Below are 72,089 nucleotides of genomic sequence, written 5' to 3' on the forward strand. Positions count from 1 at the left end.
ACAGTGCATGGCAGACGATGCTCGCACCCGAGAGTGCTTTGTGCGCCGGCGCATACTTTTGCTTATTGCGCCGCTTCTCGCCGTTGGACATCGTTAGCCCGCCGTCGATGGTTTGAAATGCCGTTTTCGAGACTTTCTGCGCCACTCACGAACACACTGCGTTATCAGACGTGAAGAAGGAGAACCATATTTTTGTTTTCTTAGAAGTTCGCTTTTTTTTCCCTTGTTGATGTTTGAACGAGCTCCGAAGTTTCGTGATCGTCAAAGTAGAAAGCAAAAAATGGTCGCCTGCGGAAGCGGCGCGCGCGCTTCTACTGATCTCGTGATTCCGCTGCGTCTGCGGTGGATCTTATCGAGCAGCAGCGAGCCTGCCTTTCCATCGGACTTTGATTCTAGGAGCAACGCAAGCCAGCCAGGAACAACGAGGGCCGCAGCCCCGTTAGTTTCACCTTTTGCTTCGTTTTCGCTTGGGGTGCTTCAGAGCCTGGCAAGATGGAGACTTCTAGAAACTGCAAGAAATGCTCCAACGAGAAGAAAACCGACCAGCAAACAGCAGTTTACTGCAAGACATTCAACGTTCGGCTGTGTTTTACCTCGAGGAACTGCTCTGCCGGACGGTACGCCTAATTGTAGTGCTTGCATGCACTTACATTTTTGTAGTGGAAGACCTGTTCAGTGAAAAATTTAGACATTTACGAATGTGAGTGCTTACAAGACGGAAATACAATTTGTATATCTCATAATTTCTGTTCATTTTTTTTTCTTAGTACATACAAGTGTGTCTTTGCAAACTCTTAAATTTTTTCTCACAATCTTGATTCTGGCAATTTCTATTATTTTATGGCATATATCTCGTTAATAAAACTTTTAAGTGTGAAATGTGCATTCATTGTGCTTTTTGTTTATGCATTATAAAAATATTGAGTGCAGTAGTTCCTTGAGAAAAGGAATGTGACATAACCAACAAAATTACCTATTTTCCCTACGATTAAGGCTTTTACATTCCGTGTGGTCGACGCTCAGGCGACATTACTGGAAACTGCCAAGGGATTACGTAGTATACATTTATTAATCCCAATGAATTTTATCACGTCTTCGCTCATAAACCCATAACGAATGCCTATGTACATTAAAGTAGATCACACCATTCACGAAAATAACTTCCGTCCCTTTTCCACATAGTCATAGTAGACATGTGTCAACGCACTGCAGACAGAAATTATTCTATATGTCCACAATAAAACATGGAACTAGCTACTTAAACATCTGAAGGTATCACTGAATAGCTATTTTAGGGTATACCTGTGCACTCTGCATAATTAAGCACCCAAACGAGCGGAAAGGAAGGCTTTCCAGGTTTTCTTGTTAAGTTTCTTTTTATTTCGTGCAAACTGTTAGAACCCTGACGCCTTCACCGGCGTTATTTTTTTCAGGGTGACTTGCACGGTCGGTAAATTTTTTGGCAGGTTGACCTCAGTCATAATTCTAGTTTCGTCTAGGCCGCTTCTCAGATCTCTGCCGCTCTCCGGACGTCGTCCTATAGAACAATTGAATAATATGCCACCTGCTTTCATTATTAATAAGAATGATAACAGTTGTAGGAGTTATGGAAATTAGATTGAGTTTTTACTGTGCGTAAATTGTAGTGAAGTTTTCAGAATTTCAGTCAGCAATCACGATGCCTGTTTCTTTTTGCACGAACCGCTCGAGTTGCTAAAACAAAGCAGTCAAGTGGGACTGCAGTACAATGGCATCATCATCATCATCATCATCATCATCACAATCACAATCACCATCATCATGAGCCTTGTTACGCCTACTGCAGAGCAAAGGCCTCTCCCATACTTCTCCAACTACACCTATCATGGGCTAATTGTGGCCATCTTGTCCCTGCAAACTTCTTAATCTCATCCGCCCACCTAACATTCTGCCGCCTCCTGCTACTCTTTCCTTTCCTTGGAATCCAGTCCGTAACCTTAATGACCATCGGTTATCTTCCCTCCTCATTACATGTCATGCACATGCCCATTTCTTTTTGTTGATTTCAATTACGATCTCATTAACTCGCATTTGTTCCCTCACTCACTCTGCTCTTTTCTTATCGCTTAACGTTACACCCATCATTCTTCTTTCCGTAGCTCGTTGCGTCGTCCTCAGTTTAAGTAGAACCCTTTTCGTAAGCCTCCGGGTTTCTGCCCCGTACGTGAGTGCTGGTGGGACACAGCTCTTATACGCTTTTCTCTTGAGGGATAATGGCAACCTGCTGCTCATGATCTAAGAATGCCTGCCAAACGCAAGTCAGCCTATTCTTATTCTTCTGATTATTTCAGTCTCATGATCCGGATCCGCAGTCACTGTCTGCCCTAAGTAGATGTATTCCGTTACCACTTCCAATGCCTCGCTACCTATCGTAAACTGCTGTTTTCTTCCGAGGCTGTTAAACATTACTTTAGTTTTCTGCAGATTAATTTTTAGACCCACCCTTCTGTTTTGCCTCTCAAGGTCAGTGAGCATGCATTGCAATTGGTCCCCTGAGTTACTAAGCAAGGCAATATCACCAGCGAATCGCAAGTTAGTAAGGTATTCTCCATTAACTCTTATCCCTAATTCTTCCCCATCCAGGTCTCTAAATACCTCCTGTAAACACGCTGTGAATAGCGTTGGAGAGATCGTATCTCCCTGCCTGACGCCTTTGTTTATTATGATTTTGTTGCCTTCTTCATGGAGGACTACGGTGGCTGTGGAGGCGCTACAGATATATTTCAGTATTTTTACATACGGCTCCTACACCCTGATTTCATAATGTCGCCATGACTGCTCAGGTTTCGATTGAATCAAACGCTTTCTCGTAATCAATGAAAGCTATATATAACGGTTGGTTATATTCCGCACATTTGTCTATCACCTGATTGATAGTGTGAATATGGTCTATTGTTGAGTAGCCTTTACGGAATCCTGCCTGGTACTTTGCTTAGTCTAACGTGTTCCTGATTCTATTTGCGATTACCTTAGTAAATAGTTTGTAGGCAACGGAGAATAAGCTGATCGGTCTAAAATTTTTCAAGTCCTTGGCGTCCCCTTTCTTATGCATTAGGGTTATGTTAGCGTTCTTCCAAGGTTTGGGTTCGCGATAGGTCATGAGGTTTTGCGTATACAGGGTGGCCAGTTTTTCTAGAACAATCTGCCCACCATTCTTCAAGAAATCTGCTGTTACCTGATCCTCCCCAGCTGCCTTCCCTCTTTGCATAGCCCCCAAGGCTTTGTTTGCTTCTTCCGGCGTTACTTGTGGGATTTCAAATTCCTCTAGACTATTATCTCTTCCATTATCGTCGTTGGTGCCACTGGTACTGCATAAATCTCTATAGAACTCCTCAGCCACTTTAGCTATCTCATCCATATTAGTAATGATATCGCTGGCTTTGTCTTTTAACGCATACATCTGATTCTTGCCTATTCATAGTTTCTTCTTCACTGCTTTTAGGCTTCCTCCGTTCCTGAGAGCATGCGCAATTCTATCCATATTATACTTCCTTATGTCAGCTGTCTTACGCTTGTTGATTAACTTCGAAAGTTCTGCCAGTTCTATTCTAGCTGTAGGGTTAGAGGCTTTCATACATTGGCGCTTCTTGATCAGAATTTCGTCTCTTGCGATAGCTTACTGGTCCTGTCTAATGGAGTTACTACCGACTTCTATTGCACACTCCTTAATCATGCCCAGAAGAATGTCGTTGATTGCGTTTATACTAAGATCCTCTTCCTGAGTTAAAGCCGAATACCTGTTCTCTAGCTTGACCCGGAATTCATCTATTTTCCCTCTTACCGCTAACACATTGATCGGTTTCTTATGTAGCAGTTTCTTCCGTTCCCTCCTCAGATCTAGGCTAATTCGAGTTCTTACTATCCTATGGTCACTACAGCGCACCTTTCTGAGCACGTCCGCATCTTGTATGATGCCAGGGTTACCGCAGAGTATGAAGTCTATTTCATTTCTAGTCTCGCCATTCGGGCTCCTCCACGTCCACTTTCGGCTATCCCTCTTGCGGAAGAAGGTATTCATTATGCGCATATTATTCTGTTCCGCAAACTCTACTAACAACTCTCCCCTGCTATTCCTAGTGCCCATGCCATATTCCCCACTGACTTGTCTCCAATTGCGGTCAAAAACAGCGAATTCTATATCCAAGTGTGAACGAAGCCACAGCAAGAAGTCTCTCTAGCCTCCGTAGCGTTGACTGCTATGCATGGAATGGAGTATAGTCACTGCGCGCTTACGCCTCGTGCGCAACGACGCCCGCAGGCGTATTTGTGAAAAAAAAACGGATCAAGAAAAACAAGAAAAACAGATAAACAAGAGATCTGATCCATGGCGGCTGGCGCGCGGCTACGAGTGGTGTTTTTGTCGAAGTAGCGCAGCCTTGCCAGCGCCTCCCTTGACTATGTGCGATGTGTGCGATGCCCCGAAAAAAGGTAATGTGCGAACTATGTGCGATGCCCCGAAAAAGGTAATCGTGCTGTGATAACCGCAGCTGACTTGCGAATTTCTTTCCAGCGTTAGTCGAACTCGTGCTGAGCAGCGGCGCCTAATCTAACGCCGGTGTGAGGCGCGGGTGGCATCCCTGTAAACGCTTTCGCGCGTTATGAACAGTTGTTTGCTGTGTGCAGGATACATGAGCCAATGCCGATAAAAACTCGTGCAACGACGATCTCCATGCAAATCACCACTGCACAGACACATCAACTGCATACATCGGCTCTGCGAGCGGCTAGACAAAGTGACGAGCAAGCACTCGCCGAAGATTCGGCGACCAATTTTAATTTCCCAGGGGTGATATAGCAAGCTATGCCGGTCAGACGCATGCCCAGAAAGAATGGCGACGGCTGAACGTCACAAAAAATTATGGGGCTCTACGTGCCAAAACCACTCTCTGATAATGATTATTTCCTCCTCAAGTCTAGGCTAATTCGACTTCTTTCCATCCTATGGTCACTGCAGCGCACCTTGACGAGCGCGTCCACATCTTCTATGATGACAGGGTCAGCGCAGAGTATAAGGTCTATTTCATTTCCAGTCTCGCCATTCGGGCTCCTCTACGTCACATTTTCGGTTATCCCGCTTACGGAAGAAGGTATTCAGTATCCGCATAATATCCTGTTCTGCAAGCTCTACTAATAACTCTCCCCGGCTATTCCTAGAGCCTATGCCGTATTCCCCCATTGACTTGTCTCCAGCCTGCTTCTTGCCTACCCTGGCATCGAGGTCGCCCATCAGTACAGTGTATATTGTTTTGACTTTACCCATCGCTGATTCCACATCTTTATAGAAGCTTAAGACTTCCTGGTCATCATGACTAGATGTAGGGGCATAGACCGGTACGACCTTCAATTTGTACCGCTTATTAAGTTCCACAAGAAGACCTGTCACCCTCTCATTAATGCTATAGAGTTCCTGTATGTTACTAGCTATATCCTTATTAATCAGGAATCCGACTCCTAGTTCTCGTGTCTCCGCTAAGCCCCGGTAGCACAGGACGTGCCCGCTTTTTAGCACTGTCTATGCTGGTTTTGTCCTCCTAACTTCACTGAGCCCTATTATATCCCATTTACTGCCCTCTAATTCCTCCAACAGCATTGCTAGACTCGCCTCATTAGATAACGTTCTAGCGTTAAGTGTTGCCATGTTCAGACTCCGATGGCGGCCTGTTGGGACCCAGGTATTCTTAGTACCCTCTGCTGCGTCACAGCTCTGACCGCCACCGTGGTCAGTTGCTTCGCAGCTACTGGGGGCTGAGGGGCCTGGGTTTGATCGTTGTATTCATATAGGAGGTTGTGACCAAGTGCTGCACCAGGGTGGCCAGTCCTGCTCTGACGAGGGAGTGCGTTACCTTTTCTGGTCACCGGGATCAGGTTGCACTCCAGGCCTGTTCATGCAATTTTATCAGCACGCGTTCTTTTGATCCGGTGGAAAATTGCGCTGCACCGGGATTCGAACCACGGTCCTCTTGCACGTGGGGCGGATGCTCTACCTCTACGCCACCGCTGCGATATTTCTTTATTTACTTTTTGTTCAATAAATACCCGCTTGTTGCTGAGCCCGTCCCCTTGGCGGTGGATAGTAGCTTTCTCTTTCTCTATTTCATTCTTTCTCACCTACACTTTTGCTATAACTTTCACTTTTTCCCCTCAACTACCCCTCCTCCTTTTTTCCTTTCCTCTATACTCCTTCATACTCCTTGCCCTAATCTCCACCATCTTCCAACCTAATCCTCTTATTTCCTACTTCTAACCTCGGATACTTTAGTGGTGCAGGTCGGGTACACTTAACTCCTCTCACATTCTGTCTACATGAATAACTGCTGGGAGCAAGGTTATCGAGAAATCAGCAAAGGACAATAAGCCTCTCTATATGGCTTTCATAGATTACAAAAAGGCATTTGACTCAGTAGAGATTCTACCAGTCATAAAGGCATTACGTAACCAAGGAGAACAGAACGATAACGTAAATACCTTGGGAAATATCTACATAGGTTCTACAGCTACCTTAAATCTACACAAGAAAAGCGGGAAGATACATATAAAGAAAGGGGTCAGATAGGGAGACACAATCTCTCCAATGCTTTTCACTGCGTGCTTGGTATAAGTATTCAAGCTATTGAACTGGGAAGGCTTAGGAGTAAGGATTGACGGTGAACATCTCAGCAACATTCGGTTTGTCGATGACATTGTTCTATTCAGTAACGATGCAGACGAGTTACAACAAATGATTGAGGACCTAAACAGAGAGAGTGTAAGAGTGGGATTGAAGATTAATATACAGAAGACAAAGATAATGATAAATAGCCGGGCAAAGAACAAGAGTTCAGGAGCGCCAGTCGGCCTCTAGAGTCTGTGAAGGAGCACGTTTACCTAGGTCGATTAATCACAGGGAACCCTGATCATGAGAAGAAAATTCACAGAAGAATAAAAATGGGTTGGATCGCACACGGCAGGCACTGTCAGCTCTTGACTGGAAGGTTACCGCTATCCTTGAAAAGGAAGGTGTGCAATCAGTGCAATTTACCACTGCTGACAAATTGGGCAGAGACTTGGACACTAGCAAAAGCTTGAGAACAAGTTAAGGACGGCGCAAAGGGCGATGGAACGAAGATTGCTAGGCATAACGTTGCGAGACAGAAAGAGAGCGGTTTCAATCAGACAGCAAACGGGTATAGACTATATTCAAATAACATCAACAGAAAAAAATGGAGCCGGGCAGGTCATGTGATGCGCAGGATAGATAACCGTTGGACCATTAGGGTTACAGAATGGGTACCAAGAGAAGGGAAACGCAATCGAAGACGACAGAAGACTATAGTCGGGTATAACTTTAGAAAAAAGGGGGCGTTTACTCCTCCGAGGTGAATGCACACGAGCACCCACCAATGGGCGCGTACTCTGGACCGACGTCATGAGCCGGACAGCTGGTGACCCCGCCGACGGAGAAGATGGCCACCCGCGCTTCGAACTGGGCCATGTCGTGTCAGCTGTGTGAAGGTCTATCATGTCGGAAATTATTACTGCGAGCTTACGATGCGGCATTTGTGACGCGTTCGCTTATTCTAAGCCGTGACCCGGCGAAGAAACATTGCAGCGAGCATCGCTGACGCTGCGCTATGCTTTTCGTGAAAACAGGATCCCACGGCAACCGCTGCAAACACCCATCCTGCGTGTTTGTTCCATGATTTTTTTATGTAGCTCGCGAGTGAAGTTACGACGAGAGAAGTTTGCCAAAGTATGGTGCCTACGGTCAGCGGCGGGTGTGTCGGTGTACTGTGTCGCTGCGTTTTTCGTCGGACGGGGTGTAGTGATGGAGCAAAACCATTCTCAGGAGAAACGAGAAAAGCGTGTGCGCATGAAACAAAGCTGCGAATGTCTCAACAGAAAATATTTGAAAAAGAAGCCCCCAATGCAAAAATTTGTCGCCGTCAACTTAGCGTGAACGATCGTTGTCAGCAGTGAGATAGCCGAGCGTCTAGGGGCGGTGTTGGAGCGTTGTGTAGCACCGTCGAATGATTGGTGTCCACCAGTGCTCACTGCGCGCGTAAGCTGTAGAATGCGTGCTGTGGCACAGTCACGTATAAGTTGTGTTGCCAGAACTCGATATGTTTTACCACAACACAGCTCCTCGCTGCTTTTCGATTCTCGTGATATGTTGCAATTAAAAATTCCCAAGACAGTATTAAGAGAACGGTAAAAAGAAAAAAGAAACATACAAGAAGGTAGGCACAGCAGCTTGTGAACCTTCCCCTAATACTTCTACCCGCGTCTGTTTGTAAATTTGAGTATGTTTTCTTGCGTTTGTCAAATTTTTTTTTATTTCCCACATTTCTTGATATTGGAGATTTTCTTAGTTTTTGCGTTTGTCTGAGAATACGTGCCTGCTTGCATGCGCGTTTGCGCTTACTCTTGTTTCTGTCGTTTTCTTTTATATTCGCATTTGTTTTTGCTAGTTTTCTTTCAGCGAAGTCTTTTTACACGTTTTCATTAACCAATCTGATTGAAAGCACTAACTCCTGTAAACTGCAGGGCTGGCCTCTTCCATCTCATTAAAGTGTTTCTCACTGTTGTAAATCAATCAATAAATCAATCAATCAATTTTATTATTACATAAAAATAATGTACAGATAGTGGTCTACAGAAGAAGGTCCCATAGTTAAAACTGAATTGGGACCTCCTGTTCATGGTTAACATAAATGTTCATTTGGCAAGCAACAGCAGCTCAATTGGTACAATTGCAGTAGTGATAAACAATGAGATACAAATCTATGTAGATGAAGTAATTAATAGAGAATACAACGGCAGTAAGCAATATTTCGAAAGTAGATAAAACTAACGTAAAAAAAAGCAGAAAGAGAAAAAAATTACAGAAAAAAATAATTACATGTTGGAGTACACAAGAATGGCAGGTCTAAAACCAAAATCGGATTATACAGTGCATAGTGTCACTTACATATCACATAACAGAAATTTTTTCAGTTCATCGCAAGATCGATGGGGTTTCAGGAGTTTTATGACAAATGGTAATGTAAGTAATATGGCTGCAAAGTGAATTGTCTGTTTCCCATAATTAGTGCGCACTTTGGGCAGAATAAAGTTATTATGCAGCGCAAAACCAGTTGAGTTAGTGTTTGTTAGAGATGATATAGGAATTAGCGATAATGATATTGTGTAATTTATTAGTTTGAAAAGAAAAGTGGCAAGGTTGTACTTGACAAGGGCTGCAACGTCTAGAATGTTATTTGCTTGTAGTAACTGTTTAGCATCGTCTTCTGTTTAGCAACCTCTTCTCAATCTGCCGACTTGCTGTGTTTTCTGTCCTTGCTTCTTGTGTTGTTGCCGCAATGAGATTAACCAATTCGCTCAAAAAAAATTTTGATCGCCTAGAAAACAGAAATGTTTACCGGTACATTTTCTTAAAAGCGTCATGTGGGTTGCGCAGTAACATTGCCTCTTACCTCTGTTCATATTTATGCATCAGTGCATGTGGCAGCTCGCCAGAAGTGCACATGAAAGGGTGCATATAGTGAAATAGCACCTTGCTATGCTGTTGCATTTTTCACGCTTTCAGTCTTAGTAAACAGACGGTTTCGCTGCCAATCACATATGCTGGTCAAAATTTACAACACGAATAACATTGTGCAGTGGGGTGTCATTTCCTGTCTGACGCTTTTATCGTTACAAAGAGACTTCTCAGTGAATGGAGCCCAGCAAAGCAGCGCACTGAGAGCTTTTGCAACTTTCAGCATTTATTACTTCACCAATGTCATCGTCTGAACCTGGCCGTATATATGCCAACGGCTTGGGAATTAAGTAATTGCCTCAATAAAACACATTCAAAATTACTCAGCATATTTTAGTACAAAAATGCTAGCAGAGCTATTCAGGGTGAATAATTGTGCTTACATTCTTGTTACTTGCCCAGTCAGATAAACAAATACAACAATGACTGCGGCATGATTGCGATTTGATGTGCAGACTGCAAACGGTGCCTTTCAAGCGTGCCCTTGACTACTCCTATTAATAGCTACCCAAATGTGTTTTCTGGGCCTCACTAAGCTAATGATGTTTGATAATTGTTATCTTGTTCGCATTACTTACCTGGGCCAGATAACCAAAATAAACAATGGGGTTTGTAGCATACCACCCCATGAACGTGCTTTTGCATGCAAGCTGCCAACAGCGGCTGTCATTTACGCGTTGCTTACAGCTGTTTCACCAACAATGGCTACGTCACGAGTGCGCTTTGACGTGCAGACTGCTAATGGTGCCTTCAAGCGTGCCCTCGACTACTGTTATTAAAAGATACCCGAATGAGTATTTTGGGCCTCACTGAGCTAATGATGTTCCAGAATTGTTCTCTTATTCGCATTACTTGCTTGAGCCAGATAACCAAAATAAAGGATGCGACCGCATGAATGTACTTTTGCATGCAAGCTGCTAAAAGTGGCGGTCAATTTCACCTTGACTACTGCTGTTTCACCTACAATGGCTACGACATGGCTGCGCTTTGAAGTGCGTACGCTAAAGGTGCATGTCAAGCGTGCCCCCGATTGCTCCTATTTCACCAAAAGGCCCACCAAGCTCGACGGTGGTTGCTGAAATGAGTTCTCTGGACTTCACTAAGCTAATGATGTTTGATAATTGTTCTCTCATTCGCATTACTTGCCTGAGCCAGATAACCAAAATAATGCAACCACATAATTATGCTCTGGCATGCAAACTGCCAGCAGTTGCTGTCAATTTCGCATTGACTACTGCAGTTTCACCTACGGATGACTGCGCTTTGAAATGCAGAATGCTAAAGATGCCTTTCAAGTGTGCCCTCAACTACTGTTATTTTATCATAGGGCCCGTCATGCTTGATGGTGGCTGCCCAATAGAGTATTTTGGGCCTTCTCACATCGGCATTATTTACCTCAACAGCCTGGAAAAAAGAGTAGCGGCAGCACAACTACCTGAAAGTAGGCCGCCTAACAGGGGCATGTTGCTCTACATTGCTCTTATTTGTTCAAGTGGCTTGATCAAATTAAATGACTGTGCAGGGGAGTAAACCGAGCCGACGGTGTGATTTTGTTATTGCTTGGCTGCATGTATTGGCCTTTAGGGGCATGTAAACTTGACGATGGCTCCAACACGACTGCTATTGTTTTCCTTTCAACACGCAGGCTGCCAACATTGGCGGTCAGTTTCACCTCGGCTGCTGCTACTTCACCATAGGGTCCGTCAACTCGAGAATGGCTGCCCTAGTGAGAACTTTATGCCTCATTAAGCCAGTGATGTTTTCTAACTGTTCTCTTATTCACATTATTTGCCTGAGCCAGATAACCAAAATAAACAATGCAACCAAATGAATGTGCTTTTGCGTGCAGGATGCTAAGAGTGGCTGTCAATTTCACGTTGACTACTGTTTTCTCGTGTGAGGCTGGACAGTGGCTGCCCGAATGAGCATTTTGGACCCCACATAGTTATTCATGGTTAATAATTGTATTTGCATTCAGATTTTCCAGCATTTCAGCACTTTTCCATGCCAATACTTATATTGAGCCCCATCTCTGCGGGACGTTGCCTTTTCAGAATTGAGCTTCCATTAAAAGGAATATGTCACCAAATGAGCTGCTTATTTATTTGAGAGGTCACGAGAAAATCCGCAAATTTGAGAGGTCACGCTAGTCCACCGGCAAAATTTGGTAGCCCTAATAAGGACTGTTCATTCTTTAATAAGGAGCTGTTATGCCGTATCGAGTGGCTCAATGCCGGACTGCTCGCAGTCGGATTCGCTTTCTTCACTTCACCCAGTTGGATGATGATTGGTTGGATGTGGTCACTCCCAGACGTGTCAAGCCTGAACTTTGCATGCAGGTCCATCACGTGGTGAATGTTCTTCCTCTAGTCTTCCGCCGTTACGTGCTTGATTTTTTCCCTCAAGACGTCTTCGACCGTGGACAGCTTGAAGGCTCTGTTGTCCACAGCGACGCCATTTTTCACCTTTGCCCACAGGAGCTCGATAGGATTAAATTCGCAGTGGTTCGGTGGGAGCCTGAGTACAATGCAACCGACCCTTTCAACTGCATTGTCTGCGATGTAGCCCAGAAAGCGTGGCTTTAATGATGCTACCAAATCAAGCGGCCGCTTTTTCACCATCCTTTCGCTATAGGTGATGTTCTTGCTTTTGAGCCACTCCTGTATTTTTTCCTTCTTCCAAGCTGTCGTCGGCAATTTCTCTTCTCGCCTGGAATGGTAAGGTGCATTGTCCAAACAATGATGCTACCAGTAGGCAACTTCTGCAGACTTTCATTAAACCATCCCTCGAAGGGATTGTGCCCCATTTCTTCGTTGTAGTCGCCTGTTTTTGGGCCTCGGAATATATCTAAGCAGCCGTCAACGAAGCCATTCTCGCTGGCGATGTGCGTCACAATCAGGCGCTGGCCCTTTCCAGAAGGTTGTTTCAGACCCATCGACAGGCCATTTGCTCGAGCGTGTAAGTGTCCGCGCTTCTGCACCACGGTGTCTGTCCACACGATCGACCGAGTGTGTCCTGCCGTCGCCCATGTCTCGTCCAGGAAAAAGATATTTCGGCCTTCCGCCCGGTAGTACTCCACGTCACGAAGGTAGCGATTTCGACATTCAGCGATGTCATCCCGGTCGATAAGCAACGAATTGCGGCTCCTCTTCTCGTGCTTGAATCCGATCTCGACAAGCAGGCGACGCACAGTACACCGCTTAAGTGATGGGAGATCCATACACTTCGAGAACTCGTTATCTTCTCGATCGTCGGTTTCTCGTTGCGGCGAAAGAAATCGCGCACACATGACCTCAGCGCGCACGACGTGAAGCTGTCATACTTCATGCTGTGTCTTCTTTTCTCTACATTTTGTGGGTGCTTTCGCTCGGGCGTCGACAGTTTGCCACCCGAAATATGCGACGCTCTGACCTCCCTCCTCACCTTGAACACTGTGCTTTCGCTGACACCGAGCATCTCGGCGACAAACTTGGTAGTGGCCTCCCACGCTGTGTTGAGGCTCGCTGTTGCGCCAATACGTGTAGCAGTGAAGGATCATGTTGCGTGAATCACTGTTCAGGATGTGGCCACTCTTGTTCTTCTTGTCGAGGCTCCTTGGTGGTGTGGACATCGAGGCGACACAAGGGTCGTTCGGCAACAAAGGATCGCATTCCGATGTCACCTCGCTGGGCTCCATGTCGAAAAACTCGCACGGAATGCCTTGCACGAACTCGCGAGATTGCAGGCTTGCAAAAGAAAAGTGAAAAGGAAATAAATTTGGGAAAACACAAAACCAAAAAATATAAATTGTTTGCTATTAAAACCAAGAGTACTTCTGTAAAATGATGAATCAAGCATTTTGGTACCTTTCCTGCCTCGAGTATTCACACCCCATGGTTTGTAATGGTTGCGATAAATGCACTGTTCTATATAAGTACTTCTTCAATAGCAATTGATTCATTTTAAACTCGGAAAAGGAGTAGTAAATGTGCTGTGTACATGTAAACAAGCGCAAAAGCCACGCAGAGCTGCCATTCCTACTTTTGTCACTTGCAATGAAGTTAAAGAGCAGACCACGGGCAGCGTTGTGGAAGGCACGGGGTTATTTTTCTGTCGAGATCGGGCATGTGCTGTAGCACATGAGAGCTCTACTAAACCAGTCATCAAAATACAAAAGTCTTTATTGATACCGAGAATTGGGCGCTTCAAAAGCACGATTTTTAGAGCGGGAAAATTTTTGTCGCGGAGGCGCATCGGTCTACTGGGCGGGGCCTTCCCTTTTTTCTAAAGTTGTACCCGACTACAGGTGGAGCGATGAAATTGGGAAATTCGCGGGCGCTAGTTGCGATCGGTTGGTGCAGGAGAAGGGTAATTGGTGATCTCAGGGAGAGGCCTTCGTCCTGCAGTGGACATAAAGCTGGCTGATGATGATGATGATGACAAAAGCAAAGTTCACAATAGGGGGTCAGGGAATTTGGTTGTGGGAGTACATCGTGTATTTTTTCTTAACCTAGGTAGGACATTAGGCAGTATACTAGCAAGAGCTTAGTTGCGCAACCCACCGCCCCGTTCCAAAGGGGACGTTCATAACATCCATCCATCCATCCATCCATCCATCAGAAAAGCTCATAGAGTTTCTCACTACATTACCTAGAGGGAAATCTGGCGCTGCTGCCCTGTGGTATGCATGGGAATGCCGGTATATTGTGGATTCGGATTGGCATCGTTCTCGTAGAGAGGGGACACCTTGAATACGCGCTTGGCAAGTACCGTTCCGTCTGTCACAATGATTCATTTTCTACTAGAACAGCACGTGAAAAGCTGTTTTAGCTTTATTATTACGCAAAAACATGTTTTGTTTAACTATGAGAACTTGTTATTGTGTGTACGACTACACGTTACGTAAAAAAGTATCAGCGGGCCGCTAAAGTTGGAGGACAGACGACAAGGTTCGCGCTCGCTTTGAAACAGTTGGTCGTCTGTTCTTGCTTTTCTTCGCTTGGTCATACATCGTGGGTGAGTAAAGATGTAATATGCGTAAATGGAAACATTTTATGAAAATTTTACTTTGAGAACGCGTTATTTGCGTAGCCATCCGCACGTTTTAGACGAAGCCTCTTACAACACCAGCCAACACGAGCCTCGCAGACACATATACCGTCATTCCCATGGCGGCACGGTGCCCACTTAAGAAACTCCCATAGACGGTGGCGCCAGATTACCCTCTAGGTGTTATAGTGAGAAACTCTATGGAAAAGCTGGACATGCTGCCAACAAGAGATATTCCGCTTACACATCCTGTTTGCAGCAATATCCCTGATCCTGCCACAGGTTCATGTCCTTAATCGCGTTTGGCGAAAAAATCGTACTTTGTCACAGCATAGGCAGGGCGCCCAGAAGCAGAGCCGCATTAGAGAGTTTTAGTTTAGGGGACGCAAGCGGCTTGCATACGCAAGGACTGGGGGCGACGGTGCTGCGCATGCGCAGACTGGTACGCCTACTTGCGTTCTTGGGTTGTAGGGGCGGCCGGAAACATAGCTGCCCCTAAGCGGTCACGCTACCCACGTGACTCTCGCGGTGTATGAGAACTTACGAGAAGCGAGACCAGCCGAGACAAGCCGCCCGTCCCACCACACAGCAGAGAACATGGCAGCGCCGTCGAGGACGTGTGCACTTCACGGCCGACGGGGTAAAGAAGCTGGTCGAAGAGCGCACCGGCACGCTGTCGCCGCAACGGCAGCATGTCAAAATTTGCAGGAAGCTTTGAATAAACAAAACACTGATCACAGCGGATTATGCACGAGACGCCCAACTACAGTTGACCAAACCTATGTTTGGACTGCTTCGGCTCGGCCTCAGTCGTGACGTAGGCGGGCACATAAACTTACAAATCTTTCGCCAAGTGTCGACAGACGTCGTTTTATATATATTAGAGAGGTTGAGCTTGTCCGGTATTCCGGTAAAACGCAGGCGGACGGGACATTGGCGCGGAGGCGTAAACGGGAGCGGTCTGTATGGTGCAGCCACCTGGTGGCGCAGTGCTCAAACAGACAGCAACAGCTAATATTGTAGTAACCAAGTGTACCTTACTTTGTTGCTGGTGTAAATTTTTGGCAGCAACACGATTACGCCAGTGCCGAAAATTTATACCAGCAGCGAATACACTCGGTTAAACCAATATTAGCTGTTTCTGTCTGAGCACTGCGCCACCAGGTGGCGGCACCATGCAGCCCGCTCAAGTGTACGCCTCCGCCCCAGCGCCTACGTTTTACTGAAATACCCGACAAGCTAAACATCTCTATTAGAGAGGTAAACGCAGGCGGACGGCGGCCTGCTTGGTGCAACCACGTGGTGGCGCAAAGCTCAAACAGACAAAAACAGCTAATATTGCAGTAACCAAGTCTATTCTACTTCTACTGGCGTAATCGTGTTGCTGCCAAAAGTTTACACCCGCAGCAAAGTAAAATACGCTTGGTTACTGCAATATTACCTGTTTTTGTCTGTTTGAGCTTTGTGCCACCATGTGGTTGCACCATGCAGGCCGCCGTCCGCCTGCGTTCTCCCGAATATCAGACATGCTAAACCTCTCTATTAAGGGCTTTTAATAAAGATAGTTTTATGTTCTTTACTTCACATACTTGATTTCATATTTTAAAGAATGATAACGCTCAGCGCCATAACAATCAGACGTTGATGGCGCTGCAAGCGCATGCGACCTTACTGCGGCTTGCGTTTGGGGCCGCTAACCTATAACATGTTTCTGCTTGCGTACGCAAACGCACCCAAGCGCTATGGGCCCCAACGCCTTACGTCCCCTAAACTAAAACTCTCTATTAATTAGACCGCACCACAGGGTCTAGACGACACTACAGAAGCGGTCGATTGTCAAACCCACATGAAAATGAGGTGGGAATTTCCAGCTGGAAAATCATTTTCCAGCCTGTTTTCCAGCTGGAAACAGCTCCGAAAACTGGAAATTTTCCATATCTAGCCGGAAATGTCATTTCTCAGCTGGAAGTTTTCCATTTCCAGTTGGGAAGTTGCTATCTCCAGCTGGATGTTTTCCAGTTTCAACTGGGAAGTCTTATTTCCAGCTGGAAATTTTCCAGTTTCAGCTGGGAAGTTTTATGTCCAGCTGGAAATTTTCCAGTTTCAGTTGGGAAGTCATATGTCCAGCTAGAAATTTTCCAGTTCCAGTTGGGATGAGTTATGTCGAGGTGAAAGTTCTGCAGTTCCAGTGGACAAAAGTAATTTCAGCTGTATAAAGGCTGTTCAACATAACTGCCTTGAATGTGCTGCTGTAGTTAAATATTTAAAAGCAGATCATTCCAAAAAAAAGCAGAATGCATGCCAAACACGTAAGGTTTCACATGCATTTTGCTCTAAAAGGCACGTAATGGAAAGCAAGTGTAAAGCATATGTTGGCCATATGGAAAAACAATCAACCTGCAGACATATGAAAGAGAAATTACCAAGTGATCAATAGGGAGAATTAAATTAGGTTCTACATTCAAGCGTATTGCTCAGCCCCTAATGTTATTCTGGACAGATAACATATGTCTGCATAACATTATGACCATGCGTGCCAGATCATGTGGTGTTATCACTACTAAAATGAGAATATACAAGTGTAATTTCATAACAATGTTTTATTGAATTGAATTTGCACTTTTTTTTCTCCTTCTTGCATGCAAGGTAAAAGGCTGAAGGCTACATTGCCTTACAAATGCCTCTACTACTGTTACAGCATGACATACAAGCCAATGAGGACAATTATGAAAAATAGCGTAGTATACAGAAGTTTTAATTATTGAACAACTTACATATAGCAAAATACGTTCTGAGAAATCGTGGCATCTTACAAACAGACGCACAAATGTATATTATATATATATATATATATATATACATCGTCATCATCATCATCAGCCTAGTTACGCCCACTGCAGGGCAAAGGCCTCTCCCATACTTCTCCAACTACCCCGGTCATGTACTAATTGTGGCCATGTTGTCCCTGCAAACGTCTTAATGTCATCCGCCCACTTAACTTTCTGCCGCCCCCTACTACGCTTCCATTCCCTTGGAATCCAGTCCGTAACCCTTAATGATCATCGGTTATCTTCCCTCCTCATTACATGTCCGGCCCATGCCCATTTATTTTTCTTGATTTCACCTAAGATGTCATTTACCCGCGTCTGTTCCCTCACCCAATCTGCTCTTTTCTTATCCCTTAACGTTACACCTATAATTCTTCTTTCCATGGCTCGTTGCGTCGTCCTCAATTTCAGCAGAACTCTTTTCGTAAGCCTCCAGGTTTCTGCCCCGTAGGTGAGTACTGGTAAGACACAGCTGTTATACACTTTCCTCTTGAGGGATAGTGGCAACCTGCTGTTCATGATTTGAGAATGCCTGCCAAACGCACCCCAGCCCATTATTATTCTTCTGGTTATTTCAGTCTCATGATCCGGATCCGTGGTCACTACCTGCCCTAAGTAGATGTATTCCCTTACCACTTCCAGTGCCTCGCTGCCTATCGTAAACTGCTGTTCTCTTCAGAGACTGTTAAACATTACTTTAGTTTTCCGTAGATTAATTTTCAGACCCACCCTTCTGTTTTGCCTCTCCAGGTCAGCGAGCATGCATTGCAATTGGTCTCCTGAGTTACTAAGCAAGGCAATATCATCAGCGAATCGCAAGTTGCTAAGGTATTCTCCATCAACTTTTATCCCCAATTCTTCCCACTCCAGGTCTCTGAATACCTCCTGTAAACATGCTGTGAATAGCATTGGAGATATCGTATGTCCCTGTCTGACGCCTTTCTTTATTGGGATTTTGTTGCTTTCTTTGTGGAGGATTACGGTGGCTGTGGAACCACTATAGATAGCTTCCAGTATCTTTACATATGGCTCATCTACACCCTGATTCACATCCAGTACTGACCATGTGCCAGCACCTAGTTCAACAAAATTAAGAACAGTGTTTTTAACCCACAGTTAACCTAACTGCTTCATAAAAGTAAATATGCCAATTTTTAGTGATTAGTGATTTTACTGTGCACAAGAAGTTATTATACAAGAGACGAAGCTATAAATATAATGACAAGCAAGTGGCACTGGTGTATCATGATAGTAATCTGATTATATGCTAATACATGAGATTCATAAAACCATGATTCTTCTGGCTACTGCCAGTTCACATTCCACTGGATTCTGGGTGCTGTTGTACACCTGCTAGCGTGTGAAACTTATTGAGCTTCACATACTGCACTGCTGGGTTAAAGTTGAGTTGAACTTCAGATAAATAATGAATCTGCCGATCACACATGTGAATGCTATAATAACGAGGAAGACAAAATATACACTTCTTGTATGAAACTTACCATCTACATTGTTGCCTGGATGGTAGCACCAGCTGCAGCCGAAGTAGCCGTTAAACTGCATCATGTGCTGCATTGCTGCTCTTGCGGGTGAATCTGCACAGCAGAAGATGCAGAACACGTGCAAAACGAACAATTATATAGACAAGCATATACATATATATATAGACAAGACATATATGGTAACTGCACATCAAGGACTCTTACTTTACAGCATATCTGTGTGCCGTTGAATGTCCAAGTTATGCCACTTGTGTTGAGCTTCTGCAGCTGAATGACAAAGGCTTCCAGCAGCAGCGTCATGTTCGGATGTTCATTTCCATACCACAGTAGCGGCATCATTACGTTCTTCCAACGCAGTAATGGTGGCAGTTCATTAAGGGTTCTTTGAACTGGCCATGTGCTGTATTTCGATGAATTGAAAACGGGGCTGCCATCACAATTTACGGTCACTGTCAAGTCGTGTGAAGCCATGCCAACTTTCTCCCGCGTCACTCGGTACTGCGAGCCGTCTGTTATGTCACTCATTCAAATGCTTCCAGAACTATTATGCAGGCTATCCATCACTGCAGTACCAGCTGTTTTGCTAGAAAGCACGAACTCCAGTTGCTTTTCGATAGGCAGGCTCACAAAAAAACTGCCCCAACGGACGAGGTCACGTCCAAGATATTTTGAATGGCACAATTGGCACTCAGCTTGAAATTTTCGTCGTTCTTCTAAACTGCCCTTCGTTTCTCCAAGCGACAGCTTGCAATGTGGGCAGTAAAAGTGAAACACGATATCTGGGATATCGACACCACAGAGCTTCTTAAATAAATATTTGCTCTCAGGGAACGCCTTTTTGCCTAAAAGGTTGTTGAACAATTTTTGAATGGCCTCGATTACCGTGCAGGAGAGACCGTACTTGACAGCGACGTCCAAGAGCATCATGTAGGCATCGCCCCAGGTCAGTGTCCCGCCATCATTGAACGGTTCAGCTAAATCTGCGTAAAATGTGTCATTACTTTCCGAGGACACATTCTCAAATGCATAGCTGTCCTGAGGCGGTGTACTTGGTGATGTGGCACCATCGTCCATTCGGAATGACGCAGATTCATGCAAATCTTCGTCGCAGTCATCACTAAAACTAAAGATTTCCGGTGATGTGCCACCATCGTCCATTTCTTCGTCGCAGTCATCACTAAAAAATTCTGGAGATGACAGTTCGCGCTCCTCGCCATGCTGATCGTGCCGAGGGCGCAACGAACTCTCCGGTGAAGGTGCGGGTTGAGGAATGCGATCTTTCGCCCGTGTATGAAGAGGTGACATGGGTTGCGAAGCATTGCACGATCAATTGTGAAGGCGCCATTTCGTTGTCTTCGGTATGGAATCACTTGATCCGGGATCCAAATATGTCTTTCGTCTCTTTGGTGGACCCATCGTATACACAATCTGTGCCGAAACGTGCGAGACTGAGAACACTGCAAAAATATCTCCACTCGCAATGCTAGCGTGATATTACTAATAGCCCTTAAACAACCGCACTACCGCACCAACCGCACTGCTTCGTTGAATAGATACAGGATACAGTACGGTCATGGTGGCTAGAGCGTACTACAAGTGTTACATCAAGCTGCTACAAGCAGCGGCAGTGTGGTTGTACTATTTTAACACTACCTGTAAATGTCTACAGAAATCCAAGCACAATTATTTTTCCTTAATAAAAGAAAAGCACAAAAAAATGTGTCCTTTGTTGTTCGTGCGTATTTTTCCGAATACCTGCGGATTACATTTTGAAGTGCCCGTTGTTAGCAACCATGAAACCAATGACGTTTTTGGCTTCACCACTTCCGTTTCCTTCCTTTATGTTGGGTTTTTATTTTATGTTGCAGTGGCGGCGTGGTGAAACCCTAACATAGCGTTTTGGAGTTCTTGGCTTTTCTTTGCGTTGCTGCGGCAGAAGTTCCTATATAGTATGTTCGCGTGCGTGCGTTTCGTAGAGGAAATTGGCAACAACCAATTGTATATCATCCCGGTTAAATTTATGATAAGCTTTAACCCCAAAGATGAGTCAAATTTTGACAACCGGACAACCTACAATGCGTATTGGCGTGATCCATCTGACAAAGAAAACAGCGGTGAATACGTTGTGCAAATCTTGAAACTTGCAGGTGAGTGGTTTGTGTTCATTTGATTAAACGCGTTGTGACTTTTTTTTTACGCGCATTCTATTTCTACTAATTGTGTACGACTGTTGGCACGTGCTTTGACAGTGCAATCGAAGCAGTGCTGTAGGCATAGAACACTGTAGGCCCTTAGAAAAACTGCTCCAGGAGGGCACATAATGCCTAAGGAAGGCACTTGAAATGGTCTACATCAATGTGTGTTGAGAAAATGATTGTTCTTCCGGCATTCGTCCTGTACTTATTTCGTTAGCTAGCGTTCTTGGAAAGTAATAGATCGTCACACTGAACCTTTTTTTGTGTTCTCAAACACCTAACATTTTCTGCGCTTATTACGTTACTGCGATGATATTTATGCTTACTGCGATGATATTTATGCAGTCGAATAGCGATGTCCTGGGCAGAGAATCGCGTGTCGGGATTACCTAGGCGAAGAGCCTAACTAACGACGGCAAATTGAACTACAACGCCGAGGGAATTACAGCCGATGATATAGAGGCGCATAGGAAAACGCGACCTGCAATGTATGGGCATGAGATATTTGCATCAAGGTTCTAAGTAATACCGGTGTCACATTGCCACTTTCGATCAGTATCGAGCTGCACCGGTATCGAAATTATCGACCGCGATATTGCTGCATCATTGTTCGATGTGGTCAATAATATAAAGCTTAGCTGTTTAAAATGCTCCATATAGCTGCATTAAATGCCGTTGTAGCTTACTGATTATATATGCATTGCACTGCTGAGCTCGAGCTCGCTAGTTCAATCGCGGCCGCATTTCATTGTGGGCGAAGTTCAAAAACGCTTGTGTAATTAGGTTTGGGAGCGCACTGAAGAGCCCCAGGTTGTCATAACTAAGTTGGAATTTCCCACTAATCCTTGCCCTATAATCATATTCTGTTTTTTTCACGTAAAAACAGAATTATTTTGTGAAATTTGACCGACGGACAAGGTAGTATATATGTCATCTCTATTTTCATTAGGTTGGTATGATTTGTCTAGCACTGTGCATGACAGATAAGTATGCCTTCATTTCAATTGCATTTCAGCATCAAAAAAGGAGATGCAGCGGCAACTTGAGCTGAAGCGGCCTCAAATACCTAAGCTCAATCCGTTTGATGTTGATTCGGAAGGGGAGGAGGAGCAGGCAACAAGAAAAACAGCAAGACAGGTTACAAAAGCAATATTTTCACGTTCCCTTTTTCAGCAAAAATATAAGTCAATACGAAACTTGATTGTCACAGTATATATGCATGTCTTGTTGCAGGAATCGCAAAAGCAAAAACAAACGAAGGCTGCCGCTAGGAAGCAACAGTACACAAGTATTCTTTCGCGGTACACGCAGCACATTGCTGAGAACGTTGCAGACGCAAATAAGGCAGAACGTGCAAAGGTAGTGCAGGAACGTTTCCTGGGGTGCTAGCCATATGCCCTTATGTATTACATGCAGTGTTATGAAATTTTCTAGCTTCCTACTTCAGGCAGTGGTGCTGCATTGGAGAAAAGCACCATAGTGCAGAAAAAGTCCAAGCCTTCGGCAGCTCCTGCCGGAAAGGTGCTAATTGGTTTTTACCTTTCCTGTGGGCCCTTTCTATTTTTAGCCTGGTACATTTGGAATCATGTGCAGTAATATGCTGCAATAATGCACATATGTAGTTGTCGGTTTACAAGTGCTTCTTTAGGACTATTTTCTGCTTCACTTCTTATATTTGACTATGTGCATAGTCATGGGGTTACGTTATGGTGCATCTGTTAGAGGCCTGATTGTGCAACAGTCATATTTATTCTTATTGTGCAGAAAATGGCCAAACTTGCAGCCAGAGTCAAGCTCTGACTCTGATGAAGCATTATTTTCAGCAAGTCAGCTGAGAAGTGCCATGAAGGAAATCAGGTACTGGAAAATGCTATTTAAACAAGAGCAGAAAAACAATGCTGCTCTCAAAGAACAAGTCGGGTTCCTCCAAACTAAAGTCGTGAGCCAGCTGACATGTTGCGAGTTAAGAAATTTGCATTTTGCTTTTATTTCTGACTTTCATAGCTGCTATATGTAATGGATTCAAGTATTGTATTGTTAAATAAGAAACACCTTTGTGTTCACAGTTCAGGAAACCCTGGATACTATCAGGAAGGAAGCACGTAAGCATGTGATGCATTATTTAATACTTAATTGCACAAGAACATGTAGAAATAACGTGTTTAGACACACAAACATGTACTGTATATCAATGTTCCTGTGGTATTTTCAGGAGCAGAAAGCGGTATGCAGATGCCTCCACTTCAAGGGCCTCCTCAGTGTGATGCGCAAGACACATGTATGTGTAACACTGTTGTGCCAAAAAACTGTGGTTGCTTTGTGGCTTGCTTGCAGAAGCAGACTTCATTCAGCACAGCTTCATAACACTGCAAAGCAACTGCATGCGCAAGTTTTCCATGGCTGCTGAGAAGTGTTTCACTATTACCACAGAGCAGCAAGCCATAACATCAAGGCCACCCTTTTGATACATTGTGATGTCTCTACTAATCAAGCAGGCACTAGGCACCGTGAAATGCTATAAAAAGGCATAATTCTGCATTCTATTCAAGGGCAGTTAATTTCTTGTAATGTTTTGCTTTGCTGTACGCAACAATAGGTTGACATTTGTGTGATGTTGGAAGCTTTCTTGTTGATTGCAAGCCTGTGTTGAGTTCTGTACAGAGAATTTATCGTGACCACCTATTTGTCTTTCGTTGCCTAAATCTGCTATTCCTATGCTTAGCCTTATTGAGTATGGTTCAAAATTATATGCAGGCATTACAACTGGGGAGCCCGGTTGCCCAGAGGAGCTCGGGGTGCCATCTGGTGAAACTCCCGAGCATGTTGCAGGTAAATGTGTACTCCGGTTGTGCTTTAACAAAGTTTACTATTATGCTGAGGCGCTTGCCTCCTACCCTTTTCAGGTTAGATTTTTTGTTATAACACATTTTTAAAAAAATATTTATTAGCAGGTCCTGAAAACTCATCACAGGAGTGCACATTACCATCATATACTGCTACTCCTGATGGACGTGTAAGTAGTCCTCAAACAGCATGCTGAAAACTTCATTTGCTTAAGGCTCTTAACCTTTTTTTTTGGCATGTGATTTGTTTTAGTTCCACCTCTGCAACAACATTTTTATTATGACCGCACAAGCTGCAAAGCTTTTTAGCAATAAAAAAACCTTCAATTCTTGTGCGGGAAGCCGTACAAGTGATTTGGGGGATTGAAACCCTAGCACAGCGCTCAATAAGTGGTAGACTGGGACCAACAAGACACGGTGAAAGGGAGCCATGCAAACAGCTAACACTTGAAAAGTTGGATGCGGTGTTTGGTGAGCTTCTGGGGGGGGGGGGGGGGGTAGGCTTACGTGCTTGAACTGTTCTTACTAACTTTTTTTTTTCCTTTTAGCATTCCTGTCCCACTGGGGAAAGAAAAAGAATGTCGACACCTCGGTGGCATCATTCAGGACGTTAAAAAAAAGCTGCGCATTTGAAGTTTGTATGTGCTAGCACAAGGCTGCATGACAGTTGAAATAAAGTATTTTCAGTTTTACAATCTTGCTTTCATTTACTGTGCACCTGAGCTGATGAGAAATTTCAGTGAAGGTACTCCAATAATCACAGATGAGCCAGCTGTAAGCTCTGCATTTTTGTTGAAGTATTGAGAAATCTATGTACTTCTGTACGATGAGTTAGATATATCGTCCTAAGATAACAGTGCCTTATTTATTCAGCCAGAAATATTGCTAACAATAGCCTAGGCCTTATTCCGATTCATTTACATTCAGCTAGAACTCTTGAATGTTGCATGTCCGGCTGCGATACCTACCATTTCCAGCTGGAACTGGTAGACATCCCGGCTGGAAATAAAAGATTCCAACTGGAAAGCTTTCCATTTCTGGCTGGAAATAATAGATTCTAACTGGAAATTCTTCCATTTCCAGCTGGAAATAAAAAATTCCAACTGGAAAATTTTCCATTTTCAGCTGGAAATAAAAAATTCCATCTGGAAAATTTTCCATTTCCAGCTGTAAATAAATGATTCCAACTGGAAAATTTTTCCTTTCCGGCTGGAATTTGACTGGTAATGTAGCCTTTCTAGCTGGACATTTTCCAGCTGGGAGGAATTTCCGGTTTCATAATCCAGCTGGGAATGGGAACATTTTCACCTGGGAAATCTACTCTTCTGTGCCCGCCGCGTTAGCTTCATGGCTGTGGCATTGCTAGATGTCGTGGATGTAATCGCAATCGCAGCAGCAGTGTTTTCGATTGGGTGAAATAGAGAACGCACGTGCACTTTTGACACATGAAAGAACGCCACGGTGTGAAAATTCATCCGGAGTCCGCCACTACGGCGCGCCTTATAATCCGATCGAGTGTGGTTTTGGCCCTTACAGGCCCATAAGCCAATTCATGTGTAATACTTCTGCCACAATGCGATGTGCCACGTGAGGCAATGACAACGCTCAACCCTCTCAGAGATAAGATATGGCCCACAACAACGCCTCAACCAAACACCTCTCCATGTGGGTTCTGTGTACCACGCAGACAAACAGCAGTGGTGCACGCAAAGTAACGTTTAAAATCAACTCCAAACTCTCGTATTAACCTAAACGTTGATGAAATTAAGCTTTAGCCGTCAACATCACCACTAATTATTGTCAATAAAAGCATCCAACACAGAAAGCTTCGCTTACATCAATTCCCACAGTGCGTGGGATCTGCATATTTTTTTTAAGCATGAGGTAATCGGCAAGAGAGCTCCAGCCACGGTCAGGAAAGCGCGGCAGGTTACACAAAGACAACTTCGTTTTAACGAAGGATAATATCGCGTCAGCGTCGATGAAAAAACAAAAGAAACACATAACGCGGCAATATGTTTCGTGTTTCCTAAATTCGTGTGCCATGTTACACACAGGTGTTAGAATTCAGCAACGCCATGAATGACGGGCAGTTTATTTCACGACAAGTCTTGTGGAAGTATGTGCCTATATAAGGTGTCCCGGCTAACGTTAGGTAGCCTCACCCGCCGTGGTGGCTTAGCGGCTATGGTGTTGCGCTGCTAAGCACGAGGTCGCAGGACGGAATCCCGGCCGCGGCGGCCGCATTACGATGGAGGCAAAAGCGCCTATGCACTGGGGGTACGTTGAAGATCCGCTGGTGATCACAAACTCAACTCCCCCACAACAGCGTGCCTCATAATCAAATCTTGATTATAGCGCGTAAAAACCCAGAATTGAATAAATTAGCCAGCTTCTTAGAATATACGCGGACGCAACCAATAGCATTCTGTCGGCAGCGAGGCACCACACCGGGACGTTTCTTTATAATGGATCTATCGGTTATTAGCCGAAATAGTGACGGCCTTCTTTTACTGAAGCAGGGGCGCGAATTTTGATACAAAAGGGATTGTGTTGGGAAACACCCACTTTATTTTCAGCGTCTTATGCCTCACGTAAACTTTTTGTGCGTTATAAAAAAAACGCCAGAAGTATGAAAATAGCTGCATGATTAAGCCCGCACGCGACACCTGCGGTCCGAGGTGTGATTCGGAATAACTCTGCTCAATGCCTTTGTCCTCCTGAATGCCGCTGCCAATTGCATTGGATTCGTGGGAAAAAGGAAGCTGGCAGTGTGACCAACCCCAAAATACCCATGCCTCGCCACTTCCACGTGGCCGCCGAGCCAGGCATCGGCAGAGTTATTTCATCCGAGTAACGCCTGGGAGCGCTGCTGTCGCCGCTCGTGGACGCGTAATCATGCGGCTTTTTTCAGATTTCTTGCGTTTCTTTAATAGCGTGGACTACAATTACGCGGGACATAACACTGATAACTGAATGCGCAGTTGTGAAACAATGCCACTTTTCTATAGAAATTGACCGCTCAATTCACGAATTGAAAAGCATGGTAAATAATTGCAAGTAATTATTCATTGTTCCATTAAGAAAATAAACCCCCCCTGGTGCAGCACCTTACTACTGATCGAATACCATTGGTCGTATCCTGGTATGTTCTGCATATTATTAGGAGCTTGGCTAACGTTACCTGGAACAGCCTGCAGAAGGGAGCACTTCGAAAGTTAGAGTTAATTTTGGTAGAATCATGGGGCCATGAAGATAAAATGGTCCATAAATAAGCTTTGTATTAGCAGACGGAGAGGTTATGGACACGTTAGTAGCAAAGATTGTGGAGTAGTCTGCGTAAGCAAGCTTCAATATGCAATTGGGGAGACAAAAATAGTATTAAATGCATATTTGATGCCTACTGATCCGAGAAAATAAAAGCATAAGGGCCTCGAAGATTACGGGTTTGTTTTATTAGCTTGATTGCTTATTCAACAACATTCACACACTACCTGTACCAATCATTGGCTCTACCATGTACTCCGACTTCGTTCGTTCTTCCTTGTCTTCCGATTTGCTTGGTTCTACCTTGTCTTCCGATTTGCTTGGTTCTACCTTGTCTTCCGATTTGCTTGGTTCTACCTTGTCTTCCGATTTGCTTGGTTCTACCTTGTCTGCCGATTTGCTTGGTTCATCGTCTGCCGATTTGCTTGGTTCATCGTCTGCCGATTTGCTTGGTTCATCGTCTGCCGATTTGCTTGGTTCATCGTCTGCCGATTTGCTTGGTTCATCGTCTGCCGATTTGCTTGGTTCTTCATTGTCTGCCGATTTGCTTGGTTCTTCATTGTCTGCCGATTTGCTTGGTTCTTCATTGTCTGCCGATTTGCTTGGTTCTTCATTGTCTGCCGATTTGCTTGGTTCTTCATTGTCTGCCGATTTGCTTGGTTCTTCATTGTCTGCCGATTTGCTTGGTTCTTCATTGTCTGCCGATTTGCTTGGTTCTTCATTGTCTGCCGACTTACTTGGTTCTTCATTGTCTGCCGACTTACTTGGTTCTTCATTGTCTGCCGACTTACTTGGTTCTTCATTGTCTGCCGACTTACTTGGTTCTTCATTGTCTGCCGACTTACTTGGTTCTTCATTGTCTGCCGACTTACTTGGTTCTTCATTGTCTGCCGACTTACTTGGTTCTTCATTGTCTGCCGACTTACTTGGTTCTTCATTGTCTGCCGACTTACTTGGTTCTTCATTGTCTGCCGACTTACTTGGTTCTTCATTGTCTGCCGACTTACTTGGTTCTTCATTGTCTGCCGACTTACTTGGTTCTTCATTGTCTGCCGACTTACTTGGTTCTTCATTGTCTGCCGACTTACTTGGTTCTTCATTGTCTGCCGACTTACTTGGTTCTTCATTGTCTGCCGACTTACTTGGTTCTTCATTGTCTGCCGACTTACTTGGTTCTTCATTGTCTGCCGACTTACTTGGTTCTTCATTGTCTGCCGACTTACTTGGTTCTTCATTGTCTGCCGACTTACTTGGTTCTTCATTGTCTGCCGACTTACTTGGTTCTTCATTGTCTGCCGACTTACTTGGTTCTTCATTGTCTGCCGACTTACTTGGTTCTTCATTGTCTGCCGACTTACTTGGTTCTTCGTTGTCTGCCGATTTACTTGGTTCTTCGTTGTCTGCCGATTTACTTGGTTCTTCGTTGTCTGCCGATTTACTTGGTTCTTCGTTGTCTGCCGATTTACTTGGTTCTTCGTTGTCTGCCGATTTACTTGGTTCTTCGTTGTCTGCCGATTTACTTGGTTCTTCTGGCGTCATTTTTTCTTCCTGCTCTTCCTGCGTCACTTGTTCTTTCGATGTCATTGGCTGTTCACCTGCCGATTCTTCAGAGATCGGAGGAGTTTGAACGAGCTGTGGCCAGCGCAGGTGAGTGAAATCTACCGAGTCTCCAAATACTTCAGAGAAATACGGAAGCACCTCCGCGACGCGACCGTAGTAATCTACCATGGTGGGGAACTTTGCTATATCGACGAAACCGTTCTGGAAAAGAGTAAGAAAATTGTCAATGAGGGCAGGTAAGGAAACTTCACGCGTACCGCCCCTTATAGCAGCGGAATAGTTCGTCGCGCGTGGAATCGCAGTTTCTACAGCAAACAATCCCAAGCCAGAACATGGCTTCATGGCGCGGACGTTTTCCCCTTAAGAGTCCAAACCTCTAAACGGTATTAACCAATGGAGTAAAGAGTAAGAACTTTCCGCGTTAGTTAAAGTTGCGCACCTGTACTACTAGCGAACGCAAACAAGTATTCTAGTGATATGGGAACGGAAGGTAGAAATCGTGCGAAGGAAAGCTGGGAAAATTCGCATTGGAACAGCCTTTGGAAGTTTCTCAGCTATAGAGAGCAACGCTCCGTTTTGACTGCTGCATAGGAGAGCGCCATGTGAAGGCACATACACCGAAAGAACACCGACAAGCCGAATGGGCCGCAGGGCAAGAAACAATGCTGAACCTACATCAGCGTAAATGACAATACAGAACGAAGAGGCAAGTTGGGCTTACTGCGAAAGCCACATTGAGGTTGGCGATGATGCACAGATCGGCGAGCGTAAGGTTGTCACCGGTTGCGAACGGTCCTTCGCCGACGAGCTGCTCTAGCCCTTTAATGACTGTCTTCTCGAACGCGGCTATTTCCATTGTGGTGGGCTCGCTGGTGTCGCAAGAGATGCGGCGCTGCAGAAAGACATGAAACACCACGGATAAACGAAACAGATTATGTAAAGGAACGTTGCTAGACTGGTACCCGAGAGCGCAGGGAACGTGCAACGATCATTGTCATCAGCGTATCTGAAGATGTTGCAACTTCAAGCATATTGAAGACGCGGGCCATATGAAGGGTTAAGTTCAGACTGACGGCTCAAGTACATTACCTGCCCAAGTTTCGTTATTCTACAAGAATACTGCTTAGTGAATACTGCTTCAGCTACTTCGTGGTATTCACAAGTACAGTCGTATAATTTATTTTATTTATCAATAATGTAGGCCTCGTGAGGCCTATACAGGACAGAGCACAAGAATCAATACATCAAAAGGTAAGGGTCAAATAAGGGACTCCTCGCCAAAAAGAATAGAAAACTTTGTACATCGGGCTATGACTGGAAACAGTGAGAGGCAATCAATTGTACACCAACTCGAACTTATGCAAGCACAAATCAAGAGTTCGACGAAAACTCGTCTGGGCAGGATTTCTCATAGTCAAGAGTAAAACGGACGCCGACCACAAACACAAAGAAAAGGAACCAAGGCGTTTCGGCTCATATACGAGGTCTTGCTCACAAATAAATTTTCATAGTGAACAAAGCCTCCGTATCGGAGCCGAAATGTCTTGGTTTCTTTTCGTTTAATGTTTTTGGTCGGCGCCCCTTGTGCACGTGACTATATTCAAGTACACTACAAATCAAGATTAAAAAGGGAACTTCAAGTTACGTTGCAGCATTGATGCAACACTGGGAAAAATTACTGCGACATCGTAAATGTCGTCTTGAGTGCAGACATGGAAAAAATAAAAAAATAAGGCCATAAAGCATAGTTACATCATAGCAATAACATTCGCTCAGTCAGAGGGACAAAAATACGCATGCGTAACAATGAACAGATGGTGCGAGGTGCTATGGTCACCTGCAACATGCACAAAACGCTTGTGATCACAGGTTTACTCGAACTGAAAATAAGCTACTAAACATGACAAACGCATCGACCGATCCGACGCTCACTGAATAACTTGGCATGGTATTCGACGCTTCGACGAATGCTTGAATGTGCTACGACATGAAAAAAAAGTACGAATACATTTTCTGCGATTAGTCTTAATTAGTCTTATATGAGTGACGATCCGTAAAATTGAAGTATCCGTCCTTATTTACTTTGAAGCCATGATACGGAAGGAATTAAAAGAAACGGCGGGGCCTTTTAGTTGATTCTTGACAGGCTCCCGTGTTTCTAATTGTAATCTCAAAATGTGATGGAACTAATGCTTTCACCTGAAAGCCTCGTAAGAAACCGACAGTAAAAGCAAATCTGCTATGGTATTCTGAAAGTATTCTTTTAGAATATTCCGTAGACTGCGCGTTCCAGCCGAAGAGCGCGCACAACTTATTAGGCTAACGTTAGAATATGTTGAGGCGACTCTCAACGAATCGAAGAACTGTTCTTGGAATAGAAGCATACCACTCGATCCACCTTCACTTTAGAAGCTTTCCTTGAAGACCTTTCCGGATTTTCCTGATCATGGCCGCTGCAGCTCTGACCAAAGTTCGACATATTGGCAGCACTAAAAAAAATTCGCACACAACAGGAAGACAGGACGGGCGCACAATTTGGTTGGACTAACACGCTGGCTGCAGTGATAAAAACAGTGTAAAGCGCAGTGACCAAAAGAAAATTGGAAAGCGCCGCCTTCAAAATTACACACAAGAGGAGAAATGAAAAAAGAGCAACAAAACGAATGCGGAAACACTAAATTACAGGGTGTTAACACGTAGTTCATAAGCAGATTCACTTCATTATTGAACAGAATTAGTGACCAGAGGCTAACGCACGTGTTGCCATTTATCTTCATTGTTTTGTTTTCTAATTTACATTTATTCTGCACTCGTGTGTAACAAATTTCTGTGAAGTGATGCCTCGTCCTGTCTTTGACTCAGTTATGGTTCAAGTTTGGCCTAAAGCAAACCTTTCTGTGTGTCACTGATTCGTCTATAAGCGCCGAAAACTAACTGCAGGAAAGCCAACTTACACACCTGCGTAGAACGCTACAGCTCACATTCACAGTACCGCGCCAGCGCCTACTGGCGAAGCGCACGCCAAGCGACGAGCTCAGCAAGAGTAGCGCATGCGCACGGCGTTCACTGGAAGTGCAAGTTGCGTCTGCTAGGCATGATATAAGCCCTGCCGCGATTACCTGACCTTTCCTGCTTATCGGAGACCGCAAGTGCGCGTGAGCACGGGCAAGTTTTAGGATCTGGAAAAAAAAATCGAAGCCCCTGTCCTAAAGATGGTTGAACGACATGCTGCCCAGACAAACTGTATATATCTGCATTGCATTACGAGCGTCACGCAATGCATTCCCAGCCGTCACCATGGGTATAGGCCGCGGGTGCAGCGCACAGCTGAAGACGTTGCCGTACGCGAACGTGTGTGTGTGTGTGTGTGTGTGTGTGTGTGTGTGTAGTGATTATTAGGTGAAGGGAAGAGAGAAGTGCAGTGCCGTAACTGTCTCTCAAAGGAGGACACCTCAACAGCACTGCACAGGGTAGGGGAAGTGGGGAGAAAAAGATTAGAGAGAGAATGAAAGAGCGAAAAAAAAAAAAAAGACAAGAGGGTTGAAAAAGAAGCAATGCGGGGCTTATAGCCGCGCTCTCAGTTGTGTTTCGACAAAAAAGTCGAGAAGGGCAGCAAACGCTCTCTTGGCGATGGAGGCGTGGGCTGCGGGAAATAGGAGTTCTGTCTCCGTGGTGCAGGGTAGACCCACACGACGATAGGATGTACAGAGCGCGGTGCGCTCAGCGTCGAACGATGGGCATCGCAGCAGGAGATGTGCGAGAGTCTCATCCTCGCCGCATTCCGCACATGCGGGGCTGCCAGTTCCGCGCAGTCTGTACGATCGGGCGGCCGTGCTGTAGCAGCCGACGCGGAGAAGGAGAAGAAAGGAGCGGTCCCAGCGGGAGAGGCCGGCGCGGGGGAGGAGGCGAGGGGGTGTCCCCGCCGCAACACGTGAATCAGGGTGATGCGCGCGGAGGGTGCGCGTGATAGTCGTCCTGGCCACGTCGAGGCGGGAGACAGAGGTGGCGAGGGAAAAGCGAGCCGCGAGAGCTTGCTTCGCGAGGGCGTCAGCTGCTTCATTTCCGGGCAGGCCAATGTGCGCGGGGACCCACGCGAACGTAAGCGCGATCGCGCCGATAAGGCCGATCCCGTGTATCGGCAACAGCATGCAGAAGCCATGTGAGATACGCTTGGGCAGTCGAGATGCCTACTGCTCTTGTGATCGTCAGCGTGTACATTAGGCCGAACACGTCTCGTTGTGACGCGGAAATGTTCCTGGCAGAAACAATGAAGTCTTTAAAGCCATATAGCATGCCGATCCTCGTGTGCGGCGACTTTAACATCGATGTGGTTAAAGAGCACGGCAAATGGATCGAGATTCATGCTAGACGCTACTCGTTGAAACTGAAGACGCTACAGAGACACACAATGCAACACCGTTCCTGCATTGATCTCAAGTTTGCAAGCATGCTGGGTCACGTTACGATGGCAAAGCCTCTGACCGTCTACCACAGCGATCAGAAGGCAATACTGTGCAAGTGTAGAGTCGTCCGTGAAAGTGCGAGTGTGTGCGTGTGATCAACGGCTACATGATCTAAAATAAAGACTTTGGTTCAGCTTGAAAGGGGCTTTGATTTTTCCCCACACTGTGCAGTCATGACATGAGGGCGGATAGTATTCAACCGTAATGTTCTTTCCTACCACCATTATCTGTGCACATACCTCTATTCACCATTCTACCCTCGACAAGTGTCGAACTACACCTTCGTAACATCACGGAATCGACATCTCGCAGTAAGCATTTGTGCCAACTGCCGTCTGCATAGCTTGAGAGCGGTGCAATGCATAAGTAAAAATTGCGCAAGATTACACGTTGAATGAAATTTACGACAGCAATAGGGATGTGCATTCGCATTTACCTTTGTACTATTTTGAGTGCTTCACGAATGCTTCGCCACAGGCCTATCTGTCTATAGGCCGACAGGCCTACATGCCTGATATGAAGACAATGAAACCGTTGTAGGTGAGCGAGCGCTTTTCAATATTGCGGGGATATTTACAGCGCAAAAAGGTCCGGTACAAAAGACGTCTGGGCCACATCCGACGGCCAGTGGCAGCGTCCGAAGTGCGAATTCCTTTCTAGGCTTAGCCGCCAAAGTACGATGTACAGGAAAGTCACCACCCAAACACTCCCTCCAGATGGTTAACCAGCGAAGCTGAAACGTGTGGCCCCGGTGTTTATCACTGGGTTAATCCCCACGGTTCATTAAAAGACGGCTTGCTAGGTTGCCGGATCGTCGGCACGCAGATGCTGCTTGCGCTCGGCTGCAGCATCGTCACGGCGTAGACGAGCTCGTTCCTGGTTCTGCTCGCGGCGCTGCTGATCGAAAGTTGCTTGCTCCAAAGAAGTATGACGCGAGGCCTGCCCATTTCGGGGCCGGAGAGGAACTGCTGCCCGCGCGCTCGGCTGCGACGGAGGTCAAAGACGTCACTAATGACGCAGCTAATCACGGGCCTCACTTATCTTTTTCGCGCATGCGCATTGGGTTGCGCCGGAAGAGTTTTCGGTGTGCAGGCGACAGACTTACGGAAGAATTAGCTAGCCATATACAACTTCGCTGTAAGAAAGGGTGGGAGTATTGAGAGTATTTACATGACACCGCGTATTTTGTAATCCTATTCATGCATTTTACCTTTGCTACTAGAGATAACAGCATATAGGTTAACACCCAGCTTTTCACTGCGCAGCCGTAGTTCAATCTGGTGATCTGGATGATGTCAGGGCAAAGCTCCCATAGCAAAAAGTAGTGCCCTGAAAACGCAGAATTAGCTAAACTCCGAGACAGATATTCACATAGTCGTATAAGGCAGTTAAACTAGGAAGCCAATGCGCATTCTCGAGTAACTCGTATTCATGATGGCAATTCCAGAACACATTACGGGCATGTCGTGCGATGGGCCTTTCCACCTAGAAGAGAGGCACAGTGCCATCGCAAACATTGGGAAAATTAAGGAAAGAATTCTAATCCCAGGTGCTGTAGAAACATAACGTTGCAGGGGCGTAAGAGCCTTGACACAAGTGCGATCCGCGCGAGCGGGTAATTCAAATGGCCACACACACGAATGAACAAAAGCGTACATTTCGGCAATAACTGGGGTGTCCGACATTTTTTTCGGTAGTGAACGGGAAGAGTGCACGAGAATATTTTGAAAGCATGCTTACGAAAAATTCCACAAAATGAGGTCGAATGGTGCTGGCGATGGTGACCATGATATGGTCGATACGGTTGCGCTGCCTCGGGCTCAGTGGGTACAGTTGAGACTGAGGAGCATACTTGCTGAGCAGGTAGTAGGCGATAGCAGCGCTGTGAAGAAAGTTGACATGACGCACAGGTATCGGCCACACAGGAATCGCGAGAGAGCGCATCAATGAGTATTGAATGCCGAACACGCGGCACCAGCAGGCGCGTACAATGTACAGTAGTAAACAAGAGAATGCTTGACTTTCATTGCTAGGTGTGAAAAGAAGGTGCATTAGGCAGTGCAGTAAAAGAAAACTTAAAGTGAAATCGCACACACTTGCAGGTGTTCTCGCGCCCGTGCGATATATTTGTGTACATTTTCAAATGCTATGACAAAGTAACTATTGAGATCACAGGTGCGCACTGTCTGGTGAAGACAGTAAGAATCGAAAAACACTGGGCGCATCTTATGGACTGTTTTTGGAGGCCATTTTATTTCAATCTGCTAATTTGAATCGCGAATCTGCACGAACACGCCAACATTGCAGCCATTTTACAATAAAGCAAAGTTTGAAATTGCACTTTGTAGTAGTCCAGCTATATGGTACGAATTAGGCCTAACGGCGTGAAAGATTGCCTGAATAAAAATCTGATCAATAGCGTTTAGAAATTTAACATAAATGCAACAAATTGTCAAGGGCAAGGTTTTTTTTTTTTTTTTTGTCGTTCTAATGGCATGCCGACAGGACTTGCTCGCGATGTGGCGGTCCCTTCCGTGCGGCAAGTATGGGGAAAATCCGGAGGAAATTTAGGTGTTGGCAAACTATACGAGATGGTCCAATCGACCTGTATCAACGCTTGCCCAAGTGTCCTGTACCTCTCGTGAACCACGAACCGACCATCCTCCAGAGTAGGCACCTTGCGGAAGGGATTAAGCTGCAAGAAAAACAAAGGGTCAATGCCATCGCCATAGACTGGGGGAGTAAATAAATATAGTATAGAGCACACGACGAAGCACTCGGAAACATCTAGCTGAACATGAACTTGTGTCGCTCCATCACCGCAGATATATTCGAGAGAAAGCCGTCTATCGCACATGCCGCATACCGAAAAGAAGCGCACACCAAATATTTTCTAAGTACTTGTCTGCATCTGAAACTACATGACGTGGTTCCACTGCTGAGTCATCGCTCCATATCAATGCCACCTGGATTCGCGTTTACGAGAAATTGCGCACTCACGTTTTAAAAGGCTGCCGGGTGAAATGTTCCCCGCGCTTAGTGCGCTCATGAGAGCCACGCAGTGTGTGCTCGCGTTCTAAACCGCGCTTCGCTGCGTGTCGAGGACGTCACTGCTGCGCTCGACGAGTGTTCCGAGCCTTTGCCTTCTGTGCACGTGGAAAAAATTCGGCCACTACCTCGGTTTTTACTTTCACAGAGACCGGTCCATCGCAAAAGATAGCAGGCAACCCACGCAAGCAAGGCGCAAAGGAAGGTCTTCTTTAAAAGTGGTGTGAGCACAACGGCACAGTGAGCCAGCAAAGCACTACATCTGAAGGCATGACGGAAGGAGCAATTTTCGACAGGATGATACCGCACCCCCCCCCTCCACCACCTTAAACAAAATAAAAAATCGTGGAGAGCCAAGAGGAACTCCCATAGAAAAGAAAACGCCAACTTGCGCGAGATTAAGCAACACAATCGTCGAAACTTCGTAATTAGCGCACGCTCACTATTAGGCGCTTCGTGAAACGCACGTAACGGTTTCAAACGCTTCTATAAGTGATTCTCTGCATTGGAGTAATAATCAAGGTAGCTTAAATTTGCCCGCACAAAAGTCACAGCATGCTCCTGATCCCCTCGCAAAATAAGTGCCATTGCTATATTTAGTTGTGCCTTGATAATGCAGAACTTCACATCTTTTGTGTAACGCCACTAATTTTAGTAATAACGTACATTTAGTGATGATAAATACAATATGAAATCTGGCTTGCCGATTTAGTTCCAGAAGAAACGAAATACTTGTCCGGAAACTTGTATTCGTACGAACTGCAGCGTCTTCGTGGAAGGCAAGATTAGATCTAGATACATTCTAGTCAGGCAGCTGGCTTTTACACCAGAAAAAAGTGATAAATATTGGTACTAAAGACAATGGAAAGCTGGACGTATGCAAGTGCTAAGAGATGCGCAAAACAGGCAAACCACTAGCATTCGCTGGAATTAAGGTTTAGGCGAAAATGCTTAAATTTATCGTAATCGCACAGAGCCTTGAAGCTGGACGTACAATCAGCCGGATTTTCCAGTTAACGTGAGCGTTGATCCCGCGGCACGTTCGGCGATTCGGCTAAACTACGCGCAAGCGCACAAAGCGCTGGACTGGGAACGCATCTGGTATGCTTGTACTTTGTGAAACGCATCCGCCTTGCGTTGTCCGTGAAGCCCCATCGTTTACACGGAATCCTGTTGCTATAACGCGCGTGCTAACTGCATGGTAGATGCAAATGTAGATAAACACGAGAATAGAATATAACGTGCATTGCAGATGACATCTGTCATGCATGGGCTGTGTTGCGCGAGTGTCTTTGAACAGGACCACGCAGATTGCTGGTTAGGACTCTGGCGTCCCTAAAAAACAGCGAAGCAAAACATGTTTGCTCGGGATTGCGCGGTACGCATCTGCGCGGACCATCACTATTGTCACGGGGTCACTGCCATTAGATGTCTTATGGCAGTGCCTTTCGAATGCGCTGGCATGATGCGCGGTCGATGTTACCTCGCTAAGAAAAATTCGGGAGTCCGGTATTGTATCCACTGGACTAAGTAGTAGTAAGGGTGATGTAGAGATTATGCGCATCACGATGAAAGGGATGACAGCGAGCGACGTGCGACATCAATCACCCTAAAATAAATTATGCATGCGATACTCGTAAAGCAAGGGCGTGCTTTCATGAATACAGCATAGTCTGTGGAACCCTGGCCCGACTTGACCAGTTCTACGTTAAGGACTAACGAAGTTTAAACGAAGCATCGAATCTGTTTTGCACTGATGGAGTTGCACAACGAAGTGCAAGAACGCCCGTATACCGTGCATGGGATGTACGTTAAAGAACCCCGGGTGGTGAAAGTTAACCGGGAGTCAACCGCTCCGGCGTGCGCCCTAATCAGATCGTCAATTTCGCACGTAATATGCCGCAATTAAATTTTTAAATTCAAGTACAGGTCACAAGGAAATCAAGTGCAGGAAGCGAGGCTGCAAGCAAATCGCTGAGCACAGCACGCGTCATCACACCAAACGCGAAAAATTAATAAAATAAAGAAACAAAGCAGACGCGCGTTGAATACAACTGTCAACAGTACCGAAAGAGGCCACAAACCTTCACGTATTCGTCGTTGAGGTGCTCTTCCGAGAAATCCAGATGCCTGACACATAGGTCGATGTTAATATGTTTCGCCACTGAACGGACAAAGCCGAAGGACGGGCTCGTGGGAACGCTGTACAGCCTGGGAGACATTGCAGATGAAGGAGAAAGCACAGCACGCCTTCGCCCACTACGTCCACAAAACTAAGTGTGAAGAGAAGACATCGCTCTTTGAGGGGGCGTTTACAGCGGAGCCGCGTGGCGCGCGCCCCCCAGTGTCGCCGAATGATTGGCTTAGGTATCTCAGAGCACGATCCTGTGCTATAGGCTGTGACGTGCTGCATATGTCATTCAAGTTGTGGCCATGACGGCAGCAAGAAGGTGTGATAAACACGGGACAGTGTAGATTGTGCTCTTTTGAAATAGAATGACGTGATAACGGTTTAGCGAGCGAGTCGGGGAATTAGTGTTTTGAAACAGCATCTGTGCGCTTTAAAAGAAAGGTCTGATTGCTTCAACTTATATACTGCAATCGTGTCTGCAGTAATGAGTGTTTGAAAGCCGTTGCCGCTGAACCAAGGAGATTCATTCACGATGCATTCTTACTCTAAATAGACTGTGACGTCATTAGTTTGCTATCGTTAGTGAAAATACGCATGAAGCGTGCTCAGAAGTGTCGGTTCAATAAAACGAAGCCTTGGAAAAAAAGTTGACAGTCACTTTGGCAAACGGTAAAGAGTATGAAAGCGAAAGCCTACACGCTCACGGGGCGTTCATTAAGTTACTTTGATATTCTCATTCGAATGCGTTATTACTTCCTATCACTTGTTTTCTATTGTTTCTTTTTCTTCTCTTTTTTGGTCGTCTAGACATCGCCACTGGCTGTGTGTGGCTAATGGAAAGGTAGAACGGTCGTGGCAAGTTTATCAAGACCATTATGACACATTTGCAGGTTCACTGAATGATTTTTTTTCCCTTTTAATTGACGAGGGTAGCAACAGGGCTTGTGTATGTGGTGCCTTCTACTTTCTTGTAGCTGAGACAAAATGTGAGTCACGGTAAGGCAAATTAGGCAAACACACTGCGCTAACTTTCAACATCTTTATTTCCACTTCTCGCAGGCGTACTTATACCCCTAAAACGCCATAAGACACGTGTACATTGCTCTGCATAGAACAAAACCGGGAGAACCATATGCAGACGCCTTTGTGGCCACCCTGATTATTAATATGAAGCTTTCTTTGCCTCTTCCGGTATGAGGTCACCTTTTCATAGGGGAAAGGGGACGTGAGGTGGCAAGAAAATGCGACTACTACATACGCGACAGCGGTTGTGGGGAAACGGGATAAACTTAAGTTCAACGCACGGTACGGTACGTTTCTGCTATTTCTGAAAGATAAAGACATTTGTCAAGCGGTCAACTTACGCAGCGCGTGCAGAAGCGGAGACGCATTAAAGCGCATCGCAGGGTCTCGGCGCACTACGGAAGCGGTCATATGTAGAATCAACACTTTTGTGCTCGCCGCGGTAGCTTTGCGGTGTGACAGTTGGAAGCCACGGGTTTGATCTCGACCGCGGCAGCCGGATTTCGACGGGGGCGACATAAAACACGTTCATGCACTTATATATTGGGACACGTTAAAAAACACTGTGGTGTCAAAATTAATCAGGAGTCCGCCACTACGGCGTGCCTCATAATCCGATTGTGATTTTGACACGCACAGCCCCATAATTCAATTGATGTTTAATACTTCTGCCACGATGTGATGGGCATGTAAGGCAATAAATATGCTTAATCCTCTCTGAGGTTAGGAGGTATGGCGCACAACAGCGCCTAAAGCACACTGTTAAAAAAAATTTAACCTTAGCGGAACATCCTACGGGACCGAAGCCGCACGAACGCCTTAACTGCCACGTCCTGTAATGGGCTTCAACGGGTTCGAACCCGTTTCAAGATGGATATTATTTTGGGGTATGATAAGTATTTTGTTTAGTGTGACTTTGTGGTGAGTGCCATTATTGTCTGCGATTGCCAGGAGACCCATGCTACATCCGTTTCACTAATGCAGCATTAAAACTTCAATCGAACGAGCTTTCTTCGGGGAACTTGCTTGACGACGAAACTGCGCAGAAGAACACGGCCAAGCGCATGCAGGCCTGGCTTCTGTGGCGGTTTCAGCAGTGCGAGCAGCGGCGGCTTCGTTCCGGGTTTCATGATTTCCCACGTTTTTCACTGCTGCAAGGCCAAAATGTGTAGCGTTGTGTATTCTCGGGCCCCTGTCAGATTATTGAACGGTAGGTTCTAATTCTAAAGCGGCTACAGTGCAACATCGAAAGGAAGAAACAAGCCGAGCCATCTAGATGAAGGAGCGGAGCGCTGACTCCCAATTGGAAGTCGGCGCTCTGTTCCAGCATTCTGTACAAGTTTTAGAATGCAATAACAACTCGCCTAGTCCTCAACACTTGTACAGTTCGAATTAGGTTCAATTCTTCATTGTGCCAAAAGCTGTTCAACAAATGACTGATCCACTGCCCGAGCGTACGCCTGCCTTTCTACATGGCACGCTTCATTGCTATAGGTTAGTATTCTGGACCTCATACGACTGCTTTTGTGAGGTTCAGCCGTCGCCATTCTTTCTGCGCATGCAACTGACCGGCGTAGCTTGCTCTATCGCCCCTGGGAATTTAAAATCTGTCGCCGAATCTCTGGCCGGTGCTTGCTTGTAACTTCACCTAGCCGCTCACAGACCCGATGTATGTAGTTGATGTTCTTGTGCGGTGGTGATTTGCATGTATGGCGTGTCGTTGCAACATCGGCATTGATGTTGTGCGCATATCTCTTGCTTATAATTCACACCTGCTCATAATAATGCGCTAAACCACGGCCAAAGATGCCACCCGGGCATTACACTGGCGCACCGGCGTTAAATTACGCGCCGCTGCTCAAGACGAGTTCCACTAACGCTGGAAAGAAATTCTCAAGTCAGCTGCGATTATCACAGCACGATTATCTTTTGTCGGGGCATCGCACATTGTTTCCAACGCTGCCGGCAAAGGAGGCACTAGTAAGACTGCGATACTTCGACAAAAACACAATTCGTAGCCGAGCGCAAACTTGCACGAATCTGGGTCGGTATAACGTAAAGCTATTCCTTTCTGTTTTTATTCTAAAATGGCCGACACCGCTCGCTGATTGGTCCAATTTTTTCAGGCCGCGCCCATTTTTTTCTGCCTGTCAAGCGACGTTAGGAATGCTCAAAAACCGCCACGTCAAAGTGACGTTTACGCACTCATTATCCTAAATTATACCGAACCCGCCAAATTCGTGGAATAACCGGCGACTGCCCCGTTCCGTTTGCAATAGACAATGGCGGCCTTCTTGATTGCGTTGGCGGCGGCGGCGGCTCGTCAGCCCGGGCGCGGGAGGAGGGAGCCCGAGGATGCGTTTGACATGCCAGACGATCTGTTTCGGCGGCACTTTCGCCTGAAGAAAGAAACTGCGTGGTGGCTGTGCGACGAAGTGGCGGAGGAACTCGGAGGCGTGAGAAAGACGGCGCTGTCGGTGGAGCGGCAAGTGTTGTGCGCGTTGTGATTCTTCGCAACGGGCAGCTTTCAAGCTTCGGTAGGGAGCGAGGAGACGATCGGCGTGACTCAGCCTGCGGTCAGCAAGTGTGTGCGACGCGCGGCGGAGGCAATCGTCCACGCCGGGGCCCGCAACAAGTGGGTTCACTTCCCGAGGACGTCGGAGGAGAAGGCGGCCGTGAAGGAAGGGCTCCTTCAACGCGGCTGCATTCCCGGCGTCATTGGATGCGTGGACGGCAGCCTTATAGCCATCATCGCACCGAAGGGCGAGCAGAAGGCGGCATTCATGTGCCGCAAAGGCTACTACACCCTCAACACAATGTTCGTAAGTATCTTAATTTTTGTCTAATTTGCCCTTCATAGCAACGCGTGGCTTATGCTGTGCGCGCTCTTGTCAGATCTGCGACGCAGGCATGCGGATCCTCGCCGTCGACGCTCTGCGACCGGGGTCAGACCACGACGCCCACGTCTGGAGAACTACGTGGTTGCGTCGTCGATTCCAGGAGGGGCATATTGCCAAGGCCGGCGAACACCTCCTCGGTGAGTAGCGGTAAAATTTTGTACAGTTGCAATAGACGGTTTGCAAAAATACTGCTGCCCATGCGTGAACGCGGCTGTCACTAGCGCCCTCTGCATGGTTACATGCAAAAAGCAGACGAACATCCAACGCGGTGGAGGCGCGAATGTGTTCGCGCTCTTTTTGTGACAATGCCGGCCAGTTGTGTCGCGTATGGGTGCTCAAATTGCTTCAGTGGCAATGGGAGCATCAGTTTTGTTCGCTTTCCGTCTGAGAAGACGTATCCGGCGAGGAGAGCAGCATGGATACGAGCCGTAAGGCGAGTAAACCTCGATGGCTCGGCTTGGCAACCGAGCGAGTACTTCAGAATCTGCGGAGATCATTTTGTTACAGGTAGGTTAAGCGTTCTGTTTACACGAGCTATTTTGACAAGATAACTAACTTCATCTCACCACAGGCCGCCCGTCGAACTTCAGCAAGCACCCCGACTATGTGCCCAGCGTGTTCACCTACGCACGGTCTAACGGCGCACCGGCAGTGCGGAGGCATAGACGTTGGATGAACAGACAGGACACAGAATGTGAGTCACCGAATATACTTCAACGCTAGTACACTGAAGCGATTGTCGATGCGTAAAAAATATCGCCTTCAAGCGCTGTGCGTAATGATTGATAAATTGGCCGCTGTAGAAAGCCGGGCAATCTTCGCTCGTGCTCGCGTGCGGTATGTAACCGATACGCATTTCGTTTCTCGTCTCCATTGTCGTTTGTTGCTCGAAGCAGCGCGTTCGTCCCACCAAAACGACTGCGTGTATGTTTTGGTTAGCCGTTTTGCTTCTTTTTGTCATAACTGTACAGGTGCTCCCAGAATAATTGGGAACGCCGGACACGTAGCTGCTCGTCGGCGGAGCCCGCCGGCGGATAAATACAGCCAAGATCTGCGCATGCGCGTTCTCCCTAGCGAGCAAGTTTCGCTCCCTAGTGCATCTACAGATTAGCGTTGTCTTGCTCCAAAAAGTTAGCGCTAGGTGCCCTTTAGCATTGTGCAATGAGGGCTGGGCGAATGAATGTCTGTAGCACAGCAGGCACAGTAATCTATAAATAAAGGCTTGTGGATCCCTTGCAGCGTATTCTCGTCATGGTCTGCATCCCGTCTGGGAGATAGCAATGCCTTGCGTCATTACGTGCTATAGTGAGGCGGCTTGGCTACAACGGCATCGCTGCCTTATTTTTCGACCGCGTTAGCCTGTCCTGCGAAGTATTAGTTCTTATTAAATTATCTCCCGATCCGTCTTACTACTAGCTTCGTAATACGAGGACAATTTCCACTATTACGTGGCCCCTCTTAACGGGTGTGTCTGCGATAGTGGCAATAAAAGTTTATAAAATTAAATAACGCTGCACGTTCATCAAGGCCAATTTCACGCACAGGAAGTCACGTCATGCAAAGGGCACTCTAATGAACTCTTCATGACTCCAGTCATTTATTGGCGCACCCCGTTGCGTGGTTCGCATATATTGTGCGCCAATCAATCACGGAAAATCGACCATTGGTAGCTAGTATCCTTACGTATTGATCACGTGTCGGTGTTTGTTGGTCTAGATACTCATTTTCCTACTCATTTTGTTTTGTTCAGAGGGAATATAGAATGATGGGGGGGGGGGGGGGGTGATCAAGGGTAGGCTATGTGAGCTGAATGCAAAAAAAAAAAACATAATACGGAGAGAATAGTAAATTTAAATAACAGGAAGAACACTGGGTTTATGTTTTTCTACAGCACACAAGGAGAATCGAAACGTAACTGCGTTTCGTCTAAAGCGGGTGGCATGTTCCGCTAGCAATATCTCGCGAATGCGCCGTCCTCGCGAATGCGCCGTCCTCGCGAATGCGCCGTCCTCGCGAAGCGCAGCTTGTAGGCGGCGTGGAATTGACTCGTAGAGCGCATCCACGAAGTCCCTCCTCTGTCCAAGGCGCTTCCACTCGCGCGTTATGGCGAGCCAGAGCTCGTCGGCAGTGGTCCCTTCCAGATTCAGCTTGCATAAACGTTCCTTCATCGTGCCCCACGCGTCCTCCATAACATTGAAGTTTGCACCTTTCGGAGGCCAGTTAAGAACGCGAACACCACGTTCTTGAAGAAGTTCTTCCACAGCTCTGGCGGTGTGCACCGGGCTCAGGTCTTGTTGGAACAAGTAGCAGCCATCTTTAAATGGCCCGTCCAGAGCGTATGGCAATAGGTGGTAGTCCAGAATTTCGCAGTAAGCTTCGGCTGTGAACGATGGGGACAGTCGGATTAGTGGACCGAGGCCCTCTTTGCTTATTGCTCACCAAACGTTGAGAGCAGACCGGCCGCTGCTGTAGATCTCGGAAACATACCCAGGCTCGTATCTACGCGAAAAGAAGGGAACAGATAATGGTCTTTCCAGATGAAATGCCTTTTATCCGTCCGAAAAGTTTGTGCTTAAAAGATCAGAAAGAAAAGGAAAATACCTGCAGTTGTATGGTCTCTATGCGCGGCGCTCTTGATCCCATCTGGATGAAAATGTCGATTCATCGGATAATATGACTTCCTTCCATTCTACAGTCGTCCAGCGCTCATATGCCCTGCCAAACTCAAGGCGCCGGCGTTTTTGGCGCTCCGTAAGGTGTGGCTTTTGTGCCGCGACAAATCCACGAAGACCAGCCTCTCGTATGCGCCTTCCAATTGTTTCCTCACTGGCTTGCAGGTCGAGGGCTGTCTTGATCTGGCGGGCGCTCTGAAAAGGATGGGCAACGGCTGCAGCAACAATGAGAAGGTCGAACTCTTCCGAAGTGCATCGGTGTCGTCCCGATCGTGCTGCATCTTTGAGTCGGCCATCTTCATCCCTGTATGCTTGGATTATTCGGTTGACCGCACTTATAGACTTTCTTGTGAGGCGGCATATCTCACGTTGAGGTATGCCTTCTGAACTGAGCTTAATTGTATTTCTCCGCACATTCATCGGCACTCTTTTCGGCATGTTGCCTCGACTGGAATAGGACGGAATTCGCGTAATTGATATTGTTTATATATGTTCGTATCTCTTTATCAATCGAGCCACCGATATCATCACAGTTGCATCAGACGAAAACGTCGCCCTTTGCCAGCGCTAGTCACGGTCACCTACCAGAAATATTTTGAGCAAATGATAAATACGGCCCACGCAAAAAATGAAGAAAAAAGGGCGCCCAAGCACACGAACATGCAGACACGAGCGCTTATGCTCCAACGCATGCGCAGACACAGCTTGTCACAGACACCACCGGCGCAGCCCCCCTTGACAAAACGGGGCACCTAGGGCTACCGTTTTGGAGCAACGCAACACAAACTAGACGCACTAGGGAGCCAACCTTGCTCGCTAGGGAGACCGCGCACGCGCAGGCCACGGTACTACTTTTCCGACGGGCGCGCACCGCCGGCGAGCGGGTGCGTGCGTTGTGTTCCGAATTATTCTGGGAGCGCCTGTACATCAGTTCACTGGTCTCGGGCAGTTTGCGCGCCCCTGTGATCTTTCTGCCAACATTTCACAGTATGGACCTGCTGCGTTCGGTGACTGGGATTATATTCCGCACAAAGTTCCTGAGACGCAATGAGCTTCATATTTCTGCAGTCTGTGCAAAGTAGAAGCCATGCTTCTGCGGCGTTTTAAGCGCAGTGAATATCAACTCCAGTGACGGCGATTACAGAAATAATGCACTTATCTTTTTAGCGAAGAATGCATGGCATTTAGTGCGAGGGCGTGAGCTAAACGTTTTCATGCTTGCGGCATCGCATGCGATATTTCATGTGACATCGTTACTGCCTTTTTTAAAAATATTTATGGCAGGTGCTACCAGCTGCACATCTAGTAAACAAATCATCAAGTCTGATTCTGCAGGTGCACAGTGCCCTCAAACAACTGCTTCCAGCTCAAATGAGAATGGTAAGTGCTTGCCAACATTACTTGTTTCAAGAAATGTTTACAAACCTGCTCTGCTAGGTCTTTGTATCTGAGTGTACACAATGGTATAATTTCAAAATAATGTTTTAGCAAAGAATGTAAATATCTTGAACAGGAAAGTAGTAGTGCTGGTCAGGTGGTGGATTAAAATTTCTTTTTTTGCTTGACGATTGGCAGAGGTCCTTGCAGAGATCCAAGCACTGCAAAACATTCCTGTCTTTTTAGTGGCTCAATACACTGGATTGTGGGAAAGTAAATAGTTACATCTACCCTCCAGTCATCTGTTCAATGAAATTTGTTGCCAGCAGTAATAGTTAAGCCATACCAGCAAAAACAATTGCTCAAGCACCACACAAAATTTTGTGGGGCTAGAAACTAAAATAGAGAGGAAAATTTCGTTCACTTAATCTCTAAAGGGCCTCTCACCAGTTTTTGGCCATTGCAAGTGGACAAGCATAGCACATAGACCACTTAGTGGCAATCATGTCAGCATAGTGCCAAGCAACTGCTCAGAGTGAAAATATTTGAAATTTCGAATAGAAGCCCACGCACCCTACTTCTCGAGGGAGTGACAGTGATAAAGTTAAGGTCCCATGCACAAATGCCTAAAAGGCACACTGACTACAGCATAATTGATTATGGCACATGACCTAGGTAAACCTTCCACTGCAGAATGATTGGTGCCACTGGGAGTGCGCCATGCAGCAAAGAGAGGAACAGAAAAAGGAAGTGGGACTAGCCACGTAAATGTGGCACGGTCCCTTGGCTCCGGTTCGGGAGAAGGCAGAGAAGAGCACTTGCGGACTCTAGTTGAGGCAGTAGGAGAAAGCATTTATGCTGGCAGTGAAGCATGCCTTTTGGCAGCATGGCAACACGCTCCTCTTAAAATAAACCGGTTCCAAAAATGCTTGCTGTAAAACACTCCCAGGAGGTGCCCCAAGTACAAACCTAATTTGCAGTCATGTCTAGGGGTCTGTTAACCAGACTCCATATTTAGGAAAGTGTGCAGGCACTTGCTCTGAGCAGACTACTTCTGTTACCTTTGACTCATAAAATGTCTGTTTGATTTGCCTGCACCATTGTGAACCAGTTCACAGTGGGGGCACGAGGACTTCAGAAATTTTTCAGCTCCATTTAAGTGGTGCAGGCATGACTTGTTGCTTGAAACAAATGCCTAGGTGCAGACACGGTGCTGGCGTTTCGTTTTTTCTGCCTGGAATGCATTGACCGTCTTGCTTTGAGAGGTCCCGAAATGCAGGTACGGTCAGCCTCTGAGGTATGAATACTCTGCATTGCATAGACGCAGCAGACATCCATACGAAGGGTTTCAGTGTCTGCGCTGCTGCTTCACACCTGCACGTCTGCACAAAGTTGGCAGTCAGTAGGCATAGTTACAGCAATATCATGAACCAGCCCTGCACCATTTGAAATGAAAGGCATGTCTTAGAGGGTGCCGTTGCTGCACCACTAGAACAAATGGCAGGCTCAGCACCTTTCGAACTGGTTCAGGTGGTGCAGGCAAATTGAACAGAAATAAAAATTAGCTCTGTTATGTGCAGCCATGCAGGCAAAGTGTCGCTTGTTTCTTTGGTTCCTGACATATGAAGCTGAGGCTCATCAACCAGGAGCCATCTGTTTATTTTAACTGAAGTATATTGCACTTGCAGAGGAGAGTGTCACATCCGCAAACATCGAGGAGGCACCACAATTGGAGGCTCTGTCAAATGGTAAATATCACTACGCATTTTTTGTGCACTTGTGACAAGTTTCTCTCCACCAAAGTACAATACGCACATGTTCACATTCCCAAGGCCATCTTGAAGAACCACTGCTCTTTCATAAGTTTGCAATGGATGGTTTAATGATTGAACTACCATTCTTAAATGTATTGTAATGCAGTAATGACAGCAGAATTGCCTCTATTTTTGTTTGTAGCTGTAGAAAAGTTGTGGAGTATGTGGTCGTTATGATTAACGAATAATGTATATAATTTTTAGTCTTTCTGGTGTTTAGGTCATTGCTAAAGCATTTTCCTTCGATAACACATAGATTACACGGCGCAGAAGCTATCTTGCAGAATGGGTTGTATGCACCACCATTGCTCTTCCTTTCCTGTGTCTATAAATGTTCCACTCTTACCACACTGTTCTTTTCACATTACATTACCGAGCGAGTATTTGTAAAGACAGTTAGCTGTGGTCTTGTGCTTACATCAGCACCTTGCATAGCATGTAATGCGCTACCATTGCCCTTGCTTTCCTGTGTCTATAAACGTTCCACTCTTACCACACGGTTCTTTCCACATTACATTACTGAGCTGGTATTTGTAAAGACAGTTACACCACTGTGGTCTCGTGCGTACATCAGCACCTTGCATAGGATGTCAATGGGTATGCAAATAAATGTTGCACTCTGCTGTACGTCACCGGGAGCACGGACTTCCTCAAGCCAATCATCATAATGACTTTTTGCTGTGCTCCTGGCATCATATAGGGAGGTTAAACAAACTTAATTTAGTTGTAAGGCTGGCTAATAAGAATATCTTCACTTCCCGAGATGCAACTTTGTTCATGTGCCATTCTTGCACAGGAACTTGCTTCACCTTCTGGCTCATCTGCTTCATCTCAAGAAACACCACTTGTGGATGCTTCATGTCATGGTAAATATTGTTAGCATGTGCAGTTGGAAGGCAGTTATTTACATTAACTGCCACTTCACGGTCTTGCCCTTCTAGAAATGGAATATCCACATATACTTGGACATAGTCGGAAGGCAACAGCAAAATTTACTTAGACTTTTTCGAAACTGCTGCACAGTTTGGACTTCAGCATGTGTTCAGATTTCTCCTCATGCTTGACTGAAATTCCGAACTTCCCACAGCGCTTTCCTTAGGGGGGAAACTACAGAAGAAGATTGCGGCAGTCTAGATTGAAATAATAGGCTTTTGATTAACAAATTCATCATTCATAGCTAGAATAGAGTTTTCATAAGTAAGAAAATGACAAAAATTAGAGTGGTACCACTCCTTGTGACGTATGTTGCCTCTTGTGTAATGTCTGCATTGGCTGATTCACCGAGAGCGGCACAGAGGGAGGTCATGTGGAAGTTATTTTGTCCTTTGTAGTGTGGACGGTTCAAATTGAAGAGCAGCAGCGGGACCTTCCATGACAACTTTCTGTGCAATACTGTCAAACCAAAAGTAATGATACACAATGGAGAAATCTGTTGATGTAGCTCAACCTAACATTTTCCTTTAGTGTCCCTTTAAGAGTAAGTGGGCAAATTATCTTATTCACAACAGTTAAAACTTCTTCCTATTTTACAGACAGCATAATCTCGCTGGTGGAGCATACCTTCTAAAAATTTTTTTTTGTAGGCAATGCTAGTCAATTTTTGTATATGCTACTCCACAACTCCTTTAAGCTAAGCTACTCAGTCTTTATAAACTTTAAATCCACTCGCCAGACTCGACAGATGCACCCAAATGGAGTAGAAGAGTTTTTCTGCGATAATAACGTGTTCTTGTTCGCCTACTTTCCGAAAGCTGTACGAGGATGGAATGACTGAACCCGTGTGTCACTGAGCAGACGACGTTTCCCAAATTCGTTGAGCTTGCCAGGAAGGGAGTCCTCTCTTTTATTTACTGATATTGTTTCTGTCTCCGTATTTGTTCCCAACAACTCTATCTTTTTTTCTGGCTCAAACAAAAAAAGCCAGAATTGCAAATGTACATATATGTGTCAAAGTTTGTTCACCTACTCCTGTAATAACTCCCATGGGGTTGACAGTATGTTGAAAGTAAATAAAATTACTAAATGACCACGCGGTATTTTGGCGATTTTTCAGATGTCACATATGGCGAAATTACGCCAAATGGAGAGTGCTGGCAGCGCTGACATGGGAGATGTGCCACGGCTACCGCCTCTGCTCAGACTTCACAGAAAGGGACTACACTGACCCGGCCAAAAAAAGATTGTTGTGGTCGGCTGTGCCGAATGTTGGAGCGAAATAGCGGTCCGCGATCGATGAAGGTAAGGAAAACATGATATTAGTGATTCCGAATCTGGCTTCTGTAGTTCGTTATTTTCGTAGGGAACCAAATTGATAGAACACAGTCCAAGTGCCATGAGCACGGCGAGCGCGGTCTTTCTTACGTCCTCTGCGGCAGTCCCGGGTGCCGTTTTACGTTGCGAAGCGAAATTTGCTCCGCGTGCCCCAAGGAATAGTGCGCTTGTCAGTTTCTCTTTATCACTTGCACAATTCTGGTGCGCGATGATCCTGAATACATGCTAAAGTGAAAAGTCAAACAGTTTTCGCTGACAATGCGTAAATTCACGTTCGTAAAATGACGCGCCGCGCTTGGGGCTACAGCCTACGATATGGCGAAACAAGTTCTTGCCGCGTGCTACCATGTTCACCCTATGTTTGGTTGCTACTTTATAGCTGAAAATTGCAATGCTAAGTTGCCCAGCAGCTTCTAAATTATTGGGAGTTAGTTTTCCTGTTATGGGTATTTTGCTCAAAATTGAATCCAAAGTTAAAACGCTCATTTACTTCATTCTTAACAAGATGAATAAAAAACTTTCGCCGATAGAAAAAACTAGCTCTAAAAAACTGATGCCTAGTATTCGCAACCAGCTATTGCGAAACCAGCAATGCTTAACATGTTCCGTTAATATATAGCAGCCCTAAAACACGGAAGTTTGCTTAATAAATTTTGGAGGCATATTTCTAGTTGAAATCCTGCGACCAAATGTAATCAGAGCAGACCTGCATCGATTAAAATTACCATTTTACTAAAACACTTCTCGGATTGATTCAAGCAACTGTGCATTATGTAAGCTTGAGTATTACTAATTGCTTCCGTATTTACCAGAAAGCAGCCTTAGCGCAGCAACCTCCGTCCATCCTGAATCGCTGTCTCTTTTTTGCCTCGGCGCTTGTTATCAGAGTGTGATATATAGCATACCATGCAAGTTATTACTAATTTGCACGTAAACGACCAGCATTGCTTTCTTTTCGCTACTCCGAGGCCTTCAGTGCACATGCATGGAGTGAAGTTTTTTCTGTGGGTGTTGTGGAATGAGCTAAAACAAAAACACTTGTAAGACTTCAGTTACTTATTGATTAACGACGAAAAAGTAGCGAATATAGGGGTTCAGTGCAGAAGAAAGCTGCAACCAGCCTTTGTTTCATGAATACAGAAACATTGTTAATACTTTATCAGCAGTCCACATAAGAGCTGGGTCTGCATTCAACTAACGTAATCTGCACGCTTACGGAAAGACTGTTTTACGCCGGTTGTATGTGTCCACTATCGACGCCATCATCAAAGAATGTCGTCGCCTTGAACAAGCGAAGAGCCGCCGTATCTCACACCACATCACGCGGCTACCCAACACTGCTGCTACATCGACATGTGAGGCTCGACCGCGTCAGACTACCACCCGTGACGACGCAACCCGTATTGTTCGCCGCGAACTCGAGGCAGCCTGTTAGCCAGCTTTCTCAGCGACGCCTCCCGATCCACCAACAACCACGATTGCGCTGATTCAGGCCGTCGTCAGACAGGAATTTGCGAACATGGGTCTGAACTCTGTGTGTTCAACTTCTCAACCCAGTGTTCCCCAGTTCTCTAGCGGCCCTCTTCGTCCCCGGCAGTCCTTTTCTGCCACATCTCGCCACAACCAGTCCGAATGGCGTACCCCTGATGACAGGCCTATCTGCTTCCACTGCTATCGCATCGGCCACCACCTCCTCGGACATACGCCGGCGCTTATTCCCGCACCTTTGGACCTTCTGTTCCCTATACTACCCGCCATGAACCCACTGCCGCTGATGTTCCTGCTCCGAACCTTCGCTACAGCCGCTCGCCCTCACCTCGACGCCATCAGTCTCGTTCGTCCCAACCCCGTCGCTTCTCTTCGCCGCCTATCGCCTCCCGGGTCCAGCCGGAAAACTAGGCACTACAGCTTCTGGAGGTGAAGCTGCGTTGTCGACCCTGCACTCAAATCCTCTGCTCACGTTACCTACGAACCAAAACCTTCTTGACGTTCACGTTGACGGCTATCCTGTCACGGCACTCATCGACACAGGAGCAAATCTTTCTATTATGAGTGCTGCCTTCCGACGACGACTGAACAAGCTCCTCACCCCAGCGTCGGCACGCGTCGTCCGCGTTGCGGATGGCGGTACTGTGCCTATCATCGGAATGTGTGCGGCACGTGTCAGCATCGCCGGCCGCCACACTCCTGTCCTCTTCACCGTGATTGCTCATTGCCCCCACGACCTAATTCTCGGCCTCGATTTTCTCTCCGCGCATTCTGCTCTTATTGACTGCTCTGCCAGTACCCTTCGCCTTGAGTTACCGATTCTCGCCGAACCTTCTGACGCACCCCAGTGCCGCTTATGCCCCACCGGCTTTGTTCGCCTGCCGCCAAAGTCATTAGCCTATATTGAACTGTTGTCTTCCCCACCAGTTCCTGATGGCGAGTACCTCGTCACTCCTCTGCCCAACATTCCACTACAGTTTGAAGTTACCGTGCTTTACAGTAAACTTACTATTACTGCGAACCGCACTCGCATGCCTGTCTTTAACTTTGGATTGGCAAAGCAAATTCTACCAAAGGTATCTGCCTTGCCAACGTTGATTGTCTCGGCGACCATCACGTGGCAGCGGTATCGACCGATGGTTCTTGCGAGCTCAGCAGGCCCCCCGCGCCAGCCTCGGGCGCCGATCGCAACACAAAGAAAATGGTTGCGACGGACCTGTCCTTTGCGCAGACTGAAGACCTTTGACAAGTACTATTGTCCTACCGAGATATTTTCGACTTCGACGATCGCCCTTTAGGCCAGACGCTCACGGTCAAGCATCGGATTCTTACTGGCGATGCTACACCTATTCACCGACGACCGTATCGAGTTTCTGCGTCGGAACGCCGAGTAATTCAAAGTGAAGTGAACAACATGCTAGATAAAAACATCATTGAGCCTTCTTCGAGACCCTGGGCGTCACCTGTGGTGTTGGTTAAGAAGGACGACACGTGGCGCTTCTTTGTCGACTACCGTCATCTGAATAACATTACTAAGAAAGACGTCTACTGGCTCCCACGTATAGACGACGCCCTTGAGTGCCTGCACGGTTCCAGCTATTTGTCGTCTATTGATCTTCGTTCTGGGTACTGGCAGATTGCTGTTGACGATATGGACAGAGAAAAAACCGCGTTCATCACACCTGATGGCCTATACCAATTTAACGTAATGCCGTTGGCATTATGCAACGCCCCTGGCACCTTCGACCGTATGATGGACTCCTTGCTCCAAGGTTTCAAGTGGTCCACGTGCCTCTGCTACCTCGACGACGTCATCGTCTTCTCGCCAGCGTTCGACACTCACCTTGAGCGTCTAACAACTATACTTGATGTATTTCGAAAGGCGAAGCTGCAACTTAACTCGTCCAAATGTCGTTTTGGCCACCGCCAAATTACTCTTCTGGGCCATGTCGTTGACGCTTCCGGAGTACAGCCTCATCACGACAAAACTCCGCTGTCCGAGACTTTCCGGTTCCGAAGACAGCCGCAGACGTTCGAAGCTTTGTGGGGCTATGCTCGTACTTCCGTCGTCTTGTTCAAGATTTTTCGGCAATTGGTAGACCCTTCACTAATATTTCAAAGAAAGGCGTCAAATTCTCGTGGGGTACTTCGGAAGCCGCCGCCTTCTCTCGTCTCGCCGCTCTTCTAACCTCACCAGCCATTCTCGCCCACTTCGACCCTGATGCCCCTACAGAATTTCGTACAGATGCCAGCGGTCATGGCGTAGGTGGCGCCTTAGCCCAGCGTCAGCGTGGCCAAGATCGCGTTACTGCTTGTGCGAGCCGCCTCCTAGCACCTATTCAGTTACGGAAAGAGAATGCCTTGCTGTTGTATGGACGGTATATTATCCGCGAGATGCCCAAGAGACGAGCCGCCGCGAGAACGACGAAGTGGGTCTGTGCCCTTGGCGCGAGCCAGTGTCGGCCTGGCTCTCTGGCTCCGCTGTAAATAACCTGTAAATGACTTCTTTCGTCTGTGTCTTTCTACACGTAACAATATTTATCGGCACGTTATCCCAAGGAGAGCTATGCAGAAACGTTACTAGGTTTAGCAAGGTTTTTGGACTAGCAAGTATACCCGTTGTTTGAAATAAAAAAGGAAGTTATATTTACTGGTATGCGAGAGATGTTGCTCTTGATAATCTTTTTAATATCCACAAATAACTGTTGCCAAAAAAAATTGATTTGGTAGAGTTGTTTTGCACAGCACACAAACATGATCTCTGTTGCCATTTTCTAGCTTCGAGATATTGGAGGAAGCTGTCATATGTATGCGTGTTCGTAGTTGAGAATGCGTCCATTTGTAGTGAATAATAAAATACTCTGCTCTACACTACTGTGTCGTGTATTGAATGTTTTGCTGTGCGGTAGGTTGCTAATAAAAGCAGACGGCTGTAGGTCCATACTCATCCGGTGTCATGCCGACTCTGAAACTTGGTTTCTTTGAATATTTAAAGAATTCTAGCATGAATTTATCCCGCCAGAACAAGCGCAAGAAAGAACAATGTCTCCTTGAAATGTGAGTTGCCCTCTTGTGGAGAGCACCTTTTCCAGACTCAAATGAATGATGCATTTTCTGGTGTTTTCCAAATTGAAGAAAAAATTATGCAGATTCCGCAGTTCGGAGTAGACTGTATACGAAGCTTAATTAATAACTGCGCAGACGCTATATATAAACACTTCCAAGTGCTTTCAGCAGTGTTTATAGTAGGGGTGTGCGAATATTCAAGGTTTCGAATGCAAATCCAGTATGGCACACTAAGTATTCGTGTTCGGGAATGAACTATTCTGTATTTTTGAACATCGAAGCTTGCCAAATATTCCCAACAAATATCTGTGCGATTACTGTTCTCCGTCTGCTAAATAAAATATCGCAAGCTATGAGAAGTAAAACGAGTAGAAAATTTTTCGAAGCAATGCAGAAACAAAATGGGCTATGCAAGCTTTCTTTTTTTTTTTTCGCGGCGAAAGCCTATATGAAAGTCTGATTTTCACTTGACTTTTATTAGGTGTGTTAGGCACTCTATTCATGTAGCTGTTTGATCTTTTGTGCTACAACAGCAAACGTTTTACTTCAAACGGGCCGTTTCTCATGTGTCTAGGCACACGAGTCCTTAAGCGAGCGAGCGAGCGAGCGAAGCAACTTTATTAGGAATGCCTGCAGAACGAGTAGCCTTCCCTTGCAAGGGAGGCGTCACCGTGAGGCGGCCATGACGTCTTCCCGGCGTGTGGCGCCTTTACACCGGCCGTGGCCGCACGACTCCCTTTCGTCGACCGTGCTTGCCCCTCTTTTGGGGTGGCAGCCTCCCTCCGGTTTCGTTCAGTCGTTGCCTTTCGAGGGCCGCCAAGATCTGCTGGACGGTCTGGGCTTGGACCTCTTGATCGTGGCACCTCGTTGCGGCCTCTAGCCGCGACGGGATTGTTGTCATCGTTGTAGCTTCGCGCGGATTCTTGGCACAGTCCCAAAGGATGTGAGCTGCAGTGGCTCTTTCCTTTCGGCACACACAACACCGGTCATTCACATAAACACTCGGACACACGTGCCTCATCAGCACCGGGGTGAGTAACAACCCCGTCTGAAGTTGTCGATATAACACCGCTTCCTTACGTGTCAAGCCCGGATGAGGTGGCGGCATAGTCCTTCTCTCTAATCTGTGCCACTTCACAATTTCGTTCTAGTAGGTCATTCTGTCCTTGGTTTCCCACCACCACGACGGGTCGAGCGCAGTAGCAGCGGCACGGTTGGTTAGTCTTCGCGCCGCCGCGTTCGCCGTCCCGTTGTGGTTTGCGTTGCCGCGATCCGACACATCACTGCCCATGTGCGCCGGAAACCACTTGATCAAGACACACCGATTTTCACTCGCGAGATCGACCGCACGCAACACACGCGCGGCACACCGTTGCTCTGGCGTAATTTCTCACTGCCGTCCTAGGATCACAGAGCACAGTCGTGCACTCGGGGTCGGCGATGGCCAGGGCAATGACCACCGAAAAGTTTCTGGCCTTGGGAGTGCATAACACCCTGAAAGAAATCGCCGAGGCGCAGAAGACCGCCGAACTCGCGCGGCTATCGGAAACAAGAACGGGCAGACAAGTGCTGCGTGACCTAGGCCTAGAGCAAAGGAAAGGGGGCCCGAAAATACAGAGGTGCCTGTACCGGACGCAATTAGTAGACTGTTACGGGTATGTCCAGTGCCAAGAAACATGAACCGTGACTTCCACAAAGAGCGGCGGGCGGCGAGGGCCAAGTCGCTCATCGATCTCCATGCCAAAGACAGGGATGCCATGTTTGTGGACGTGGCAGAGTATCCAGACGACAGAAAGGCATTCGCCGCAGCAGTCGTCGGGGCATCGACCGGTGCAACGAGAACGGCGGCGACTGTGCGGACTCGAGGAGCGCATCGAGCCGAGGAGGTCCTTAAGCATTTTTTGCCTGCTTTTTCTACAACTTGTCATCTTTTTTTACCACCCATTCATTTAGCGTTTTTGGAACGCTAGTCATACAGCAGACGTTGAATACTTATTTGAACCCAGCGTATAAAGATGGCGCGAGGATATTCCTGTAGTTCTTTCATTGACATTTGGTGACCTTTTGTTTAAAGCTGATCTGTATTTTCCGTGATAGTAGGCTCTCTTTTTTCACCAGTCAGTACAAGCGTTGTACCTAAATTTATCGAAATAAATACTCCTGCTATAAACATACGCGTCTACGTTTTTCTATTCGATACTTACTATACTTACTTATACGATACTTAGTCCTGCTTTAAAGAAAAATTTAATTACGGGGTTTTACGTGCCAAAACCCCTATGTGATTATGAGGCAAGCCGTATAGTGGGAAACTCCGGAAATCGGGACCAACTGGTGTTCTTTAACGTGCAGCTAAACCTAAGCACACGGGTGTTTTCGCATTTCGCCTCCGTGCAGATGCGGCAGGCGTGGCCAGGATTCGATCACGCGACCTCGTGCTCAGCAGCCCAACGCCATTTAGCAAGCACGGTGGGTATGACTGGTATTCCATACGTATTCGGAAATCTGTTATTTGCCCACCTCTAGTTTACAGTTATCACTTAGCGCGTCTTTATATATAATGAGGTATATGTTTACGTTTCTGCCATCATCGTCATCATCATCATCATCGTCCTATTCATGTCCACTGCAGGACGAAGGCCTCTCCCTGCGATCTCCAATTACCCCTGTCCTGCGCCAACCGACTGAAGATGATAGCACCAGCAAATTTCCTAATTTCGTCACTCCATCTAGTCTTCTGCCGTCCTCTACTGCGTTTTCCTTCTCTTGGTACCCATTCTGTTACCCTCATGGTCCAACGGTTATCTAGTGTGTGCATTACATGACCTGCCCAGCGCCATATTTTTCTCGTAATGTCTATTAGAATATCGTCTATGCCCGCTTGCTCTCTGATCCAAACTGCTCTCTTTCTGTCTCTTAAAGTTATGTCTAGCATTTTTCGTTCTATCGCTCTTTGCGCGGTCCTTAACTTGTTCTCAAGCTTCTTTGTCAGCCTCCAAGTCTCTGCGCCGTATGTCAGCACCGGTAAAATGCACTGATTGTACACCTTCCTTTTCAATGATAACGGTAAGCTCCCATGCCGGAGCTCACGATGTCTGCCGTATGCCATCCAACCCATTTTTATTCTTCTGTGAAAATCCGTATCATGGTCCGGGTTCCTTGTGATTAGTTGACCTAGGTAAACGTACTCCTCCACAGACTCTAGAGGCTGAGGTGTGATCTTGAAATCTTGTTCCCTTGCCAGCTTACGTATCATTATTTTTTGTCTTTTGCATATTAATCTTCAATCCCACTCTTACACTTTCCCTGTTAAGGCCCTCAATCATTTGTTGTAACTCGTCTGCATTGTTGCTGAATAGAACAATGTCATCGGCAAAGCGAAGGTTGTTGAGTTATTCGCCGTCAATCTTTACTCCTAAGCCTTCCCAGTTTGATAGCTTGAATACTTCTGAGCACGCAGTGAATGGCATTGAAAAGATTGTCTCCTTGTCTGACTCACTTATTTATTTATTTATTTATTTATTTATTAGTTACCTGCATCGCCCCGTAGGGCATTACAGCAGGGAGGTTACAAACTTTAATGAATACATCAACAAATTATTTCAACGCGTGGAAAAAAGCATCATTTTCTGTAATCTATACAATGCTCGATGGCAAACTGTTCCAATCTCGAACAGTTCTAACAAAAAAGGAATAACGGAAGACGTCACCCCTACAAGAAAATTCCCTGACCTTCAAACAGTGGTCAAGTCGCCTAGATATATAGTGTGGTGCCTGGATATATTTTTCGCGACTTATGCCTGTTTTAGAATAATAAATATCGTGGAAAAATTTTAATCTGATATGCCTTCTACGATCCTTCAGCTCTTGCCATTTAAGTTTAAGTTTGCTTTCTGTCATGCTAAGCTGCCGGCTATAGTTATCAAGGACAAATCTAACTGCCTTATTCTGGATTTTTTCTAACTTGTTTATAAGCTCAGATGTGTGTGGGTCCCAACAAACACATCCATATTCAAGTATTGAACGTACATGACTGAAGTAAAACTGCGTCTTTAAGTTACTCGGTAAATGACTAAAATTGCGCCGCAAGAATCCCAGGACTGATGCTGCCTTATTTCCAATATAGTTAACATGCTTGTTCCATCGTAAATCAGAAGTAAAAAACACACCTAGATATTTAAATTCCTTGCTTATTTTTAAAGTTGAATCATGAATTTTATACCTATAGGGATGATTAGCTCGTTTTCTTGTAAAGGTGACGTGAACAGTCTTATTTATATTTAATGACATATCCCAACGCACACACCAGTCTGCTATAGTGTTTAGGTCAACTTGCAGGATTTGTGAATCGGCAATGGCATCTACGACTCTATAAACAAACAATCATCGGCAAACAGCCAGAATGAAGTCTGCATACCAGTTGAAATATTATTAATATACAACAAAAACAATAGTGGCCCCAACACTGAGTCTTGGGGAACTCCCGACGTAACTGATGCATATTGCGAAGGTATACCGTTCAGAACCACAGCCTGTTTTCGCAATGACAAATATTCGGCAATCCACGCTATTATTTTACCATCCAAGTTATAAGCTTTTAATTTGGAGAGTAGGAGACTGTGTGCGACTACATCAAACGCTTTACTTAAATCCAAGAAAACGCAGTCCACAACTTGTTGCTTATCAACTGCCGAGGCTAAATCATGAATAAACGCTACCACCTGTGTATTGCAAGATAAACCACGCCTGAAACCATGTTGGCAGGGACTTAGGAGATTATGCTTAGTTAAGTGAGCCATAACACAACTGTATATTACATGCTCCATAATTTTGCAGGTTATACTAGTTAAGGAAATGGGCCTGTAGTTCTGAACGGAGCTACGCACCCCACTCTTATGTATGGGCACGACTCGCGCTCAGTTCCAACATCCGGACGAATTAAAAGCATAACGCGTCCGCACAGTTCCGTGCGATAGCGGCAGGAATGTCATCAGGGCCGCATGCCTTAGCCTGGTTCACATCTTTTAATAATTTACAGATACCATCGACACAAAAGGTGACTTCTGGCATGGGGTCTATTTCAGCAGGTAATTCAAAACAGAGAGTACGTGAGCTAGACGGCAAAAAGACCGATGAAAAATAACGGCTAAAAATTTCAACTCTAGACTCATTATCATGAATAATAGTTTCCTCATTTTTCAAAGCAGGTATTGATCTGTTGTCTTTGCCATTACGCTTCACATACCTCCAAAATTCTTTGGTATCACTGACAAGTCTTTCTCCTAGATTAAAGAAATAGAAGTCCTTAGCGATGTCGGACGTTTGCCTAAATTCAGTTTTTGTTGCTTTCAGCAAGGCCAAATGCTCTGGCGAATTAGACGCCTTATATATTTGATAGTTTCGTCACCGTCGTTGAACAAGGGCACGTAACTCTGTGTTAAACCAGGGTTTGTCTCGAGCTCGCGTACTTGGTGTAACTCGTGGTGGGACAAAAGCTTCACGTAGTTCGAACAATTTCAATTTGAAAGTATTCCGCAGTTGTTCGATATCTAGATTATCTGCGAGTGCATCAAAAGTTGGAAAGAACGACTCGAAAGCAGCGCTAATCGCCTCCTAGTTGGCCCTGCTGTAGGCATAAATCTTTCGACTAGGTGTTTTGCAACCTTCACATACAGAAATGATAAATCCGCTAGAACAACGTTGTGATCGCTCAAACCTGGCAACACCCGTACATTGTATACTACATCAGGCACGTTACAGAGCAAAAGGTCGAGTACGTGACCTGTTCCGTTAGTGCGTGATGGCTCGTGCACATACTGATAAAAAGTGTTCTGATCTAAAATATCAAAGAAAGTGGAGTACAGGCTCCCTCGAGCAGTATCCCTTGGTTCCCCAGCTGACCAGTCAATATCCGGAAGGTTAAAGTCCCCCCCTAGAACAAGGCATTCATTGTTAATAGTTTCAAGAAAACTGGCTAAATGAACTAGTGGTTCTACAGAAGGACCAGGAGGCCTATAAAATGACCCAAGAACAATTGCTTTCCCATTCGGTAGCCTTACTTTACAAAAAATCGATTCAGTTTCATTATCCGGAAATTCCATTTGCACGCTTGGGATACTATTGTGGACAAGAATAAACACCCCTCCACCACGTGCAGGGCGGTCACGATGAAAACACTCGTACGTGTCCGGAAATACTTCAGTGCTTGCGATAGTCGGGTCAAGCCAAGAGTCTGTTCCCAAAACAAGGGTCGGTTGGATAGTACGAAGGAAAAAGGGAAAATCCTAAATTTTATTTTTGACACTGCGGCAGTTGACTAACAGAACGCTGACGGGGCACATCGCAGCATTAACAGTACTTTGTCATTGCCCCCGTGCAACACCGGCTTTACCGTCCCATTGAAAGCGCCTGCTCCCCAAGTGAAGCGCATCAAACTTCAGAACTGGTTTTAAGCCTTCTTCGCTGTTTTGTTTGGCATACGCCCATAATTTCTTTCGCTTATCACGGACAGTACGGGAAAAGTCTTCAGATATAGCAGCGCTCGATCCTTTGAGCTTGAATGCTTTTGCAAGCACGGCTTGGCGGTCTTCAAAAGAATTGAAACAAACAATGACGGGCCGATTTTTTCCTGCGCAGAATTTACCCAGCCTATGTGCACGTTCAATAGCTAACGAAGGCAATTCAAGATTCGCAGTGCACAGACTTATTATGAGTTCCTCAGGCTGGGCTGCCGTCTCATTGGCATTAGAATCTGCCAAGCCATAAAAAATCAAATTATTGCGCCTCCCACGATTTTCCAAGTCGTCCAATTTTTTAATCATGCCTACCAAAGCATCATGATCTTGTCGCTGCTGATCTTCAACGTTGGCCAAGGTTTTTTCAATTGTGTCGATCTTTGCTAGCTTAGTTTCCAACGAAAGAAGGCGAGCTTTAACGTCAGTAACGTCTGCGGTGAGCTGCGATAACTTGAAAAGTATTGCACTTTGACCCTTTAACAGTTCTTGGATTTGTTCAGCAGTTGATGGACCTGGGTTACACTGAATATCTCCGCCACAAAGCAGCAAAATAAGTAGATAAAATGCCGGGCTACGATAAAGTGAAAAATGCCGTTTGACATGCACACGATTCGACAACACAGAACCGCGTTGCCGACAGAAAAAAGTAAGATAAAGCCTTTGGGGTGGAACCGGCAAAATGAAGCGCGACCCTTTCAAAGGTATCTTCCTACTTCTCTTGTGTAGAATTAAGGTGGCTGTGGAATCTCTGTAGATATTTTCTAGGGTAGTTACGTAAGTGGTCTGTACTTCTTGGTTACGCAATGCCGTTATGACTGCTGGTATCTCTACTTTCTGCCATGCAGCACACGTTTTCGGTGGCGCTTTTTTTTCTGCTTCCTCCTCACTCGCGCTTTCTCTCAAGCGTTTCAACGATATATAGCTCGTTCTTACTGTGGGCATGTTCATCTCATTAAATGGGTGATTCATATGGGCATGTCACACAAGCATACGATTTGCATACGCGATGAATCTAACATGTATGCGTACCACATAGGTGCTCATCTCTGCAACTTGTTCTTCCTCTGGTTGATCAACCTGCACAATTTTGCTCGCTTTAAGTAACTCCTATGGAGTTTGGCGCTTTTCCGACGTCCTCGCCGAGACTCTTTTCACTTCTCTTACCACACACTTTCCCGTTCTCCCGAGGCGATTATTTCAAACGTGCCACCTTCCTGCCAACTGAGCCTCGCGTTGCTCCAGCGTCGCCTACCCCACTCGTCGGCGCCATGGTGAAGGGAGCATCACAGAGATCTTGCCGTCATTAGCTGTTGCTTGTCCGCGAGCACGGATACGCGAAGCAAGGTTCGGCCAGCGCTGCCGCCAGCCATCATGCGCTTTGCGTCTTCCAATACACCGGTCGTTCTGCGATCACGGAATATTGAGCGCTTACGGATTTCGAGATGGGAAGAATATGCGACACTTCCAGTGACCGAGACGGTGATCCTCAAGACGACGCACTGCCGGCAGAGGCGAGGATTCGGGCACTTGGCGGAAGACTAAGACCAACACACACCGCACACACACACAAAAATGCATGTCTTCAAAGCAATACAAAACGGCAATCCGGAAATCAAACTTGCAGTGCTATCGAAAGTTATTAAATAGAAGAGAAAAAAATCCTAAAGATCTGCTCTAAGAAAACTAGCAGAAATTTTACCTTGACATGTTCTGCTTATCGCACAAAGACACGGCGGAGGATGGGCTAATAATTCCACAGTAGTAGATTTTAGAGAACTTAATGATAGTGCTGATATTCTCGTATGCTTTCGTAGATACCCGCTGTCGTAATGCTACGAATCGCGATGAATTAGGCGACTTCTAAGGAGAGAGTGTTACGGGTCTTAAAGTGTGTTAGATGTCTAAAACAATGAATAGATAAACAAAGAAATGCAAGCTAGAGAACAGTCAGTCTACCATGGCCATAAGCAAAAGAAAAAGAAAAAGGAAGGAATAGAAACATATGACAAAAAGGACAGCATGATAGAGAGAAAAAAAGAATGATAATGTTAAGCAGGTAGATGACGAGAATATAACGAAGCTTTTCATCGCACTGTAATGGCCAACAACGGCAGCATCGACATGCTGAGCAATATTTTAGAAATTAATCACTATGACACCACTGCTACAGTGCTAAAACCGAAAGGCAGTAAATCGAACTAGGAGAGAGAGTGAAGGAGCGCGCTGGGTGGGCAAACGACTGTTTGCAGATGTAAATATGAATAAATATTTTTAGGTGCCCTTTAGTAAGTGAAAAAATGGCCAAAGACAAAACAAAATGAAACGAAAAAGGGACATTCATAAAAACGCCTCACGGTCTAGAACCCACCTTGTCTAATTGTGAAATTCGCGGCGGAGAAACTAAAGAAGACGAAGCATTTTTTTCTGGTTCATTGGAAGGACGCGCAGAATGGGAGTACCGATTTGTGGACATCACGAAGGGCCCCACACTTGGGTCCACGTGCGCAAACGTGCTTGTTCTTCGTAAGTGTCATAGTAGGTGGGTTTCATCTCATTATGGTGTCATTATTTTTTCTTTCTTTCTTTTGTGCGTGCGGTGGACGCTAGGAGGCGGATCTACAGTAAACCGCGGCTGAAACTTGGTGAGACAGCGGACGGACTTTCGCTGTCATTGATTGATTCGTTCGTGGAATTAATCTCAAAACAACATTGAGGCTGTGACAGACGCCGTCTTAGAGAACTTAGAAGTAAATTTTACACCGCGAGGCTCTTTATTGTTCACATATATAAAAATACAAGAGCGCTCTTGCATTTCACCCCACAGAACGGACACCGCTGCCGCGAACCCGACTCGCGACCGCGTGCTCAGCACAGCCATTGCGCCAACGCGGCAGGCACATTCCCAGCCACTGTATGGACGACCGCACGCCAAGTTTATCCTAGTGTTCCCGTATATGCTCCCGCAGGGAGCAGAGTTGCGCATAGGTCCGCCGCCGTGATCCAGCTCTACAGCGAAGCCACTCCTCGCGCGCGCAGGAGCCAAATGTCGCGCGGTGTTCCGCTTTTTTCTCTAGTGGTCGCGAGCTACAAGCGCCAATTGTTCGCAGGCGCTTAGCAAAGGTCACTTCTTAATACAGGCTACGCTCGAACGAGTCATTCGTGCAGCCGGAGGGGGTGGGCTTCCAACCAACCGAAACTTTGTATGTACCGATGTAAACACGCATATACAAACACATACACGAACGTACAAATAGGGGGTAGGACCACCTTCGATTCCCCAAAATAAGATACTCCCGTGGCTCGAACAGCTCCAAAGTTCGCTCGCAAACGCGCAGTACGTTGCCACAAAAAGCGGTGCAATGATTTTCAGCATACATATGAAGTTGTCTTATCATGGTCAGAAAGCAAGAAATATTTTAAAGGGTGTTCAAAACTTCACACACGTAAGGTGGACACTTAGCGCATTTTGGCTGCCGAAACCAGCCGATTAATGACCGTCGCCAAGAGAGCTATCGTGCCTATAGTTATGTCAGTGACCGTTAACAGAGCGCCATTTATCACTAACCATCGTTCACAACAGCTGCACGTTTTCGATACATGCGGTGCAGACACAGATTTAAGCGCATTTCAAATGTTCACATGCGCACATTTTAAGCAAAGCTTACTTTTACGATTCATTCATACCGCAGACTAATCAGCTATATAGTAGCAGCAAATTTGCAAGTAGAAAAAGATTCAAGATGCAAGAGCTTCTAGATCAAATTTATTTCATACAAGGGGATGCATGAACGGCTGCTGGCAGCAGGCCAAGTGTGCTGGTTCTTGGAACCTTGGGGGCAGAATTCAAAGAAACTGGAAAGGCAACAAGCTATTAAGAGTAACAACAGGTTATTTTTATTGCACTAATCACATCAAGATGGCAAACTTGCAGAGTAATTATTCACACAGTGCAGACTGTAATATGACAACACATTTTTCTTGATCCCTTACCACTCAGAGAAAAGCCAGTAGTTGAAGACACTGTATCAAGTCAATGAAATCACTGAAGCAGGCGGCTTTGGCCAAAAAGCCAGGTTACAAAGCTTTGTGACCTATCGCATCAGAGGCAAGGAAATTTTACGTCATTCAACAGTGCATTCACTCCACTCCCGCCCACAGGAAACAGCATTCACCAAAGCACAACGTAGATTTCCAGCATGTTTAATTTAACAAGTTTTTGTTCCACTGGCTGATACATGATGCTCACAAGCTAGCACACATACGATTCCGGCTTAGCTTCTATGGCAGCAATTAGTTAACAAAATAAATAAGCCTATGCACTTCAAGACAATAAATTGACTAGAATCGATTTTACTGTTCTCAAAACTTCACACGGAGAAGGAATATATTACAATTATCACAGCTAGAGAGCTAAATATGCATATGCCAACTTAGCACCCATTTTGTCCTTGTTCCCTCGTGTGCTTTCTGCAAAGATGTCCTAGCTCTTCAGAAATTGCGGTTGACGAGAGGGGTACATATCATTCATTTCAATTTTTAACTCTGAAGGGTGCATTCAAAGTCAAGAAGCCTGGACTTGTTAGCAACAACACTCTCACAATAGTATCAGCGTGCCTCCAGCTAGTTTGCTTGGCTGAAGCATTTACTCCTATGGCTCAATTAAAAAGGGCATATGCCAGCTTGCATGACAATTTGTATTTATAACCCTGGGTAGGCACATTCAAGAGAATAAGTTATGACAAGCATCGCTGTAAGAAATCTTTAACACACTTTGGAGAAACAACTATCACTTTTGATAGCCAGAACCCTAGTTAGCACATAATATTTCATTGGCATCAGGACAAGTCTGCATAGCGTAAGGAAGATCAAAAGAAACCCTTGAGCTTGGGCACTCGCTCAGCGATCGCGCGGTCAAATAATGAAATCGGAGTAATAGCCAGCTGTCGAAAAACATTGTGCTCTGTCCTATTTTCCCCTTACGATGAGCTGAATTTGCATTTAGGAAAGCAATCACAAGCCTATTCTAAGCATCGTTTTGTTATTTCACTTTACCAGAAAAGCCTAGCCATTCAATTATTTATTTAGACGCTAGAAAATGCATTTGCCCACTGTTCTTATTCAGGCTAATCCTGTGCTGCCTATCTCAATATTTGTATCTATACCAGCCTCATGAGCCCCACAAAGTGAGCGCTAAGTATAAGGCACTGTTTCAGTTTTTCAGTCCACTGTTTCAGTCGCAATAAAAAGCTGTATTATGCATCAAGTTTACTTACTCAGTTGAGGTGCACTTTCCTACCCTAAAAACTTTATGAAGTGCTTTCATTTTCTATCTCTTTGCTCGGTGCATTGACAACTATTTGTTTTAGCAGTTTTCACATACAAGATAGTCACATTAAATTGAACTTGTTACTGACTAACAGCTTCTTGCTGTGGAAATGCACATGGGCAAACAAAAAGCCTACAGTGAAATAATGGTTGAGAAACCAGAACTGTGCTCACTCTTCTAAAGTTATGCACACAATAGCTCAAATATGTCATATTAATAATGAAAAGCTCAAGTGACATTTTCGCTCAGAATGCGCATTCCAATGCTCTTAGAAGCACATTTGCCAGCTTGACGCATCTTTGAAGGTGAGTATTTTTTCGCTTTAAAGCAAAGCGAAGCCTGCAAAGAAAGAAGTGTCGCACCGCCTTTTCAGCAACACTATGACATGATGGGAATTTCAAAAATGAATCACATCTTTCTTGAGCAGCCTTCTTTAAACTCTCCGATGTACATTTAGAGTCTAGGAGGCGGGTCTCATTGATGCGAAACAGTTGCTCACAGAAATGAAGTAGCTCAAGAAGGCTGTCTGAAGGGACCTTTAATGGTTTCCTTCCTTGTGTCACATAGGACTTCAGTGCTACGAGTTCAGGAACCTGCTCGTTATCGTCAATAATGCTGCTGTGACATAGCCTGCAAAGGGTGTACTTGTGCTTTAGAGCATACGCAACATACCCAGCAAAATATTCTAGGCTATCCTCCTCCTCTTGGCAAAGTTCAATGACACCTTCAAAGCTTGTCTCCACAACATCATCGATTGTTGACTCTGGTACAAGTTCTTTCTTTTCTTTAAGGAAAGTTAACAGATCGTGTGACTCATCGATTGTATAAGAGCCATTTCGGCTGGGCTGCGAAAACTGTGCAAGCACAATTATTCTGAAAGTGGTCTTAAACTCCCTGGCACGAGGAACAGGTGTTTTTAGCCGAATTGTACTAAATAAGTTCTCCAGTGCATCCTGGCTGAGCCTGCTCAACAACAGAAATTTGAACTTCTGCTCAACAACGTAATACTGCCTCAATTTTAAGGCGCATAGCGTTGACAGTACAGCTCTTGTTTGGACAGGCTTCCAAGATGATTTTCCTGTTTTTTCAATGATATTCAAGCCAGTGAACATGACAACAAAACCTTCCAGGAATGTTTTTGCTTCGTCCGCTTTTTGTGCATTGAGATCACTTAGGGCTGTTTTCTTGGTCCTAGAAGTCATAATAGAAAACCACTTAAAAATTTCACCGAAGACAAATGCAGTTGTGAGTGCTTCCTTCGGTAGGTGACCCTTTTCCACGAGGTACCGTAAGGCTGCGGCAGTGGCATGGTGCAGATGCTACATTCATCTTTTCATAGTGGTTCGGGTCCAAATCTCGCAGTCTGAGGTGAGGTAGAAGTTTTAGTTTATGCCCCGGATCAATTTCGCAGGCCTTCCTCACGTGCTCTAGAGACACCTGCAAAAAGCACGTCTCATCAATGTGCATATATTAGAAAAACATTTGATTTAATGTTGTTTACCTATTTATCAAAAGGCAATTGCATATGGTAGAGTTAAATACATTGGCCATGTTATGTTTGCAGGTTCTTTAAAGGTGATAATACCAACATGTAAAAAATTCATATTTTTGTGTATAGAACACTGTTTTGGATATTGTTGAATTCCTTACATGAAATTATTTATGGAATAAGGGGTAATGCTAAATAAATTATCAATAAACTTCGAATTACAAAGAATAGTCATACTTAAGTAATTCTTGCACTACCTCTTCACGATTATGTCACCCCTATAAATCACCTTGTAGCCCACAACACTGTGCTTCTAAATTTTCTTTATACCTTCGTGCGACACATATCATGACAGTGTATTTTTATTCGTCACTTACGGCTATATTTTTACCAGAGCATTTGTCACTTTTGCACTAAAAACATTAAATAACTGCATTTTTAAAGGCTGAAGAAAGATGAGGACAAGCAAATCAAGTAAGGCTTGCCAACTTACTGTGAAATTTTCTACGTGAAAATGAGCTGGCTTTTTCAATGTGAAAATGAGTGACCCTAACATTTAGGGCTCGGCTAATCCAGCCAACTCAAACTGTGTTGGCTTTGTTGCATTGATGTGCTGAAAGTAAATTAAATATACTCAATGCTCTTTTTAAGGGCCATGCTCCATCAATAAGAATGCATTACAACCTAAGACATAATTCATTAGCCTTACTTTGTTGCATGGCAGGGTATGCTTAGCCACAGTAGCCTGATCAAGAATTATGTCTTGTCCTCGAACAAGATGCCCTCTTAAGTTTTTTAGTAGGTGTGGTGCATCTGCAATAAAGTACAGTTGTGTGTTGTGGCCACAGGGGTGGGGGCATGACACGTTTGGTTTCCCATATTTTGTTGCCTGAATATTGCACAGACGCCAGATGGCCATGGTCCCTGGGCCCACGTCTGTTACAACCACATCAATGGTTTGAGGTTTGAGGTTTGAAGGTTTATTTCCGCAACTGGTGTTGCGAGGACAGCCAGGGAAAAAGCTGTATAGACAGCTTGAGAGGTCCTGGCTTCCTCTTGCAGTGCAGCATTGACGGCGGCGGAGTACAACAACAGACAAAACGTGAGGAGAAAAACAAAAAAAACAAAAAAAAACCACGTACGTTCGGTACAGAGAATGAGACATACACTTTCAGTACGCAGTACATTGTACTTGTACAGTACAAAACTACACGAACATTTGGGGCAATTCTTTCAGAGAAATATTAGATAAATCAATATTCTCGTAGCAGTACAAATGGTTCAGAAGTGTCGGTAAGGTATGCTGCAACATTTGTTTGCCATAGTTTGTGCGGCATTTCTTAACATTCCAAGGTTCTGTTGTGCGGGTATCATACACAGTTCTGCTCTGCTCTAACCCAGCAAGTCTAAGCAAGGAGTCATCATTTTTCATCATGGCGAGTTTATATTTATAGCACAGTCTGTAGTTATACATGGACTTCATCTGTATAATGTTGTGTTGATGGAAAAGGCCAGCAGTGTGGAAGAAATACGGCACTTTACATGCAATGCGTATAATACGTTTTTCTAAGACAGTGAGTTTGTTAATGTTTCCAGCTGTTGTTGTTGCCCTCACCATACATCCGTAGTTGGCTATGGAAGAGAACAAAGAGTGGTAAAGTAACAAGTTAACTGATGTAGGAAAATTAAAGCAATTGCGGCGCATGATACCAACTGTTCTGGAAAGTTTCTGAACTACGTAATTAATATGATCATTCCACGACATATCTGCTGCAAAGTAAACGCCCAGAGTTTTCACAGACTGCACAAATTCTATTCTGGTATTGTTTAATTCAATTAGAGGAGGTTCAAAGTGTTTGTGACGTGGGTGAAACATGACTGCTGCAGTTTTGCTAACGTTAATTCTTAAGTGATTAATTCTTAGATGGCCATGGTCCCTGGGCCCACGTCTGTTACAACCACATCAATGGTCATCCCAGCTGCCTCTGCATGTTGTACGACTTCAAACAGGCAAACCTTAACTTGCCGAGCATCGAAAGACGAGCCTGCATGAGAATAAACAGGCAATTACACCAGCTCAAAAGTACTAAAGATAGTTGAGATTCTCTGGCACAAAGTAAGCACAGAAAAAAATTTTGCGCTTAGCACTCCTATGTTAGTAACCAAATTTCAACCTGCAAAACCATATATTTTTGTCTACATCATTCCACATGGAATTAAATGTGTTGCTTGCCTAGTTGGTCAGAAAAAAGTGAAATATTGCAACTATTCCAGACGTCGCACTAAACTACTAGACCATATGCAGCATCTGCATAGCACTTAGAAAAACACTAATTTGTAACAGATAACTGTACAACAAGCTATTTCGACCAGGTTGGCATTTTGTCATGATTAAAGATTACCAGAGAGCTTCCACTAATATATACCATGTCAACTGAAGCCATGGCAAGCAATAATGCATATCAAGTAGGCAGCTTGTACAACACAGTGCACGTTGAGATGTAACAAATAGTGTGGCTAGCGTTATTGAACAGCCATTATGTACCTGTGAAATAAGCAAATGCTTGCTTCCACCTGCTTGTTAAGCCCCCAAGCATGAAAACCAATGCATGAGATGCAAGTTCTTGCTTCAAGGCTGGATTCGACAGGCCAATAGTTGGTCGCCCTGCAATACCCAAGAATGCGAACAACTTTATAAGTACAGTGCTATGGATGGCCTCACGTTCCGATGACAGAATCATAAAAACAGGTGCCCATGGTATGCTTCACAACTGATATTATGTATTCATGGTCTACTTGATAGCTACAAAGTCGTCCAACCTGAGGTGACCTGATTTCTTGCACTGCTGTAAGATTATTTGCACTTGTATGTTAGCAGCGTCCGACGAATAAGATTACGGAACAACAAATATGACCAGTTCCTTTGTATCACATCTGATCTGAAAAATAAGATTCCTCAAACTTATAAGGGCAAGTTTCAACATCATTTGCACACGAAAGCACATGTAAACGTGTTGTTTCGGCAAAGAAACAGTGTACTGCAATGATTGGTTGTATTTACAGACAGCAACTTTAAACTTTATGCTGTTTCCCGATGCAAATCAAGCTAGAAAAACGTAACTAAGTTGCCACATGTTAAACTAGACGAAGTAAGATGTGCAAGAAATATCGGTAATATTATTCTTGAATAAATGTTTTATTGTGTATTTTAGGTATACCAAATTTTTTGTTGATTTTATCAGAACTGCTTTCTTTTTTGCAGTTCTCTCATATGGCAACAACAGCTCTTTTCCTAATGATGCCATTTCGGGTCATGAAACTTCTTGCACAGCTTTTGACATCGTTTCACACCTATGAGAACAGCATGTTTTTGTTATTTAATTACTGCACTCGCAGAAATTTTTTAAGCCGATTATTATTAATTCATTTTTTAGATTGAACATGTGACTGCCCGAAATTTGCTGTGAGCCAATAACTGGTTGCACTGAGTCTTGTTTATTAACCTTGCTGTAAAAACAAACATTCAAGACCTTTCACATTCCCAAACACGTTTCCTAAAAAGGTGTGCTCTATAAGCGTCAATACTGCACTGCGAAAGAGTACACACATTTTTTTCCCATATATTATTTTCTCAACATGGCCTCATACGTTGATGTACTGAAATAAAACTGCTAGTGTGAGGTTCTTAGAAAACTTCCTTACCTATGATGCCGCCTGTGGAAGCATC

The 72,089-nt window shown here is 45.4% G+C and overlaps 1 protein-coding gene across 1 annotated transcript; it reads right to left on the reverse strand.

The window, feature by feature from the left end:
- Positions 1–16,976: 16,976 nt before the first annotated feature.
- Positions 16,977–38,636, reverse strand: LOC126518511 (uncharacterized). The gene is made up of 8 exons (XM_050168296.3): positions 38,375–38,636; positions 35,879–35,937; positions 34,983–35,124; positions 29,501–29,671; positions 27,469–28,980; positions 19,916–20,132; positions 18,915–19,007; positions 16,977–16,981 (listed from the first exon to the last, which is right to left on the reverse strand). The coding sequence occupies exons 1-8, from the start codon at positions 38,510–38,512 to the stop codon at positions 16,977–16,979; spliced, it is 2,337 nt and encodes a 778-aa protein (XP_050024253.3). The 5' UTR covers positions 38,513–38,636.
- Between the last annotated feature and the right edge of the window lie 33,453 nt (positions 38,637–72,089).

The sequence above is a fragment of the Dermacentor andersoni genome, chromosome 1, assembly GCF_023375885.2.
Source record: "Dermacentor andersoni chromosome 1, qqDerAnde1_hic_scaffold, whole genome shotgun sequence".
Lineage (NCBI taxonomy): Eukaryota > Metazoa > Arthropoda > Arachnida > Ixodida > Ixodidae > Dermacentor > Dermacentor andersoni.

What these genes read in the sequence shown, in the direction of transcription:
- LOC126518511 (XM_050168296.3), bottom strand. Translation starts at nt 38,512, where the DNA reads ATGTCTCCCAGGCTGTACAGCGTTCCCACGAGCCCGTCCTTCGGCTTT. An exon ending in CTCATTTTGTGGAATTTTTC is followed by an intron (nt 29,672 to 34,982) that starts GTAAGCATGCTT and finishes GTCTTTCTGCAG; the next exon opens with CGCCGCATCTCTTGCGACAC. An exon ending in GAACGAAGTCGGAGTACATG is followed by an intron (nt 20,133 to 27,468) that starts GTAGAGCCAATG and finishes CGGCACGATCAG; the next exon opens with CATGGCGAGGAGCGCGAACT.